At 35.3% G+C, this 70,968-nt stretch overlaps 7 protein-coding genes across 15 annotated transcripts in view; 4 read left to right on the top strand and 3 right to left on the bottom strand.

Annotated features, from left to right (window-relative positions):
• Positions 1-7,730, bottom strand: part of LOC116171023 (histidine decarboxylase-like) — an 8,565-nt gene extending 835 nt beyond the window's left edge. The window contains exons 1-8 of one of the 2 annotated variants that reach the window (XM_031487669.1): positions 7,598-7,663; positions 7,358-7,541; positions 7,237-7,266; positions 5,837-6,123; positions 5,669-5,791; positions 5,337-5,615; positions 158-387; positions 34-104 (exon numbers count right to left, since the gene is read on the bottom strand). In XM_031487669.1, the coding sequence (XP_031343529.1) occupies positions 34-104; positions 158-387; positions 5,337-5,615; positions 5,669-5,791; positions 5,837-6,123; positions 7,237-7,264 (1,018 nt within the window). In that variant the 5' untranslated portion in view covers positions 7,265-7,266; positions 7,358-7,541; positions 7,598-7,663. Of the gene's footprint in view, positions 1-33; positions 105-157; positions 388-5,336; positions 5,616-5,668; positions 5,792-5,836; positions 6,124-7,236; positions 7,267-7,357; positions 7,542-7,597 lie in introns of both variants that reach the window. The other variant, XM_031487661.1, reaches the window with a different exon arrangement.
• A 63-nt stretch (positions 7,731-7,793) lies between these two features.
• LOC116171003 (DC-STAMP domain-containing protein 2-like) lies at positions 7,794-20,348 on the top strand. 4 transcript variants are annotated; one of them, XM_031487647.1, is made up of 14 exons: positions 7,794-8,275; positions 11,802-11,952; positions 12,003-12,162; positions 15,126-15,389; positions 15,439-15,652; positions 15,701-15,854; positions 16,492-16,660; positions 16,712-16,876; positions 16,933-17,179; positions 17,224-17,436; positions 17,486-18,238; positions 18,290-18,584; positions 18,678-18,969; positions 19,025-19,189. In XM_031487647.1, the coding sequence occupies exons 1-14, from the start codon at positions 7,851-7,853 to the stop codon at positions 19,042-19,044; spliced, it is 3,522 nt and encodes a 1,173-aa protein (XP_031343507.1). In that variant the 5' UTR covers positions 7,794-7,850; the 3' UTR covers positions 19,045-19,189. The 4 variants fall into 4 exon arrangements, with proteins under 4 accessions (XP_031343507.1, XP_031343481.1, XP_031343498.1 ...); XM_031487621.1 differs by having other exon boundaries at positions 18,678-20,348; XM_031487638.1 differs by lacking the exon at positions 7,794-8,275 and adding an exon at positions 11,317-11,413 and having other exon boundaries at positions 18,678-20,348.
• Positions 20,349-22,873: 2,525 nt separating this feature from the next.
• On the bottom strand, positions 22,874-26,435 carry LOC116159334 (cysteine dioxygenase type 1). Its single transcript, XM_031472285.1, has 4 exons — positions 26,144-26,435; positions 23,354-23,586; positions 23,137-23,306; positions 22,874-23,084 (listed from the first exon to the last, which is right to left on the bottom strand). The coding sequence occupies exons 1-4, from the start codon at positions 26,365-26,367 to the stop codon at positions 23,049-23,051; spliced, it is 663 nt and encodes a 220-aa protein (XP_031328145.1). The 5' UTR covers positions 26,368-26,435; the 3' UTR covers positions 22,874-23,048.
• Positions 26,436-32,296: 5,861 nt separating this feature from the next.
• LOC116159931 (AP-3 complex subunit sigma-1) lies at positions 32,297-33,562 on the bottom strand. Its single transcript, XM_031473031.1, has 4 exons — positions 33,374-33,562; positions 33,235-33,326; positions 32,892-33,183; positions 32,297-32,847 (listed from the first exon to the last, which is right to left on the bottom strand). The coding sequence occupies exons 1-4, from the start codon at positions 33,440-33,442 to the stop codon at positions 32,725-32,727; spliced, it is 576 nt and encodes a 191-aa protein (XP_031328891.1). The 5' UTR covers positions 33,443-33,562; the 3' UTR covers positions 32,297-32,724.
• Positions 33,563-36,114: 2,552 nt separating this feature from the next.
• On the top strand, positions 36,115-57,474 carry LOC116170585 (neogenin). Of its 4 annotated transcripts, none has more exons than XM_031487089.1 (23): positions 36,115-36,363; positions 37,706-37,877; positions 37,936-38,072; positions 38,738-38,951; positions 39,003-39,221; positions 39,274-39,418; positions 39,467-39,627; positions 39,679-39,794; positions 40,023-40,536; positions 40,583-40,865; positions 40,912-41,121; positions 42,676-42,964; positions 43,071-43,229; positions 43,697-43,902; positions 43,952-44,099; positions 44,145-44,306; positions 44,353-44,547; positions 54,113-54,151; positions 54,320-54,688; positions 54,785-54,868; positions 56,172-56,397; positions 56,453-56,634; positions 56,689-57,474. In XM_031487089.1, the coding sequence occupies exons 1-23, from the start codon at positions 36,258-36,260 to the stop codon at positions 56,931-56,933; spliced, it is 4,581 nt and encodes a 1,526-aa protein (XP_031342949.1). In that variant the 5' UTR covers positions 36,115-36,257; the 3' UTR covers positions 56,934-57,474. The 4 variants fall into 4 exon arrangements, with proteins under 4 accessions (XP_031342949.1, XP_031342968.1, XP_031342962.1 ...); XM_031487108.1 differs by having other exon boundaries at positions 40,371-40,536; XM_031487102.1 differs by lacking the exon at positions 54,785-54,868.
• A 3,282-nt stretch (positions 57,475-60,756) lies between these two features.
• The window catches only part of LOC116173327 (transcription factor CP2-like protein 1), a 29,241-nt gene continuing 19,029 nt past the window's right edge, over positions 60,757-70,968 (top strand). Inside the window, exons 1-2 of one of the 2 annotated variants that reach the window (XM_031490716.1) lie at positions 60,757-60,917; positions 69,650-70,766. In XM_031490716.1, coding sequence (XP_031346576.1) covers positions 70,454-70,766 — 313 coding nt within the window. In that variant the 5' untranslated portion in view covers positions 60,757-60,917; positions 69,650-70,453. The remainder of the gene's footprint in view (positions 60,918-69,649; positions 70,767-70,968) is intronic. The other variant, XM_031490733.1, reaches the window with a different exon arrangement.
• On the top strand, positions 64,300-67,617 carry LOC116173344 (probable inactive tRNA-specific adenosine deaminase-like protein 3). The gene is made up of 3 exons (XM_031490751.1): positions 64,300-65,258; positions 65,525-65,609; positions 65,660-67,617. Exon 3 carries the CDS (start codon positions 65,680-65,682, stop codon positions 66,739-66,741), a length of 1,062 nt encoding a protein of 353 aa, XP_031346611.1. The 5' UTR covers positions 64,300-65,258; positions 65,525-65,609; positions 65,660-65,679; the 3' UTR covers positions 66,742-67,617.

Raw genomic sequence — 70,968 nt, forward strand, 5'->3', positions numbered from 1 at the left:
TTAAAAATTATTAGATACCTACAACACCTTTACCTGAATTTTCGTGTTTTAAATAGAGTGGTTCAACGTTAAAGGTTCTGTGCAGGGCGGCACTGCTTTTAACCCTAAAAACAGCAGCTGATGCGGCAAAATACTTTAAACGGCCAACAATAATTACCACATGGCTGTACAATCGAAATGTACCATTAGCCATTTTGATGGATTGAATGCAATAGAGTTGGCGTTTTCGACACCTTTCAGCCAAATTCGAAACTCCGGACAAATAAATGCACTACCGGCATAAGCAGCGTCCACGTGCAGCCATATTTCTTCTTCAGCACATATTGCTCCTATTTCTTCCAGGTTGTCAAATGCACAAGCGCCGGTCGTCCCTAAAGTTGCGCACACCTGAAAAGCATAGTGTATTAAATAAATAAATGTAAAAACGAAAAATAAAGACAGAAATGCTAATATTAAGAAATAGTACATTATATACCAAGGTAGAGAAGTCCACTATTATTGCCTGAGCACCAAGATTACATCTCGAGGCGCTTGCGCCGAGGGGTGTAAGGTGCGAAGGCAATAATAGACTTCTCTACCGTGGTATATATACTATTTTTTTCACTACTAGCACTTGAAATCCTCTAAATTAACATATTATATTGATAAGAGAGTTAACGGTTGGACAGAATTGTTTGTTTCTTAATTTAACATGTCAATCAAGTACGTGGAAGTACAAGTCAAACGGGCCGAATTTTGTTCTGTCATTGAGATTTTTCAAAGAGTAATTTCGTTCGAATTTTTTCAAAATGTGATAATTTTAGGTATGTAATTTCTCTGGAAATTGCGAATGGTGGCAATTATTCGTTTTAGAGAACTTGTCTAAACGTTCATTGAGCGAAATTTCGGGTTGTGTTTTCTAAAAGTGACAGCGTGACAGTTCTCATTATTGACTACTAGTTAATAATAAAAAATTATTAACCACTTGGAACAAATGCCGAGAAAGCCTACTTTACAAGTGGAAAAAAGGTTAATAATCATGTCATCAGACGCTAGTAGTGAAAAAAATCACTTCGCGTATATTCATTTATGAATAACATGTGACAACGTTTCCTGGATAGAATAACACCCTTTTACAAAATTGATTAAACTTTCGTTGACTATTGACCGATTTTGAGTACCTATGCATGAGTAAGTATACATGTCAAAATAAATTTATTTTATGAATTGAAGTTTCCCAAAACCTAAATGAAGGGACAGAATACTTGGGTCGTACGAACAGGCCGACAGATCTAGTGATTCTAACATCGTTAAAGCCGCATAATGTCGCAACATGTAAGTAGTTGTAGTTTCAGTGTACCAGTTTTTACTCGTAGATAATAGTTGCATTTGATAGGCGAGCCGATTAAATAAACTAATACATTTGATCAGGGGCGGACTGGGTACTTACGGGCCAGGTAGAATTGCATAGGTTACGGGCCATTAAAGTATCAGTGTAGTAATGAAGGGTGCGGGGGGGGGGGGTGCTCTGCGGTGCACCACAAAAACATTTTTTTGCTTCATTTTAGTACTCCTTTTTCGGAAATCAATTACAATGCAGGTTTTTTTTAAATTGCAGCTGATAATTAAAAGTAACAAAATATACAATCCAAACGAGGCGCGTCATCTATCATTGTATTTTAGCACTTTCATACTACGACAAAAAATGATAAATTCATTGTAAAACACTACAATTAAAACAGAATTTTTTAATTTTTTAACAACCCAACATCAACCCAATTAGAGAAACGTGTTAATAATTTATTCATAGTGCAAGAAACTAAATACAGCACATACTTATAAATTTTCAACGGGCCATTATGACGTACAGGACAGGTGGCAATCGCCACCCGCCTCCCCGGGCCAGTCCGCCCCTCTTTCTAGTCCATAACTTTTGATTGAGACGTCGGATCGAAAAAGTACGAATTGTTTTGGATTCTACGCACCAAAATTAATAAAAAAATGTGTCTTCCTGAGAAATTTTGGTGCAGTCGATTTTTGGTAAAAAAGGAAGGTTATACACTGCCTTTTTTTGAGCCCCAAAAAAAAATTGTCTTAGATCGACCCGGAAAAAAAATTTCTTATAGAATGTGGCCTGTAGAATCCATAATTTCAAACAGTTCCAAGATTGGGCTACTAGTTCAAAAGTTACAGCTCTTTGAATTTTCTTTCGAAATTGGTTTCTAGTCTATAACTTTTGATTGAGAAGTCTGATCGAAAAAGTACGAATTGTTTTGGATTCTACGCACCAAAATTAATAAGAAAAAGTGTTTTCCCGAGAAATTTTGGTGCAGTCGATTTTTGGTAAAAAAGGAAGGTTATACACTGCCTTTTTTTGAACCCCGAAAAAAAAATTGTCTCAGATCGACCCGGAAAAAAATTTTCTTATAGAATGTGGCCTGTAGAATCCATAATTTCAAACAGTTCCAAAATTGGGCTTCTAGTTCAAAAGTTACAGCCCTTTGAATTTTCTTTCGAAATTGGTTTCTAGTCCATAACTTTTGATTGAGAACTTTGATCGAAAAAGTACGAATTGTTTTGAATTCTACGCACCAAAATTAATAAAAAAATTGTTTTCCCGAGAAATTTTGGTGCAGTCGATTTTTGGTGAAAAAGGAAGGTACACTGCTTTTTTTGAGCCCGAAAAAAATTGTCTCAGATCGACCCGGAAAAAAATTTTAGGGTAGCTCTGCGGTGCACCACAAAAACATTTTTTGCTTCATTTTAAAGTACTCCTTTTTCGGAAATCAATTACAATACAGGTTTTTTTAAATTGCAGCTGATAATTAAAAGTAACAAAATATACAATCCAAACGAGGTGCGTCGCCTATCATTGTATTTCAGCACTTTCATACTACGACAAAAAATGATAAATTCATTGTAAAACACTTCAATTAAAACAGAATTTTTAAATTTTTTAACAACCTAACATCAACCCCAATTAGAGAAACGTGTTAATAATTTATTAATAGTGCAAGAAACTAAATACAGCACATACTTATAAATTTCCAACGGGCCATTATGACGTACAGGCCAGGTGGAAATCGCCACCCGCCCCCCCGGGCCAGTCCGCCCCTGCATTTGATGATAAAAGTATTTTCAAAATTTTACGAAACACAGCTTTTGCGCTTGGTATTCCTCAAAATAAAGACATTCACAAAATACCGCAAATATTTAGGTAAACAGGAAATAAATATCAAGTAATCAATAATGATTCTATCGGTTTTACAATAGCCAGTTTTCTATATGCAATCAAAATCACTAAATTGAATTTAAATTGGTTACATTTTATTCTGATCATATTATATACATATACCTCAATACGACATACGCACATACATGCGAAACGCAATTCATTACAATATAAGACTGCTCTGAATCAGTATAGGTATTTGGTGCTTAAAAATATAACAATAAAGTAATACGGCGTCAAATGCAATTACTTGGAAGGAAAAATAAGTAAAATCTGTGTTCAACTGTCAACAATATTTCAATGTCACCACTTATTAATTGCTTCCAGTGGGATTTTATTGTGAAGGGACGCGATCTATTTAAGAAGATTGCTCCAATTAGTCATTTGTAGAAAGCTACCTACTTAATGATATTGCTTAATCTTTACTTCTCAGAAATACAATTGAAGTGTTCCATACAGCAATGGATAATCGGTTACACACACACACAAATGATAAATGAAGTATATACTTACCGGCACTAAGATGGATAAATATGTAGATGCCAACTATGGATTTAAGTAGAACCTTTTGCTTTCTATAAGTTACCATTTTCGATTCCAAATGCAAAGGCCAAACGACAGAAAAGCTATTCTCCTAAATTTGTGATCTAATGAGACCACAATTCAACAACGTGAAAACTGATTATAATTATAAACATTCGTGTTATGTTCGTCAAACTTTTCGCAAGCTTCGAAATGTTTTCGGTCGAAATGGTCGTCCAATCGAGCAAGCAATTCACCGAAAAACGTAAAAACACCTCGATATTGGTTGGAAGCGGGACATATTTTACTTCAAAATCTACACCGCCGCTGTCAAACCCCTAAGCGCATATTATAGTTACATTTCGGAAATTATTCCATTTCTTACTTAGAAAAATTCCACAGTCCGTCGATTTGGAAGAATTATCGAGACAATTGTTACAAATGTTGTTTTAGGGTTTTACTATCTGTGAAAAAATTGAGAATGCTCTGAGAGTCAATCGGTTTGAAAGACCAAGCCTCGTTTTATTGATATGTTTATTTAATTAATCAATGACTATGAATCCTACGGTGATCGGGTTTGGTATATTATTTTGTTATCAAAAAGAGTGTCCAAATTTAGATTTTCAAAAACATCGGATGAATTTTACTTAGTAATAACCTCTGTAATTACAAATTAATAATCCCCGAATTAACGAGATATTCGAAGTCAAATGCGAAAAAAAACGACATTTTCCCATTTTTCCTTCGTTTTTTGTTTGTAACAATATGTCCCGGGAGTTTCCGACTTAGGGGGACTATATGATTTTCGGATTCAGTGGATTTTTTACATATAGAATACACCTGGTTTCGTATAGTGACAAAACATCCAGTTTAGACTACTTTTCTAGCTAATTTGACTGGACTATAATGGTAGATTAATGCTTTCATCCACAATCTGCAATGAACGTTTTGTGTAGAAAGCGTACCTATAGAACCTAAAATTTGTCCAGCTATGGTAGCATTTTTAATTAGTAGTTCCACAGAGTATATGTTGTTTAATCTGTGGTAGTTCTTTTTGATTAAACATTCTTCAGTACATAAAGTCTCGGAACGGTCAGTTCTCAGCATCATTCTTTTACAAATTTGGTAAGTATGCGTGTACCTAATGTGTATACTGTATACTGTATGGAAGAAAGGATTTGTTGATTATTGACTATAATATGAATCTTTAGTACTTTCTATTTAATCGGTAATTGCAACTGTTTGAATGGAAGATCCAGTGTAAGAAATAAAAACCTATACGATACACAATATCAATAACGTAATAATACAGAAAAATAGAAAATAAAAACAACAACATCAAAACAAATTATATTGTTCAAATCCAAAGATCCAAAATGTTTCGTTTGAGAGCTACTCTTCCAACAAAAATTCCAATTCAAAATTCACGTCTATTTGCATGTACTAATTTTTACTTTTGCGAGATACCTAACTGTTTTAAAAGAGTTTGATTTAGCATCAGGTCGATCGCTTTCTAAATAACGTTAATGAGCGAAATTGCATATTTTGGAAATAAGCACATTCTGTTATAGGTGGTTATTAAAAATCATGCATTACAGCTTACCCAAAATGGAATTAATCCTTTTTCTCTGTCTTTTTTAATTGTTTGTAGTAACGCTGGTCCTCTCATTGAGAGATTGTCATCAGTCTCTACATATCTCATTTTTACTAAACCGATAAGGGCGGCCTTTTCAATGCTAGAATGAGCTTGATCGGAGCAATAGCCGACTAATCGAGCATTTATTTCTACATCTTCCAAATCGGGATATATTTCTTGATACTTTTTAATTGCCTGGGTTCTTCCCGCCAATAGGCACACTAAAGTCGCCTCGCTTGATGTTGTCTAAATAATTGTGTATAAGCCGTAGACGTTGTGACGCTTTTTTATTATCGTACCTGAATTACGCCCCCTCCTAGGGAATCATTTCTAGTATGTAGGAAATCATCAGGTAAACCGATCATTTTTCCAAGCCAATTTAAGACTATTGTTTCTAACTCTGTACATGCAGGGCTTGATGCCTAAAAATTCACATCAAAATAGCTTCCACCAAACAAGTAATTTACCCATGTAAATCCAATGCAGTTGATCGCATCCGAGAGCATGTCGCCTAGCAAAGACGGGAAACAGTTTAAAGCCGGGAAATAAGCGTGCATATGTGGACTTTGCCAGTGTGTAACGCTCGGCATAATAATATTTTCTATGTCAGGGAATATATCTATCCATGGTTCTCCTTCTATTGGAGCACTCTCAGGTATTTGTAAACGTAGAAATCCCGGTACTCGATCAGGAAAAACCCTTCTACTACGTATATTTTTCAAGTAATCGGCTATATAATCAACCATTTCTTTACCTAAAACAGGCAAACCATCTACACTCAAATAACATGACAAGTAAATTGATTCAATGTTTGTAGTACCAGAGTTTCTATAATATCCTAACAGTGGTGGCAAAAAATAATCGGGGGTAAATACACAATAGCTTGATCTTTAATCGGATAATTTTATTTTTACACGAAAGTTTTGTTGCAACGGAAAAAACTAGAGATCAAAAGTGCGATAAAATCGCGACAGCTTTAGTCCTATCTTTGAATAAGGATCAACCCTTTTTCTTCCCTTGCGGACATTTTAGCATTTATGAACAATGTTCCACTCAAAATGCCAAACTGTAAATAAAATTTTGACTGTCATTACTCATTAAAATACTCTAATACTTTGAAGCGATGTTAGCCATTTAAAAGAATACATAGAGAAATTGTACGGTAGCTCTTAAAAGAATATGTCTTCATGTGTATGTCCCGACCGTCTCACAGTGTAAATTAATAAATTGCAACAATCGATTTATAAAATATCTTTTATTAATAAGGAAATTATACTTCGTCTTTTTCATAACTGTTTCTTATGAGGATAAGCAATATTCCAAAGAATATTTAAAAAAGTGAATTAAAAACCGAACGTCAATGGGAATGGGCTACTGTGTTCCTGAGCGTAATTAGAACTTTTAATCTAAAAAATTAAGTACTTATTGCCTATTGGTCCCTCCGTCCTTCGATGGAATTTTGTATAAGATCACATAAGTGACATCAGGTATTACAAGCACCCCTGTATGGAAATGTTATCACCATACAATGGGTAAATAAGATAAGATAGTCATACTACTAAATTGCAAAACACCGAACTGGTTAAATCCAATCGTGTTTATTGTTGCAATAAACTGAACTTATTTACCGATTCACGCTTTTACAAAAGAATTTATTTCGACATTTATAGTCCAATATGAAATTTATTTCACTTGGGCCCAATTGTAGCACCATTTGTTATAATTTAAACTTAGTTATAAAATTTGCTTATCTATAGAGCTGTTGCCAAATTAATCAAATCATATGGGTTATTTATCGGCATGTTATAATTATATCATACACTTCGTAACACGCACATCAACACATTTCGCAGTTTTAAATACTTACCGCGTATTCTGTACTCATCCACATCCATCTCTAAAACGTAAAAATAGTATTAGTAGGTATTTGATAGAATACAAATTTTAATAGTTTAATAATTGAAACTTTCGTTTCCAACTTAACGCACTTAATCGAAGTGGATTACGCAGTCACTAGTAGTTTTTCGCCTGCAATTAACACTACTAAGGTTTCGGCTCCTCTTTTTGTGTATCAAATAAAGTTGATAATAAAATTAAAACGTATCCCATTTAATTTTTTCAAAACATGGAAGGGACAGGAAGCAAATGTGTAGTGTGGGTTTGCAGGTGGACCTATTAATTTTTCCACATTCAAATATTTCACCAAAAAAAACTGAGTAGGTACCTACCGAATAAAATAAGGTAACTAACTTACTTTATTTTCAATGTAAAGCACAATGCACTAGATAAACTGAAGCCAATTGATTCAACAAGTAAAATTCTTCCTTATATAGGGTTTCCCTCCACCAATTGCGTGGAAAACATTATTGGTAACTGATTAGATTCTGCGATACCATTTTTTTGTTTAAACTATTTAGTCGCATAGGTAGTTGTCCTAAAAACAATAACGTAACAGTCAGACTGTCAAGTCAAAAGGGCGAAATGACTTTTGCAAGAATAATATTGAAGTCCCGTAAAGTTGAAAAATTAACAAATGTAGTAAGGCAAGAGAAATTTCAAGCGATTGAAATAGATCAAGGGAGATCCCCAAAATATGGATTCAGTCAGAAATGCCGCCACTTTCTAATTCGTGAACGTCTACGTTTTAAGAAATGTGTCAAAGATATATTTACATTTCCTACACATTCTTACATCTACAAGTTGATGTATAAAATCAAGCATGATGGCACTTGGGAAAATACTATCATGAAAAGTATTATTGGATTTATTTCAGGTTTCCTTTTAACATACATGTTTTTCATGTTCTTTGTGCTACAACTGAATTTCAAATTATCAACCGCTACGTTAATGTGTTGCATCTTTGGTACCATTTTGACTTTAGGATTGACATTTAGTTACAAAATTCGGTGAGTAATGCTCAATAGTACTATATTAACTTATTATCGAAAATTTTACATGAAAATGTTCCGTTTAGAAGCTACGACTTATTAACGAGCTCCTAGCGAGTTTATAATTTTGCAGTGTCTGTCCGTCTGTCCGTTAGCACGATATCTCGATAACGAATGGACCGATTACGATGAAATTTTGTAGATGGATTCTTTATCAAATTTGTAGATCGAAGTTCGTGAATTGACAATGTAGTCCAAAAAATAAGGAAGACCCTTTTGACATCTCCGTGAGTTATGAACCGAATTGGATGAAATTCAATATGCGTACAGCTTTAGCCATATAAAACGCAATTCCAAAAGTTGACGCTAATCTATCAACATTCACAGTGCCCTTTTGGCATCTCGACCATTTATAAACCGAATTGCAAACTTTCCTATTTATGAAAGCTTTTAAATTAATTTTGATACATGGGCATTTGGAATAAAAGCAAATTTAACGCCAGTTTCATAATTGGGTTTTGCGCCTGCACAGTCCCAACTTTCTTATTTATGAAAGCAATTAAATGAAATTTCATACATATACACTTTAAATAAAAGCAATACTAACACCAGGTTCAAAATTTGGTTTTGCCCCTGCTATAGCCATACCCAGGAGCTCGTTTTCTGTATTTGTTTACACGTTTATTTAAATTAACATTTGGCAAAAGTACCTGATTCATTTCCAAGAAATCAATAAATTGGGAATGCAGAACACCAAGCGCGAAACAGTATTGATGTAGGTACTTTTCACACCTAGTTTGAATTATACCTAGCTAAGTTAATAAAATACTAAACAAATTTCGGCATAAATTTGGAGTCAATGGTCCCAAATTGCTTTCAAAATGGAAATTATTAGTTTACTGGTTTAAGTAGATTTCAATTTCTTACCATATATTAACGCCGTACAGTAGCTCCTGTCCAAAAATTACCGCCACATTTAAATGCAATTTTTTACTGGTCGAATATTTGCAACCCGGACCACAACTTGTGGCCCACAAGCAATCACTTCCTTTCAATTACCTAATTGTTGTATTGGGTTAGTGCATAAGGTCGTAGCGTTTTTACTAGATTTTTTTTATTGATTGGCATTTGTTAATTTGATGTGCTAGTATTGGGCTTGAGTTTACATACTCATTTTCGCATATTTAAATCTACTGAGTGTTGTTGTGGACTATTCAAAATAAGGTAAAACAAACGTCAGTATGTATCCACATAGGGTCATGTTACACAATTGCTGGGACGTCGTACTTTTTATAATGAATTGCTTTCCTGGGTTATAATAATCACTGTTGACGTTTATTGCCACCAAATGAAACGCCTTGGAATCGTAATTCAACAAAGATGTGCACCTGGATTGAAAGGTCATTCCATTCCCCTCTTATTTTCCTGATGGTTTTGTGCCCTCTAATTTTCATTTTTTTCTTACTATGTCAAACAGTCCATGTGGAAAATTCCTTTCCAAACGCAAATGCGCTAAGATTTCTGGGGATTTCTTCAATTCTAAACTAGCAGAATTCTACAGAACAGGGATTGAAAAACTACCCCATCGTCAGCAGACTAGACTGCAGAAGAATATTTTGCTGATGACTTACCTTTTATATTCAATAATCTTATGAAAAACGCTACCAAGCTGACATCTGTAATCTGTCATAATTTTGTAAGTGTAAAAGTAGTAAAAGTAGTAAAAGTAGAATATTATTATATCCGTTTTTAGAAAGAGAGTATTTATTATAAGGAATTTCAATAATAAAACATTTCAACTGTTGGTCTAGTGTTTCTAAACGAAAAAAAAAGAAAATACATGACATCCTGACATAAAAGTGGATATGTAAATAAAATATATGATATAGATTTCTACATTAGTTTTAGTAGTGATATAGGAAACACGCAATCTTTTGGTTTTTTTTTATTATAAATAAATAGAATTGCTAAATGATACAAGGATGACGTGTGATATAGGTCATGAACCATATAAGCTATCTAGTAGGAGGTTTACAGTTTTTTTCCCTGAAACCAATGATAATGTGTTTCTCTATCACATTCTTTCGCAAGTGAAATGAATTCAGTTAAACGTAATATGCTTAATGGAATGTTATGTATAAATACAAACTTCATTTTGATAACAAAAGTGATAGTAAGTGTATCACAAAACGTAACGTTGAGATATGCATGCTGTGGATTGTTATGAGAATTTGATAGATTGTGATAAAAATAAGTGACGTCGTGAAAATTGGTACACCAAGAAGGCGTTGGAATTTTTTACCAGAACTTGGCCGAAAGATTTCACAAATAAAAGCAAAAAATAAACTTAATATTTATTTTTTTTATATTGGGCGTCCCTTCCCTATTGGTTTCATACTCCTTATGGTATCAATTTCCGCAATTTGGTCGAGTTATTATGTCTCAAACACGTGCAACCTCTACCGGAATGCCGGAACGCGTTTCTGAGCTTTCTCAATCTTTCGGAATTTTTCCGAGAAAATATCACCTCATTACACAGCGCACTTTTGACGCAATCAAGTTCAAAATTTCAGAGTTGTTCAGTACTGTTCGTCTCTATTGATGAGATAGGAAATAAATTCAGCACGTACTCGTAGATACATGGTGTTTTTTCAAAAATTAAGTTTACAAGAAATGAATGAAATGTCATTTTAATGATGTAAACTAAACTTGATAGATGCTTATCGTTCATCGTCTTAGGTATCCAACCACAGTATAATTAGTCAGAAACGGAACCCTAGCCCCACTGGACCAGCTTGTCTTGGATAATATATTGTTTACGTAAATACAAAGCAATGTTAGCGTGCGGTTTAGAGACCAAAAATCCAAGCAGAAGCAGAAAAATATACATCAGTGATATTCATGTAGAAGTAGACATAGGGATTTCCTATGTCTACTTTTACATGATAAAAAGCCTCCTGAAAGGCGCCTAATTTTATGCAACCAAAATAACTTCTTGAAACAAATAGAGATCTGGCCAAAGAATATTATTAGTTACTCTTTGATTGAAATGACCCTCGTATCTCAAACGCACTGTATACTGTATAGTGCAATTGTCTATAAAGTGAGTTCAACGCTACGACCATGCGATAATTTGTTATGTGTCTGTTCTCATAGGTGAGTTTCTTTGTTAAACCCACTACTTCAATAACGCGAGTTCGGAATTTCAAATGACGGAAAATTTAATAATACCGTATCCGTTATCGATACGTATTTACATAGACAAAAGAATCTAGTCTTCAACTTGCTAAAAATGTATAGGTGCGAAATTACATAATTTCGAAAAAAATCAAGGGTTTTCTTGAGCGGCATGGCTATATTGATTACCTCGTTTGTACCACTTTTACTTTATTATAAGCAAGAGGCGCAAATGTAAGTAACCCAACAAAGGAAATATTCGATAGCGTTAATTAGATCTGTAATAACACTTCAACAAAACGGTAATTAAATATAATAGTGAGAAATTTGAATTTCAGACATCCCATTCTAATTAACGTATTTTTAGTTGTGTTGTTTTCCTGCTTCTCCCACAATTCTTCTCGAAGCGTGGTCGTCAAGCCCTTATGGCTTACGCGTTTATACTTGCAATAACTGGACCGGCAAAAAATACACTTCAAAATATGGGTATTTTAAGTCAATCCTTGGCTTGTGGACAGGTAATTATCTACAGAATTTCAATTTAATTAGGAGTATGTCACTGTTTCAGGAACAACTGAAGAGTGCCGTAAGACAAATAGTAGAAGCGATTAAGAAACCATTTTATGCAATAAGGGATGCGATTAGAACCGTTGTAAAGTCGATTAAGGTTATTGTTAAGAAAATTAAGGACGTTCTGTTAAGAATCAAACGAATTGTTTTGACAATAGGTAAGAAATGTTGATATTTCTACATAGTACTCTACATGTATTTAGGTATATATGAGTAACAAAAAATTGTTTTCTTCTTCTATTAAGTGGTTAGAGTAGAATTGTGGTTTTTTAGCGTAACACAACGAAGTTGAGGTAACGCTTATGTGCTCGATTTTCCGTCGTCTGTCTGTCTGTTCCATCGCGGCCCATGGGCCACTTAGAGACTTCGGATTTTCGCTGCTATGGTATACAGTGAGTTTTTTTTTAATGCGAACATAGCAGTTTGCATGCAATGTAATTTCCCTATGTTCGATTTAAAAAAAAACACATCAATATATGAGATGTGCGCGGTTCACATTCCCAAAACGGGCAATTTGTGTGACTATGAACAGCAACTCATAGTCTTTATGATGAGGAGCACTCGGTAAGATTCTTTTAATTAAGCCATGTGAGGCCATAGCAACTTTAGGATAAATTTTTCTTAAACTTACGATAACTTGACTTCACATGGCACGCGCTGACATCACAATTCATTGTGAACCAACCTTCAATTATTTGTAGGTCATGTGCACCTGGTATTCTACTAATTTGATTTATTCAATACATAAATGAAGAAAATAAGAAAATAAATAACGCAAACAATTACAATAAATGTTCGAAGTGCCCTCCTTGACATTCTAAGCAATAACCTAACCGATTTCGTAATTAAATTGAACGGCGGTATTTTTAAAAATGTGACAGCTGTCAATTGTATCTACTACTCATTTGAACTACTCAATAGATTGATGTGTTTTTTTAAAAATCGAACATAGGGAAATGACATTGCATACAAACTCCTATGTTCGCATTTAAAAATAAATTCACTGTATATTTGCCCGTTACGTATCATTTACGGTCCTGTTACGGGGCCACACGCAGGGCCGGTGAAAGGCTATTTGGCGCCCTAGGCGAGATGTTCTCAGCGCGCCCTTCCGGAGGTTATTCAAAAATAGAAAGTGGCGTTCATAAATACTTTATTGTGTTTTCTTCAAATACATAATAACATAACGACATAACGTGTAGGCGGTGTAGGTATACAAAAACGCATATCCAAAGATATTAGGGTAGGGATATACACATAAAAAATCAAACATTCATCTTCCTTGCCTTATTTCTGGTGAATAGGCCGCCCTCGCTTGACTTGAGAGAGGTGTGCGATCGCGGCACCGGCAGTACCGGGAAGTTTTTTGGAGCCGCCGACGCGCTTTCGCTGAAAGATGTTGCTTAATTTTTGCTCCCTCTGAAGCTTGGCGTTACTGACATACCTATACACCGCTTACTCAAAATAATTACTGCTTTCCATTTGAGTGAAAGAGGAGCTCTAAGCTGTACCGTGCACGATGCCCCGTGTTCCTTTTAAGAAAGCTTCGAGCTCTGACACACTCGAAATTGGATTTCCCTCGTCCCCTCATGCACCACCTATTTGCTTGGGACTTGAACCACTTTTGTGGTTATTTATGTACTGATGTGAATGTCAATTCAAATGCTTGCAAAATGAACAACTTGCAAAATGAGCTGCTCCGAACGAACTGCACCAGAGCTTCACGCACTCAAATGGAAAACAGTAACTGTAAGAAATAATTATAACAGAGAGTTATTGCAAATGAACATAGCGCTTGATGTTCGTAAATAGCATAAGCGGTAATGACATGTAACATCGAAGCTTATAAGGTTTAATTGGAAAACTATTGCAAGCGTTTTGTTAACGTAAGGTAGAGTAGGTTGTACACAACTGAAAAATGAAAGGAAAAATTACAAATGCAGAACACGTGCTTATTTAACCCAGATTTTCACGTAACCTCAAATCATTGCAATTACATTCGCTCCAAAATGCACCCACACCAATTACCAAATGTACAATAGATATGTTAGGATCAAACACCAACTTCGCCTAATGTTGAAAAACGCGCTATGCTGGCCACCAGCATATTGCGCATATTTCGAAAAACCGTTTCCGATTGTTTAGTATTTAATGTAGTCCAGAGCGCATACTGGAGAAATTTTTTTGCATTTTTTCCAGCTAAGGGATTAGGAGAATTAGCGGTATGTGTGGGATTATAATTTTTACATAAAACCTAAATATACTTCGCCTCTAAGATTAGAAGGGCAAATATTGTAGGTTTGGTATTAGATTAATGGTAATTAGGGCGCCAAACCAATCCCCATAGAATTTTTTTCGCCATCATTCATCTTGATGTGACTTGTCAATTTTCAAATTTTATTAGTTAAATCAATCAACTTAAATTCAACCCCTTTAAACCATTACTGTAGGCTTTATTTGTTTGCTACGTAATTATTTATGTTAATTCTACGGCTTCACCGGTTCTTTACACATTTTCATGTTCAACTCTGCAATCCACCGACAAAAAAACCGTTTGGTTTTGATTCCAGTTTCATGCTCTTAAATGAGTAAGTATTTGTACTTGTTCTTTAATCAATTGCAATATCAATATGACATACCAATGTTAACTTTCGCCCGTCAAATGGACATCATCATTCAAAATTGGTATTAGATATTATCTTCCTCTATCACCCTATGCCTTTGACGTACATCATGCTATAAAATTTCTGAAAATTGCAATTTCACAAAAATGTTGCTTCAAGTAGTAAAGCTTACCTACCTATATATAGTACGATTATATTAAAATGACCTAACTCATGTTCCTTTGGTCCCCTAATTTCCCTTATGTTTATCACAGCAAATTAATCGGTAATCATAACCTTTCCTTATAATGAATAAATATGCAGTTCCTACACACGAACTAAACTCACTAGGTAATAGAACTGCACTGTGCCTTCATTATCCTTCAATCACAAGATCCCCAATGTGTAACATTTGTGTACCTACCGTTGGTTCGACCAAACTTTGGCACACATATCATTTTGTAGAAGGGCGAAAGCCTCTATACCTACCGTAATTATTAACACAAATCATTTTTTAGTAAGAGTAATTAAGGCAGCTTTCCAATTTCTTGGAAAAATTCTCAACATATGTAATAAAGAATTGGGAACACCATTTCAAAGGTGTATGAGGGTTTTCGAAGAAGCAATATTGGACTGTAATGCAAAACTTGGTCCATTATTTAGTTGGTTATGTTCAATTACGTATTTGGTGCAATCTGTATGCTATATAGTGAAGATATTTGACTTCATTTGCATGTTGGTTGATTTCATCAGTGATTCTATTGTTGGAGTCGTGATTAAAAGTAAGTTTAAGGAGACCGTATAATTAACATTAATTGCCAATACTTGCAGAAATAAAAACATTTGTTCGTCACATTAAGACTATGTTTTATGTAAAGCTTAAATTTAGTCGTTCATTTGCTTTTGAAACGACTCAGTCAAAATCCGTTAGCGAAGTCGCCGAAGGAATAATAACAGAAGTACGAGAAAGGACGGAGAACTTGTTAGCTGTGTTTGATTTTATGAGCTGCGCTACCAGTTTATTCTTTTTATTTATTGTTGTGCGGTAAGTAGGTAGTTTAGGTATCTAACCGTTAACACAGCAGCATTTCAGCGTCTTACACTATCGTTACAAATTTTTAACAAGTGATCGATTCGACAATCACTTCATCACAAGAGATCTGCGTAACATTGACATAAGACGCGCACAAATGGAAAAAGAAACAATTTTACCTCTAAATCATAGAGAAAGGGCATTATATATTAATGTAAGTACAAAGAGGGACCATGAAACCGTGATTGGCAAACATCTGCAAATATGAAATTTCAAATGTACCTATATTGAAACCTATTAATTCATGCAGACGTTTATTAATAGATTTTTGTTTGTTGTGCTGTCAAAATTTGAAAAATTACATAAAAATAGAATGTACTGCACAACAGACGTATGATACGTTTATATGCTAGTTCTAACCTATGTAAAGAGAAAATTGTTGTGATATCATCGCACAAAATCTGTGGTTATATCTATGCCTACTGCATATACTTAAATAATTACTACAATATTAGTTGAGTTTGTTTTTAATTTTGTCAATCAATCAATATAGAAAATAAAACTGTTGAATTTAGCATCATTAATTTCATATCAAAAAGAAGCTTATTTTCAATCGTTGCAATATATCATCCGCAACATATTTCTTTCTAATAAAAAAGTGAGTTCTGTATAATAAAAATTTTTTAATGTCCTGAGATGAGACTATTTGTACCACTGAAGCAATTGGTTGGAGTTGGCATATCTCTGTATATTCCTGTGTCGCTCGTTTCACTGATCCATTCTGAACTCCTAATTAAATGAGTAGAGGTACCTAATAAGTATTAGGTAATACATTCCCGCAAATCGTTTAGGTCAATTCTATAAGGCTAGTCAAAATTGAGAAACTTAAACTTTCTAAGGCCGCGGTTGCCCTTTGTGTGATAACACTGAAATTGTCCACGCATATGATGGCGGACTACGCCCTTTATTGGGTGTTAATGACGATTAGAACCTATGCAAGATTTCAATCAAAAATGGAAGGTTGTATCAGTTAATTTGCAACAAACATTCATTATAATATTCTGCTTTTAGCACCAAACGTGATTGGTCTGCACATAGATGGAAATGGTTTTATTGCTAATCTTCTTAAAGGGATAGTAACCGCATTTCAACCTATTGGACTTAATTTAGAAATTGATACAATTCCTTGCTTACCAGATCCAATTCCACCTGACTATGATCGTTATATTCAAATCGGTAAGATAATGACTATATACATCTAATAAGTTGTCACTTACCGATTAGATTTCTAGCATCTCTCGTTCTTTTATGCTGGATTTTAACAATTTTTGAACCCTACGGCCTAAGATTAAGACACTCAGTTATGTGTTATTATCATCCGACAAGGGCGCGAGAAAGATCAATTTGGTTGTACAATCACATAATGAGATCGCGGTCGTCATTCCTAAAGTTCGCCAGAAGACAGCTTCGGCGAAAAGTGATTGGATCACGTAAAATTACTAAGATCACTTGTATAGAATTTTTACGCGCTAATATTAAGTAAGAAAATGCAGATTACTTTCATATTTAAACGAAATTTTTAGCTCAAAATACTTACGCTTCTGTTTGGGTTCTGACGAGCAGATTGCCTGCATTTTATGTGGGGAGGTTTTTAGAGATACGACAGCGATACGATGTGAAAAACAGTCATGCCCAGGTATCTACTGTGAACAGTGTTTCTCTGATTTACGAAATCTATGCACCGTATGCATGGAACCTATTCAATACGGAGACTTATCCGATATTAGTGAAGAAAGGTGGGCGTTTTTGATTTTATATCAATAGCTTCGACATAATTACTTCCAGAGATTCATCAGATGGATTGCAACGCCATTCATTCACAGAAAAGTTTAAAAGAAAGAAAAAATATAGATCTAGATGCATAACATATAACATCAGCGAGAGTGACAGTGACGACGACCATGGTTTGACCTCCATAAAGCGTCGAACTATAGACGACTTATCGGAACACTCCTTCGCCCACTCCGAGAATGAAAATGAAAGTGACAATTCTTACAGTTATCAACAAGAAAGGAACTTAAGTAGTCAAAGTCAAGAGTCAAAGATTTTTCAATTTCGTGATGTAGAAGTGCAAAAAATACCAAGTTACGCATCAAGGGATGACTCGTTGAACGAAGTACCCAGTGACGTAGAACTGCCTGAAGAAATGAAATGTGCTAACACAACTCCTGCTGAAGGCGTACTCCAAAACTTCAAAATATCATTTTCTCGATTTTATACAATGATTAATGGTAAACTTCACGACTTTCAAAACTTTATTCGAATGAAACATATAGAAAGCGAATTAGTGTCATGCCGTTGCGACGATAGTGAACCTGTCATTCGTGAGGATGTCTCCTCTGAAACCGGATCCCCGGTGGCCTATGGTAGCGTCAAGTCCGCTTCAATGATGTGTGATTACTTCAAGCATAAAGTTAAACATGAAACCATGAACGAATCAACAAAATCCTTAGCTAGTTCTACAGTTAGTCCATCCACATCGTCTTCATCTTCCGTATTGAGTACACAAAGTATGACTTATGATGTCTCTCCAAATAGGTCTGATGCACATCTGCACTTTTAAATTTACCAACTATTCGTAACTTGTAGCTTACAAAGCACGAGAGGTCCGCTGGACCAACTGAAAAACATCGAAAGAAAGAGAAGAGTTGAAGAGGTAATAAAAAGTAATAAGGAAAATTTCGTGATGAGAAGCAATGACACCTTGGAACGTATGGACGCCAATACGGAATTGTCTCAACTACTGGCCTCTAATAAAGATGTTCCAAGGTACCGGCAAAGGCTAATAGACTATTGTAGGCCCGTAAAAAAGTGGTTAGATAGCAAACCGCTCGTACAAAGTGATATTAAACCCGCATCGCGTTTAAAAATGTTGTTTGGCAAAGTAGGTATCCATCTATTGATCTAGAGACTTTATCCGTCACTTTAAATTTCTAATGACAATTGCGCAAAAATTTCTGTATCCTCACCTTTGTAGAGAAAACCTGTTCCTCGTGTAAAAAAACCTCTGGAATCCGGTGAAACCCTGGTCTTACTATCACCAAGATCCATCAACGTCACGTCGGACACACAAGAGAGTAGGTTTTTGTCCTCCGATACTTCCAATGAAGGAATAACATATAGCGACTTAAAGACCTCTTCACACATGGCTAGTACTCGAAATTATACGCAAGAAGGGGTCGACCGCAAGATTAATTTTGAATCCAATTGGCAAACTGTGGATATCGAATCTACTGACTCTGAACTTTCAGATGTAGATATATTTTTCGGTAAGTCAAATAAAAAAATTAGGCGCGCAATAAAATTGAATAATGATGCTGATAGCAAAAGAGAAACAAGCATAATTGAAGAAAGGAAAGAAGAAAACTTTTGGCGACAATCAGCAGAAAGGGACGAAACTCCGTCTATTATTAAATCTAACGCAGTATTCAAACACAACCCTACGCAAGGTACTACAGCGCAGCAGCAACATTTCGATAAGATGTCAGATAACGATAACCTGAGTGATATCTCTGCGCGTAGCCCTGGTGGTGATGAGTACGACAATCCCAACATTCATAATCCAAAATTTTTACTCAAAAATTACCCGCATAATATTAACAAGTGTTTTCATACGGATAAAGCGCATTCGTCTAATTGCTGTCGAAAATGCTTGAAAAATCAAAGGCGCTCATTTAATGGAACAAGACAAACCAGTTATGATCCTGCAACGTTACTGCAACGCAAAACACATCCAAGACAAAAGGAAGAGGTCAGATGCACTTGCAAATCCCAACCGCTGTCCTACAACTGTCCTAAACATGAAAAGAATATGTCTCACAAACTTAATATATTTCCAGAAGATTGTGGAGATGACAATATCCATACATATACTCGTATAAAGCAAAAGCATAATTACAAAAATTCACCGCCGCCTCCGCGCCTAACCATACAGTATCAAGATGATCAATGCAGCTGTTGTTCGGACTATTCCGGACACTCTGAATTTCCAGAGTTAGTTTATCAACACACGGAGGAATTTTTGGATTTGGTGAACGAATTGGGAGACACTTTATCTCTAAGAAATAAAAATCGTGTGGAGACCACTATAAGGGAATTTGAATATTTAAGTAAACATAATAAGAACTTAGAAAAGCCCATATTTGGAGAAGATACAGAGGATGACAGCCGACAACGAAGTCCGAGACAAGAAGCTTGTTTCTGCGACTGTTCGCGACGAATTAGTCGGAAAGATCAACCAATATGTTGCAACAAATATCACGCAAATGATCAAGATATCATACGTGTGAGGACACAGTATGCCCCACATAACGAATGTTCTAGAATGTATAAAAAACCTAAATCGGTTCCTTGTTACCAACGCACGTACAACAGTCGGTGGCAAAGGGATGGTCGCACCGGCAAGTGGTACAGAGTGTGCAGTGATGACGCTGAAGATAATGGATGTTTACACGATTATTCAAAATCTCTATATTTTCCTCCACAACCGCCACCACCTCCACCTTTGCCCTCGTCTACTTTTGTAACGTGTGAAAGAAATAGACGGTATAATGGGCGACATAATTCAAAATACCGAGAAGAAGATCGTAAGCGTAGCTCTCGCACTTGTAAATGTTGTAATTGTACTCAAACCCAAGATGCGTAGTAATTACAGTTGTACCTATTAATAAATTGTAGTTCGTTTGTAATGTAGTTGATTCTTAGCCACTTCTGGCGGATTTCATTCACAGTTCAACATTATTACCTAACAGAAATTTACGCCTTTCAAAAATAAAACTTCCTTCAGAACTTCAGCTGCACTTATGAATTCAGCTTCTGTAGATGAGAGTGCTACGATGGGTTGCCGTCTTGAACACCAGTTTATTGGTGTTCCATTAAGGAAACATACATAACTACGTCTACTTTCTAGATCATTAGCATAATCGCTATCCGTGTACACTACCATCTCATTCAAATTTCCATTCTTTTTGAAGAACAAACCTAAATGTTTGGTTCCTGTCAATTATTTTATTGTACGTTTTACGTTTTTTACATCCGAGTCTGATGGATTTTCCAGGTATCGAGATTCCTTTCCAACAGCAAAACTGATGTCCGGACGTGTTTTTGAACTGAGGTAGAGCAGGCTTCCTACTGCTTCACGATATGGGATAGTATATTAAAGTACAAGTGTCATTTGACGAAGATTGTCGCACGAGGTAGTTTGCCGCATAAGCGCGTAGCGGCGAATGCGGCAAAAGCCGAGTGCGACAAGTAGACAAATGACACGTGTGCTTTATACTATTTTTTCTATTTCGACATTTATTTTAAATAATAAATTATACAAATTATAAATATTGCCTTTAGGCGTTGTTAGGTAATTTTAAACTATCATTCAGTGTATGTTGGTAATAGACACAATTCATTTATTTTCACGTTGGTTAACCTGATTCCTGTATTTTCAAACTTCAAACTTTTAATTATTTGGTCATAATTCCATTTTGCGGCAGTTATGATGAATGACGGATGACAAACACGTCTCTTGTACCCCACCAGAGACCCAAGAGATTGCCAATGAAGCGACGTTAAATTTACTGCTTGTAAAATCGAAAGTAAAGTACGAGGAGTACAAAATTTTTGAAAACTGGCTGGCCGAGAAGGGAGTTCAAAAAGTAAACAAGAATGTACTGCTGGCATATTTTACTACGCTAAGTAAAAAATAATAAATGTTTTGATTTAACGGATACCGTTGACAGCAAAAAAGCGAGGGGTACCAATCCAACAAACTAAAAAAAAATAATGCGTTTCTATTTCTTTCAGCATCATTTCTGTCTAGAAACGCACGCAAACTGGGCCAATCAAGTACGGTTTCGGTATTGTTTCCACATCGAAATAGAAAAAATACCTTTTAAGTTTCGATCAGTCTCATCTTTTGTCATGATTGGTATTTAGGAATCCTTAGCATTAGTCAAACCAAATTTTTCTGCTACTTGTTCCCAGAACAAAGACTGTGTTAAGCGAATTCCATTCGTTTCTTGTGAAATTTCCATTCCTATGAATGTTCCTGCTGAATGATCTACTGTAATTTCGAACATCTTCTTGATATTGTTCAAAATTTCATCTACTTCTTGCAAATTCTTCCCCACAATTATTCCGTCGTCCACGTATACAGCAAGATAGACAGTATTTGATTCATTTTTAAAAATACAACCATCGCATTTTAGTGGTTTTAGTCCAATTTTGTTGAGCCTCTTCGTCAAAGTTTGATTCCACAATAACGGTGATTGTCTTAACCCATATAAACTGCTCTGTAACTTACATATCATTCCTTCCTTCTTTGGATAACCTTCCGGAATTTGCATGAATGTTTCGTCTTTCAGTTCCCCATGAAGAAACGCTGTTTTTACATCAAAGATTCTTATTTTAAATTCTTTAGCAGCCGTTATCGTAAGAAGTATTCGCAAACTTGTCATATTTACCACAGGACTATATGTTTTTTGAAAATCTATTCCTCTTTCTTGTTGAAAACCTCTTACAACTAGTCTAGCTTTCCTGGTTCCATTTTCTTTTTCTTTGAAAATCCATTTACTATTCAAAATTTTTCTTCCTTTCGCTTCTTCGGTTTTTGCAAGAATCCAGGTTTTGTTTTTCGCAAGAGACATTTTTTCTTCATTTATCGCTTTCTTCCAAAGTCCCGCGTGTTATGTGTTTTACATATTGCGTTATACGGTTATCATTTCCACTGTCTCCGATGGTTGCATGGATTGGGAAATCTGTGAATTTTTTATTAAACATTTTCTATTGTTGGACATTTCTTAACGCGAATTTCTTCCATTCTTTACCAAAATGGTTGAAACTTAACGCTAAAGTTTCCGTGTAAGTAGCTGTTTGTTGTGCTATAACTTCAATAATAGAATATTATATGCAATTATGCATGGCTAAGCCACACCATTAGATGTACTTACCTATAGGTAGGTACTCTAAAAGTTTCTTACCCAAAGTATACAAAACCAAAATGTTCCACGTAAACATTAAAAAATATAAAGGTAACAATTACAAAACAATAATATTTGTAAACAAAATACCTTATCTAAAGGAATAGTGGATGAGTGTTCCCATAATGCTAGCAGTATTATCGCGCTATGTAGCCAAGCTGATGCGTTGGAGTTAGGTAGGACATGGACAAAAACTTATACATATATTCACAGAAATTTTACTCTTCGGATATAATATTAAATAACGATTAAGGGATACTGTGTACAGTCCTTGTAAACGGCGCTTAATAGTGCTACTAAAAATCTGTCGACAACAAACGCGCGCATTCTTAAAATGTGTGGTAAAAATTCTCTTAGTTCAAATTCCCAGCGTTGAATTAATTATCTTCTGGGGCAGAAATTTCTTCCACGCTCTACAATTGAAAGTATTAGGTATAGTTACTCAGACAAAAGGAAATGAACAACCTTAGTTTTTCTTTTGCCATACATTGACCAAAACGTAACCGTTGCTGTTGAGGTTTGTCCCGTATTCTGATTAAAAACTGTGCACTTACTGTATGGAGGACAATACAAATGTAAACTTATAGCGCCGTCGACGTGGGATGGATTTTCCATTCTATGTAATCCCATAGAGTCTTAAAAGTAAAAAAATTAATTGCAATTATTGATAAAGTATACTAACCATTTATATAACAGACGTCGTTAGGAGCCAATCGAGTCCTTCTAATCTCTTTCAGCTTTTCACCATCTCCTTCTGGCCAAGCAAATCGAATTTCCTCCAGAGAACCATCTAACATTTTCATGAAGCAATGAGAATTTGCGTGGTCGTGAATAGCGGAACCGTGCCCTTCGCCCCAGCAGAGTATCATTAGGTTATACTTGCCATTGCCAATATCGACCAAATTGCGAGTGTACCTGTTTTTAAATAACAATACCTATAAATAATAGCGGCTTCTTAATTAGAATCTTACGTTGCTTATTATAATAACTACATCATAGAATGTGGCCAATGAGTATCTAAAGTGATCCACCCATACATTAGCACGTATATAAAACTACATGACAAAACTGAAGCATTTACTTTGAAGTAAAAGATACAAGCAAGAAGTAGCTAGTGACGACCTACATAATCGACGCCGAGAAGATGGCACCCTAAATAATAGTTCTTTATTATACAAGAAGATAAAGGGATATTTTAATCATTGAGTGAAAGCTCGTGAATTAACTTTCACGAGATGGTTACATTCCCTTTATCTTCGTCCAGATTTGTCATATTTTCTGAACGTCATTTTATAACCTGCATTTGAAAACGAATGACAGATGTCATAGAATGCACAATCATTTGTTTCACTTTATTTACCCTTACGGTTAAAGTGATCACTTTATCTGTCCTTACGGTTAAAGAACGGCCGGTGCCCTCAATCATCTTAGAAAAAGGTGGGAATGGCAGTGTCCGCGAAGAAGAAGACCGGCGTGTCGGCGTCTTCCTGTCTCCGTCGAAACCGAAATCTCCCTCGAAGGCCAAAAAGACGACAAAGCTGCCCATGAAACAGTCAAAGGTCCCCAAACCGGAGGAGGTGAAACAGACGACCAAACCCGCGATCGGCTCGCTTAAGAAGATAATTCCGCAGCGAGGAGACATTCCTTCTCTCGAAAATAGACATAAATCAGATCCATTCGCTGACCTGTTGTATAATTCGCTCAAGCACTTCATGAAATATGCTGTGGGCTGCGTACATCCCAATGCTTCAGCATTTCCGCTTTGAAATACCGCAAAAACATTTGCATTTTATGCACAGGTGACAACGCTGGTCCACAAGTTTCGAAATCCATGCCAAGGAAGCGGTTTGCCAACCACACTACATTTTGCTCTAAATCTGAATATAACGTCTTGAAATTGCACTCACGAGTTGTACGCTTTGGGTTGTATTTTCTTGTACGTAAATGTACCACATTAGCCATAACTAACACAATACTGTGACTAAACAACCAACGATGACTTAAACAAGCTCTTACAGATAGAGTTTATTAAACATGAAATGCACCAATTTTAAGATGCAGACTCTGAGATGCCGTATCAGCTAATGATAAAATAAGAAAAGTTGCTGTATCGTAGATTCCTTTTTTTAGAAGCACATCCCTTAGATTGTAAGCAAATGGTTCTTTTTATAAATATGAAAAAATCAAAAGCTTTTACTTTTCAAAAGCAAGACATTTTCCTTCACGTTCTTTAACTTGAAGGAATTGCTTTATTTGTTGAAATCAAAAGGTAACACTTTGTAACACCCAAGGAATTAAGCCGTAATTTAATCCTGTTGTAAGTATATGCACAATTGAAGAACTTTCTTTGACTGTAGAACCAAGAGATATGTTATAGGTATCATCTTATAGGGTGTTTTTTAAAGATGGGCTATAGAAAGTACACACCTTGCATATATCATAACTGTAGGTGTGTGACAACAGACGAAGCAACGACATGTATTCCGCCGCTCGAAAAGGTGTTCATGTAGTACAATTTGTACAAGAGTGGGTACAGTAGCTGATTGGTATGTGAGCTATTCAGTGCCGAGTATCGGGTAGGTATATTGTTTGGTTGCCGGTGGAAAACGATTCGAGTACCGATTGTAATTTTATACGTTTATATCTCATTTGAATAAATTTGTTGATTTAGAAACAATTTCTACGGTACTGTGGCAGATGATTCGCGAGGAAGCAATGACTGAAACAGTTGATGCAATGTAAATTTCCCTATGGCCCATTTTAAATAACTCAACGCCTTTACATTGTCGGATGGGTATGGCCCATCTTTAAAAAAACATAGTGTAGACTGAGCTGGATTAATGGCAAGAAGGATTACCGAACACTTAGATTGACTTTGTCACGGTTTGATCCCAAATGTCGGTTTAACATTTCATCAAAGTTCAAAAGAGCATAATGCAAAAACCTTCCCAAAGATATATTACTTTCATTCACCTCCGTTTCATGGTTGCTGTCTAAAAAATTAAAAGAGATATGATTCATAGAGTTTCAGGGATATTCTGCATCAGACGACTTTCTCACATTATTAGGAATACTACCAAGATTAGATATCATGTACGGACGTTTACTTGATTGCTGCAGTTTTTTAATAGAACACCTTACAGCAATGAAGGCGCATATAGTAAGAAAAGGAATTGCTGTTAAATACCTCTGTTGCTCCGAACTTTCACGTTTTATTATTCTACGCAGTTAATTTGCATACCAAAAGATCACAATATTTACTATTCGCCATAGGTAAACAAGATCTGTAAATTTTTGTGTTTCTAAAACATCTTGGGAACAAAAAGAGTAAGATTAACATTGAAATGATATTTGGGGTCAGCTCAGATTCTGATGTGGCTCCATTTGTACCAGGATTCATAGAGAAATTGTATTTATTCTCTTAAGAATCTATCTGTTATCTGTATAAGATACAATAAGTTTAATTACGTACCTGTAGCGATCAAACTTTGCGTACTTCCTCCAGTCAAGTGGATTAGATTTGTAAGACTGCATCATGTAGTGTATCAATTCAATGTTAACGGAGTTACTTTCAAAAGCGGCATGTAGCTGGTTAATTAAATCATCAAGTGTGTTAATTTTCGGTAAAACACCGCCAAGTTCTTTATAAAGTTTCACTTCGTCTATTTCTTCATGTTTGTAATTGCACACTTCCATTTTAGAACAAAATTTTTGCGTAGTACAATTTCCAACTTTTCTTAACGATTATAGTCTATCTAAAGTACGTTTAATTTATATACACCAGTAATGCTTGATAAGGGGAGCTTTTGAAACCTTTGAGGTCAATATTTCATATTGTGAAAATTAAAAAGTGTTACTGTTTTATCGTATGTTATAATCACGTAAAATCTCCGAAGTAACTAACTAACAACAGCGATAGCTTATGACAACATCTATATGTAATGGAACAGAAGAATGAAGATACCTTCCAAGCGTATAACACTATGTTTAACTCATTTTGTCAACTGCGCAAGCAAAACTTTCCCAAATAAGAAATGCTTTCTTCGTTCTCCTTCTAACTATAGTGTAAACAAAAAGGAACAAAAACTGGGACCATTTATATTTGCATCTGAAAACTAGAAGATACCTACTAAGCTAATAACCTTACATAATATTTAAAATCGTAATGATTTGTTATGGTAAAACCTAAACCTTTTGTTGGATAACCGCGTTGGGTAGGTATCCAAACGAACGCTATGCGTGATCCAATTAAAAAATTGCAAAAGATGACTAACAGTATAAGTACGTGAATAAAAACTCTCCATTCGGCACTTTGTTGTCAACATTATGAAATTGAACTTTAATTAATGTGATAAATAGTTAACGACGTCGGCGGATGACGAAATAAAAATATGATACAATTTAAATAAATCTAATTACAAGTTTACTTAAACTACTGGTATAATGTACTATACGCTGTTCTGGGAGATAAGTTTCATAAAAACTATATTTACATCATGCTAATATTATTCTGCAACAAAGTAATTCCCACGTATGATACTTATGGCGGTAAAATCTATCGATTTAATTATACGGGGCCAAGATAGCAATAGTGCCGACTTAATTTTGACGCCCCTGTATAGGTTGTGCCATGTTTTGAGCTACCTCAGCATTATGCTACGGAAGATAGTACGTCCAATGCTAGAAAATGATAAAAGGTGGGTTACAGGCTATCACTATCAATTATAGATTTGCCTTAAGAGAGATCAAAAACGTCACATTTTGGGACTTGCAGCTGACGACGCATTTATAGGCACCATCTTAGAGGATTGGACACTGCGTTCACGAGATATTTGTAATTGAAATTTTGACCCTACCAACAGATACGTTTCATCATAGTCTAACTATGGGTTTTCCCAGACGTTGCACTTTTTTTTAGTACACTCCCTTTGCAAAGGCATTCTAATTTTAAGTTCTATTTGTAGCAACTGATGCATACCATCCATATGAACCGAATGAACTGAATCTGGTTTATTAGGTGCATAAGTGAACGGGAGCTAATGGAAAACATTCCTTTTGTTAATACCTACCGTTAGAGAATCATCAAGGGCTGAATACACTCCCTCCCCCACCTCATCTCGGCCCTACTACACATCACCATCTTTTTATTTAGCATCGTTGATTTACATCAAATAATTGACTGAACACTCGCGCAAGAATTAGATATACATGGGTTTTTGGCCTACACATTTTACTATCATTCGATCCAATCATACTATGTTACCGTCAGCGGGAAAAAGACTAGCAATTTGAGGTTTGAGGTTCAATGGGTACGCCAATAAACAGAATTGCCGGATTGGACTTCCAAATTACACTTTATTCAAGGGTTTCATTACCAGTTGACGAATATAGGTAAATGTAATCTCAACGGCCGCTAGTATAAAGCAGCTAATAATGTTGTTAAGGCATGTAATTGGATGTTATTTCAAAGAATAACATCATTCTTTGTAAAAACATGCAATCACATACATTAACAACATTGTTAGCTGACGACATAGTTAATTAAGTTACCTACTAAAGTATGGCTTAATAATACCGGCTTTATATCTTATAATTCAGTTACAGAAGGAATTAGGAATGACAACGGAAAGGTTTTCGTTGGAAAATGTACTAAGGAAATTGGTTCTTCAGAGACAGTGAGGAATTCTTTTTGTGCAATAACTTTTAAGTTACTTTTTGGTATAGGTATCAGTTTTTACAGTTTGTAATAAATGTGTTAAATTTAAACTTTATTTATTTAATATACCACTTTCACTTAGTACCTATAGATGCTACACCCGTTTGAGTTAAAAATGTTTTCTGTTGAGTTGGTAAAATTTGATGTCTGCTCCCACAATTGTTTTGTCCAGGCCCGTACCAGAGAAAATCCTCTCGCCCGTCCAGGATTTTCTTGTACGCACTTTTGACACAAGTTTACAGCAGAAATTTTTACGGCTCATTTTTCATTTCTGTATTAGGAAATAAAGCCTGTTATTTTCTTAGAACCCCAGCAAAACCTTCTACCATATAATATAACACTACTATGCTTCTATGGCCTTGGAATGTCCTTACAATCTCTAATTTAGGTATTTTTAGAATCTCTATAAAATCATCGGAACTGTTGGAGTTTGTTGGGTCTTATCTTATCAATTTCTTAGAAACCCCTTAGATTGTTTTGAGAATCCTCCCAACATTTTCTGAGGATCTCAATAGAATTTTATCAAACGCTTTTTAGGACCTCTTGGAACCTCCAGAACCTTACGAGCAATTAGAATCCTGATAATCTCCAGAGACTCTTTTTCGAGTGTTCTATCAAAAACAAAAAAATTCTGACTCAGCTAAAGCATAGAGTAAATATTATTTACTCTATGGCTAAAGGTAGCAAAAGTTATACCAGTGTACAAAAAACTTGTTCCAAAGGACTCGTCAAACTATAGACCAATTTCAGTGCTATCGGTTTTTTCAAAAATAATTGAGCGTAGCTCAGATGAGCTTACGTTAGAAGCTCTAACTTTGGCTACAAGCAGGGCTACAAGGGTGCTGGGTTCGAATCCCAGGTAAGGCATGGCTGTTTGTGATTGTATAGTGGGTTGAGTGGGATGAGTAGCAAATTGCTAACACTCCGCCCACTATAAAATAAAGGCAATAAAATAAAAAAATAAAAATAAAAAAATTGTGTGCGATAAAATCTCTGCCTTTCTGAATAACAAAAATATCTTAAGTCACTCTCAGTACGGATTTAGAGCAAACCGCTCAACAGAAACTGCCACGATTGATTTCATCCAGGAAATTCATAAAGAAGTGGACCGTGGGAGGGTAGTGATCGCAGCACTTCTCGACATCTCACGGGTTTTCAACAATAGAGTAAATTTTACTCTATGACACTGTAGACCATGAACTATTTACAGAGAAATTAAATGCAGTGGGCATTTGAGGAAAAATCAGAACAATTTAATAATGATATTGGGACCCCACAGGGAAAGTACCTTTGCTCTAATGCTTTTTCTAATCTACGTTAACGATATGGTCGAGTATCTGGGAAAATATGACGTTCTCTTTATGTATGCCGATGACACCACTACTATTGTCTCAGCTTCAACTCGAGAAGGAGCATAGAGTAATAAGGCGAGTAACTTTACTGCATTTTCCATGCATTGATCAGTAGTTCCCAAAAGGTCACAGAATGGACATAATGCGCATGAGTAGTCTCATTTTTACGATTTTTCTTGGTTCAGGTGCCCAATACGATTATCTTTCCTAGACGCATAATGTTATTAAAATTTCTCTATAAATAAGAAATAAGAAATTTGACAGTTGCGCAATTTGTGCATGCGCACATCTGATGTTTACAATATGCGATACGCTTATCTTTACTAGAGACATCTATGTTTAAAATTTCAAACAAATTATTTCTATAAATAGGAAATATGCGATACGCTTATCTTTACTAGAGACATCTATGTTTAAAATTTCAAACAAATATTTCTATAAATAGGAAAGATGACATTGCGCAGTTTAATCTTCAAGATTTTCCTTGGTTCAGATGCCAGATCTATACGCTACCGAATGCAAACAGAACGAACTAAATATCTTGAACCGTAGGAGTAGTTAAGGTCTCGGACAGACGGACAGAGAAAGTGGATGCAATAGCGCACCCAACTTCTTGGGAAAATGCGCTAACAATGCCATGTTAGTCAATGAAAAACTGCTCCAAACAATATTAAAATCTAGATGAATTATGGAAAGGATTGAATCTTCAACAGCTTTTAAAAATTCGTATTCAAACGATCCACCTGCCATATTTGAACGGGTGAAATACACTTGCTAAGACTTAACAACAGCAGTTTACCTATTGGTAGGGTCAAGCGATTGAATTGTTAAAATTTTGAGCAACATTGCTAAGTTTGTCAGTACAGAATACCACTTTTAACAAATGTTGCTCATCTAGCAATTATCTTCAGTATTAGCAAGTTGCTAAGGTTATTTAACGTTACAGAATTGGTCATTATGGCCAATAAATGCTTTGCCTTTTACTCTAATTCGAAAAAAATTGGATCATAGGTATTTAAAATATTTTGCAACCTAGTGTTTTTGCAACACATATTCGGAAAGTTGACTTAATCATTTATGTGCCAATGATAATTGATGGTAATGAACAGGGGCGGACTGGCCCGGGGGGGCGATTTCCACCTGGCCTGTACGTCATAATGGCCCGTTGGAAATTTATAAGTATGTGCTGTATTTAGTTTCTTGCACTATTAATAAATTATTAACACGTTTCTCTAATTGGGGTTGATGTTAGGTTGTTAAAAAATTTAAAAATTCTGTTTTAATTGTAGTGTTTTACAATGAATTTTTGTGGTGCACCGCAGAGCACCCCCCCCCCGCACCCTTCATTACTACACTGATATTTTAATGGCCCGTAACCTATGCAATTCCACCTAGTCCGTAAGTACCCAGTCCGCCCCTGGTAATGAATATAACCGTACACTAAACTCCTTCTCCATTAGTGCCAGGTTTTCTACTGGGTCGGTCATTGGTAAATGATTATTAATTATTCTGTTTGTGTTTATGTTGTCCTAAACTTTCTGTACACTTGGTAATGTGAAAGTATCAGTGTTGATTGCATTCCATACCTTCATCCGATTTTTGACCATTTTTCGGCCTTGAAAGATCCAAATGGAAATGGCCCCGGACCCAAAACAGTCAAAAACGGACACGGCCCTCCTCCGAAGTCCTTTACTTTTTAGGGGAATTTTTTGAAAGGAAGTACCCTTGTGTGATGGTTTTGTCCGTCCGCCTGTTCGTCTACCTCGAGAACGAACAGACAGCAAAATATGTCAAACCTTCGCCAATCAATCTCCAAGTTCAAGGATCACTGCTATTGAATATCAGTCGGATTAAAAATTATGTTTCCGAGTGCGAGTTGAGTGTCAAAAAATTCCCTTACTGAAAATCGTATGCGATTCCTGTATGTTGTTTTTTATTTACCCATAGAAGTAGGTACTTTACTGGAGAGAAAAACCCCTGAAAGGTATACCAAATCAGATACATCTGGAGTAATGTGTGATGCCTACCCTCGTTTCAACTGATTACTTTTGGAAAAAATGTATGAGAGTGTAAAAGGCGTATAAACCGCTCCGGTGTGATCTCAAAAATTGCCAGCAGAGAACCAATCAGAATTCAGTATACGAGTTTTTGTACTCGCATAAGTGTAAGGCCCGAGTACCTGCTCTTGATGAACGTGCATGTCTATCACTGTTAGTTGTAACCAAATGTCCTTAGTGGCAATCATCAGAGCGTTGTAGGATGAATGTATGTTTGCGTGTGGTGGGGCGTCAAGCGTTAATTTCAATTCAATTCGTGTTTTACAGCGTTTTGAGTAGCATGTGCAGGCTGTCATTCGAGGAAATACAACTGAACGTTGACTGTTTACCAGGCTAGACAAAAAATGCTCGACGCCCCGCGCCGCTGCACGCTCACCAAAAGCTGATATTCAGTCCTTGCACAAGAGACCCATCTGATCAATGCCTCTATACAAACTCTTATTTGACAAAATAAGTAGAATGTATTTACATATACCTATTCAGTTACAAATTTTACTAACTAAATATGACAATATTTGTATTAATAATTCCAAAATATAAATGAGTGTTACACAGTCATTATGCGCCAAGTTTAAAGGCATAAATATTTAAATAGAATAATTTTATTCACTGCTCCCTAGTTTTGGTAACCACTATTGTGTTACTGGGTAAAAGTTTTTCAATTTACATAAATCATTCCATGTAGAGAACAGTAACAGAGAGGATATCTAAATTAAATTCCCTTACATTATAAATCTAAGCACATTTCGTATGTCTCAAATACCGATGGGTTCTAGACAATGTAAATCAGTAAAATTGAGGCACTAGTTAGCAGCTCCGTACATGATTATGTATACTTTGTAAATGATGGTTCATCCATAAGTGATTTGCAGTCAGGGGCAGGACATCGTGGTAAACTTATGCTTTGGAAATATGGAGGTATTGGAGGTCAGAACTTGAGATCCTTAATAGCCTGCGGAATGTCAGGTAGCTTCATATCTTTTATTTGTTGTGGAATATTCATATTCTTGACCGCTGAAACTGCCCTTGCAGGTGCTGCAGTAATACCGGCCTAGAAAAGCAAGTTATAGTTACAATAATAAGAGCAGAAAATACCTCTTGTTTCTCTAACTTATTTTGATCGTCTATTCTAGTTAAAATTTCAGTCATATTCGTTTCTAAAACCATTCCACCCATTACCAATTCGTTTAATATGTAGTGAACCTTGTCCACATGGAAAATCAAATCCAATTCACAAACATTTTCAAAACACTTATCTAACGTTTCAACAAAAACTTGAATCAAATCTAAAATTCCCAACTCGCTCTCCGATGAATCAACACAAAAGACAAAATATAGAGTAGCATAATGTCTATATATTAGTTTATAATCGCTACCACCAATTAAACTAAAACAAAAAAATGGATAACGAATAAAAATGCAATTTTGAAAGTCCCACCTTCCACCTTCTAGAAAATTGCACACATTATCATCTCGTTTAGAAACCAATTGAAAAGTCTCTTTAACTATTTGTTGCTGCATGTCTTCACTCTAAAATACATTACTTTTATTTCTAAACTTCTGCTGTTATAACTTACAAAGTAATGATAAAATTTCGATAACCTTGGTTTACCATGATTGTTAAAAACTAAAATTGCCTTTATCATTGTGTATACAATTTTTCAAATGCTTTAAAAGAAGTGTTTTTTATTCCTTAAGGACATGCTAGTTTTCTCATATTATTCCTTACTGAAAAGGGAACTGGCGAAAAATGAATGACTGTGGTTATTGTAGCATTGTACCTAGTGTCACTGATTGTACCGAGGCAATCAACTTGTAAGGAAGACGTGCAACTGCGTAAGCGACAGAAAACAAGCCAAATTCTAATCTAGAATTACATATTCAAAGAATGCAATTGTATACAAATAAAAAGGCTGAGAGGTTCCACCCTGTATATACAACGTACGATAATGCATACATTTTCGAGAGCTGGCGGCCACGCAATTTTTTAGAAGTGGAAAGCTGTCTGCGCCATCTGGAGGGCATCCACAACGCTTGTTACGTTATCTTGTTTTTAATGGTGGATGAGAAAGGAATCGTTGCGTTTACGTTTGCTGTTATTTTGTGTTATATAATGCAGGCAGGAATCTTTGTATTTCTTTATAATGTATTTTTTTATCCTATACAAGGAGAAACTTATATTTTCTCGCCTGTGTGAGGACGCGAAAGAAGACAATTGCACGCATGGAGCGAGAAAATTCAATTTTGTCGGCTAGCCGAGAAAAAAATACGCCTTATGTAAGCTAGATGGCGCGGTTGTAATAAAATGTCAAAGAAGTTATTTCTTTTTAATCAAATAAGAAACATAAAATCGTCAACACTGATTTAATAATTAAATTTACCGTATGTTCACTTTATTTTACTGAATTCAAGAATTTATTTAATTACCGCGAACCTATACCGATCAATGTTTTGTGAATTTGAATACTTTCCCAATATCACGTGACCAATTCAAACGTTTCAAACTTGTCATAATCTCCCATTTACTTTCATTGACGAGCATCTGTGTCAATACATTTAACATCAAGATGTACTTTGCACTGTAAGTAGAACACCGCTTATCCGCAATAAGTAGCATTTTAACATACGAGACTACCCCGAAGTTAAAATGTGTCACAAATGTGTCCAGTGTGACTGTACGGAATGAATAAATCTATTTTATAAAACACTTTTTTTAAAATACCTACAAGATCATCAAGGATTTAAAGTGTGCCCATTGCGCGTTCGTCACCAAGCATAAATCCAGTCTTAAAAGCATCTAACATTTGACAAGACATGGATCCTGCCAAGGATTTAAAATGTAACCGGTGTGATTTTGTCCCTGAAAACACACATTCAATTTTAAAACACATTTGTTAATACATATACAAGACCAGTAATAATTTCAAATGCGCTTGGTATTAATTACAACCCCTTAAATCCCGTTATTTTCTAAGGAAATAATCACGCGCCACTCGCCAGTGAAATGCCGGAAATGTCAACTCAGTTCGCACATGATTGGTATTCTCCACTTTCACTCGGCTCTGTTGCACCGTGACTCCCTTCGGTGACTCCGCACTGTGCAATCGCAAGCTCGCTAGAATTTGAATTTGCGTTGAACTGTATTATAAGGGAAAGGGGTAAATCTACGAGTAAAAAATATACTCGTGGGCCCACTTAGATTGCACCGTATCGTAAAATTTTTTTCGCGTAGTCAGCAGGAAACGTGGAAATAAACAAAACAAACGCGTGCACGAGCAAATCCAAATTCAAGCGCTTGCGGTCGGACGTTGTTGAGGGATTAATTTTAAATGTAAGTGTATAGGATAAAAAATATTGTGTGTACCACGGCACGAAAGTTGTTTTCCGGGCCTCAGGAAGTGGCCAGCCTCGGCTGCGCCTCGCCTGGCCATATCTTCCTTCGCCCCGGAAAACATCCACTTTCCCGCCTTGGTACACAAAGTACTATTGTTTTATACGCAGAATTATATTTTTTGTGAGTTTCAATCTTGGTTTTTGAAATTTACATGATTTATCCTTATTCCCTTCACGTGAAATACTGTTAACCTTTATTGTTTTCAAATCTTTTTCATTTTTTATGTCAATCTTATTGAAATTATGTTTGTATTTTGATTACATGGTCTTGGCCAGACCATATCTGTACTATGCGTCAATGGAAAGAACATAAAAAACCGGGGAAAAATGTACTTGCAAAATTGAACAATTTGCTGAACCTCTGAAACCGTGAAAAAATGTCAGATAACTTCGAAACCATGTCAGTTAAAAATAGCATCATTTGACAAAGTCTACTGATTTTTTATGAGGAATTCCAAATTTCATCAGAAAAGATAGTGCCATTTGAAATAAGAAAGTTCTGGTTTCGTTCTGACACAACCGGAAAAGCGGCCATCTTGAAAATATTTTTAAATCGATTATTAGAAAAAGGTATGGGTCCCGAATCGAAATTCCAAACCGATCTTGAGATACCTTTAATGGTCATCCCTTGACTATGGAGACGCTGGATGAACGAGAATTTTTGAATAAGAAGTAACATTAATCTTATCATTTGTGCCAGTGAGAATTGACAATTCTGAAAATAGTTCAGTTTTCAATGCGCCGCCGGGCCGCCCTGTACCTGTAAAATTGTGACCGGTCTTGTACATGAGCCACAACTTTTGTCTTTTTCTAACTCTAAATTACCACCGGCAGATGTCGACGTTTATCGAATTTTTTTTTAAATACACACCTCCTCAGAAGGTGAGAAAATAGGATAATTCTCCGCTCTCATCTTACAACACAAGTTAGAGCGAGATGTGAGTGGAACATGAGCGAATACTGCTGTTGATGGCGTCGAGATACTACAAATGTATACAGAATTGTAGTGATGAAAACGTAAATAAACACGCAATAATGGAAGTAAATAAGATACTCAAATAAGTAATAATGCCTCTGCTTGTGAAAACAATGAGTTTATTAAATTATGTGTGCTGTTGTACCTACAGAATCACCTGCATGATAGTTGCAGCTTCTGTCTTGACTTCCATACAAGGTAACATTATGGTTTTTCCAATTAAAATATCTGCTCTTCCTTACACTTTTTCTCTTGCGTATTTTTTAAATAAAATTATTGCTTTTTGAAAATATTGAATGGGGCTATTTGGTTAAGCAAATTTTATATGGGCCTGTTTCACCTTGCCCCCTTAATTTAAACAGATTTCAGTTCTTCACCATGCTAGTTTTTTTCATTAGAAAAACATAAAGGAGAAGCCTAAGAGTTCAGGTAATTATTTCTGCAATTTCAAAACAAATATGACTATATAAATGCGCTTTGTATGACAAAAAAGTATATAGTGTTGTATAATAATATAGTCAATTAACAATAGAAGCATAGTTGTGTGGTACCTAATTTGTTCGTAAATCAGATCCACATGATATGGTCAATATCTTTTAATTCATCAATGTATTGTTAATTTGTTAATGTTGGGAATTGTTATTGAAACCTGGAGGACTAGGTATATCAAAGATATGTTGCCCTCTTACTTGGATCCAGTTATATACATATGACAAACTGTTCGATTCAAATCTTCATAAAGGTGGTCAAGATAACGGTTTTGTAACAAAGAATCAAAATAATTACCTACCTTGCACAAATATGTGATTTCCATAATACTGATGAAATAGTCACACAATTCAGGTGCAACATTTGCAACAATTTAGATAGTAGGTATAACTGTTAATTAAATTAATTGCCCCAAGAACAATGAGCTAATTTAAGTAGTAGACATTGGCAATTACTTTAAAGAACAGAATAACAAATTCCTTGACAAAATCTGTATGCCTCGCTGTATGCTATCACCGAGGTTATCGCATTAACTTAGAAGAAACACAGACACCTTTCGTTCTTAATATGTAATACACATTTATACTTTTTGCAACTACTTTTGGGAATATGTTTGTAATTACATACCTTAAATATTATTTTGCACTACCTTGATGTTCCAGAATTACGGACTAGAAGTTACTATGGCATTAAGTACGTTAAAAAGAATGATGCATTATACAAAGTTGAATTACCTTACACTTTGCGTGGGTTTGCATGTGACCAAATTTTTCTTGTATTTGACATATGCTCTTATCGAGGCTCTTATGGTGTTTACTTACAAAAATCATGACCTCGTGCATTTATTGCTAAACGTAGGGCAAATGAAAATAGACAAAACCTAACGTTATAAAAAAATTAGTTAAATAGGACCTACCTACTTTAATTTGATTACTGAAATAGTTTTCTTTTGTATTTATTTGAATTAATTATTTGTTCAAGTTCATTATGATGTATGATTTTGCAATAAACATTTTTTTCTAATGAAAAATTACAATGTGTTATTTTTTAGCGCAAGTGCTGGAATTTTTAGTTGAACCATCTGATACGGTTGTAGAATCTGGAAAATCTGCTGTACTTGATTGCGTTGTTCGCACAAGCTTAGAATATCCGCATAGTGTGCTAACAGTACAATGGTTAGATCAAGATCTTCAGCCAGTTCCTTTCATAGGAGATACTTACAGGTAAACATTAAGACCAAATACTACTTGACTTTCATTATATTCATATTTTTAACTTTAGATCTCAACTGACAAATGAATCATTGTATATAAGTAGTGTTATAGAAGAGCAAGGACTAACAGGAAATTATCAATGTAGAGTTTCCTTACCAAACTTGGAGGCTATAGTCAGTCGAGTTGCTCGTCTTTCATTAGCTAGTAAGTTTTTTTTAAAGAGCTTTATCCTATTTTATCCTTAGAACAAGACGAACAAAATCTTTTTCTGCAGATGAGACGAGATGATAATAGAAATAGAAATCTTGTAGTGTAGCCCCTTCTCCATAACGATGATCAAAACAATAAATTCATTTGTGTCATTTTGATGAGGTCTGCAATTTTCCCAACAAAAATGTCGTAATAGTGTCAATCCGATCAAGAACCCCCTCTTGTATCAATCTATCCTACTTGTCTGTATACTCCCCTTCTAAAACGACAAAGAAGCAAAATTCTGTCCACGCATAAGTGCTTGTTCAAGTCCGTATATGATTTTTCCGCGACCGAATCGTGATTCTAAAATTTTTAATGATTCTAATCTTACATTGGATAAGAACAAATTCCTTTTTTCTTCAGCTTTATCAACCTCGTCATATCCTTGTACATATCTTCATTTCGATCTCAAAACGTTGTACATAGTACTGCTAGTTCATTACTCGATTTAGAGTTGTAGCAAGCTCCATAAAATCAACGAACAAATCACCATACGCATGTATACCTACTTTAAAAAAAATATGTATATTTTAGGACTAATATAGCAATAACGAAATTTGTTTGGTAATTATACATTCTAAATATAATCATTTACCAAATCCTTTTTTCACTTTTAGGTCTTTCTGGACTTCTATTAGAACCGCGTGATTTAACGGTCTACGTAGGTCAAAAAGCTTACTTTGCTTGTCTTGTTCAAGCGTCTCCACCAGCGAGAATTCGTTGGTTGAAGGACGAGAGGCCATTGCAATTAGATGAATTGCGCATGACAGTATTACCATCAGGTGCACTCGAAATTGACGAAGTCAGAGAATCAGATGAGGGTTCTTACAGGTAATGTCTCAACTGGTGGCATATCTACAATGTTTAAAATTATGATCTTAGATGCAACGCTTCTGGTTTAAGTTCATACAGATTAAGCAATAAAGCCAATTTGAAAATTCCTGCTGACGATGGACTGAGCATTTCGGCGCCAAGTTTTATTGCTTTCCCACGTGATCAAATCGTTGTTGAAGGACAAGCAGTTACTTTAGATTGTGCAGCTATGGGAAATCCCAAACCTGCCGTTAAATGGCTTAAAGATGGGTTTAGTATTGATATGGCGTATGTTATTGTCCCGAATGTGATGATGTTTGCATAATGCAAATATTTTTAGTGATCTAGATAGCAGATTTAGCTGGATCGGATCTACAACATCCCTTCATATAAAAAACATTCAAGAGTCTGACGCAGGAACATATCAATGTAGAGCAGAAAATCGCGAAGACAGTTTAGATACTCATGCCACTCTCGATGTTCAAGTAACGACCTTTATCTTATACTTCCGAACATTCCGAATTTTGTTTTAGGTGCCTCCGAGATTTTTGAAACGACCGAAAAGTAAAGAAGACTTGGTTAATAAAGATGTTGAATTTGAGTGTAGCGTGTATGGTAGACCGGAACCAAAAGTATTGTGGTTACGTAATGGTGAAATTATTAATTATAACGACTATTATCAGCTAGTTAATGGGTAAGTTTTTCATTTCAAAAGTACCCCGAAATTAATTTAATTTTCACTCAGCAATAATTTAAAAATACTGGGATTGATTGTTGGTGATAATGGACTCTTTCAATGTATAGCTTCCAATTCAGCAGGAAATATTCAAGCATCTGCAAGTTTAAAAGTTCTTCTTCAAGGTAAACTTTGTGATAGTTTACGCATTTGATATTATGATGTACTTTATTTCATTTCATTACTTTGATAATTCAAACATCTTTAAGTTACGTTAATTATTATTAATTTTGCAATTATTTTTGTTCCTTTCCTCATTCCATTACTAATCCTTTGCTTGACATTCCTGTATATTGTTATATCTCATTGATTTATCTGCTTATCCTTTCTGTTGTTCTGTCATGCGACACTAGAAATAAAACCAAAAACAAAGAATGCACAAAAGCCTAATTGTAGAAAAAAAGTGTGCAACACCTTTACACAACCGCATGGTGATGAACCAATAAAATCAATTGACAAATCCCACTCTCGTACACTATTTTCAAATCTCAAACCTGAAAAAACTGCAAAATTGGGTACTGTTGGTTTTGGTACAACAACTAAACAAACTTCACTAATTTTCGATGATAAAGATACTTATGACCCACACAGTATTTTTTCTGCTCTTAGTAGTAGTGATCCTGACGATAACGCTAGTAACAATCTGGGTGATGTTCTGTCTGCTTATACTGAATCCTATTTCCCTTCCAAACCTTTTGCAGTCGGTGACATAAATAGTCGATCGGAGATACTACCAGGCTCTCCTCAAGATGTTAAAGCTTCCATTGTTAAAGCTAGGTTTGTTACCCTAAATTGGCAACCGCCTTCAACAACAAACGGAGATATTATAACATACTCTGTGTATTACAGGCAAGAAGGCAGTGAAAGGTATGTGTAAATTTACTCGTACGATGCGATAATAGTCTGACTACAGGGAACGTGTACAAAATACATCTCATTCTCATTTGGAAGATATAAATATTGGCGGTCTTCAACCTGGTCGTGTCTACTTTTTTCGTGTTGCTGCTCATAATAATGTTGGAATGGGACCATCCTCAAAAAGTTTACGAGTTATTACTCAATCGGAAGAACATGTCCCTAGCACCCCGCTTGAGTTTAATGCTTTCGCTACTACGTCAAGATCAATACATGTTAGTTGGAAGCCACCACACAATTCTAATGGGGAACTTTTAGGGTATAATGTGTATTACATGGAGGTAAGTTTTTTTGTCTCAATTTTAACGATAACGGTGAAATTTGCAGACAAGTTCTTCAACTGAGCATCACGTAGAAACATCTAGACTGGAAACTGATCTGCAAGGTTTATCAGTATTCACCGAATATTATATCTGGGCTGTAGCTTTAAACCGCAATGGTCCTGGTGCAGCAACAGATGAAAAACTGGTAAAAACATTTAGTGCTGCCCCCACACAACCACCATATAATGTTACACTAGAGCCAGCAAGTAGTACAGTAAGTATTTACTAAGAAATGTATGCACTTCTAATGAGACTTTGTAACCGGTTCATACATTGAAATGAACTGCGAACTTTTCTTATTGCATACACGGTTAGTAAACATTGCTTTCAGATTAGTGGCAGAATGGCCTGAAAAGGATGCAACGCTTTATTGTTTTTCTTTGATTATTTAAGTGTTTAGGTTTAATCCCTTAATCAACTTCAAAAAATCATAGAAACTGTTATTATTAACCTAAGAAGACTACTTTAAACTACCATACACTTGACCTAATATGAAGTTAAATTTGTAAGTGTTTGATGATGCCTAGGTATATAAAAGTGCATATACAGGTTGCATTATGACAGTCATTCGCATTTTCTGGGAAAATAGTATATTATATACCGCGGGACTGAAGTGGTACTTTTAATCCCGAAGGTAAAGTTTATGGCCTGACCTGAGGGATTAAGACCACTACTTCAGTCGCAAGGTATATACGATATTTTTCGTACTTCCGAAACTGAAACACTTAATATGTATGGAGTTAGAGAACGCGTTCTTTAAAAAACATCGCTGATTAACCAGTTACCATAGGAACGTTGCGTTGGTACGACAATCCCTATGCTATGGTAACAAAAATAATTTGGAAACTGTCATTGCTACTGTCATAATTTTGGTGGTGGGTGACAAAGGTGTATTTGATATTGATCAAAAGCAGCCAAAGTAGGTAAAGAATTGATACCACCAAAATTCAAAAAACTATATGAGCAGCAGTACAATGCGTTTAAGAAGTAGTGCCGCATACAAAATGTGGAACAACCTACTGAAATTGCCTTGTTAGTAATTTCATCCTTCCGGGATTTTCGTCCAAATTTAATCCCGGCGGGACAAAAAGTGACACTTCAGTCCTTGTCATAATGGAGTGAAGTTGTCATTTTAGTCTCGGAAGTACGAAAATAGATTTATTGGTTTGATTGCGACAAATGGTCTTCAAAATAGTCTCCTCTTGCATCAATACACTTGCGGAGACCAATTCTGCCATGCCTGGAACGCACTATGTCTTTTAATGTTTTTAATTGGCCACAAATCCGAAACCTACTTCAAATATGCTTACATTTATTCCCGTAGTACACTAGAATAGTAAATTAAACTATTAGAACGTAGAATGTAGATAGTGTAGGAAACAATGTGATATTAAATGAGTTACTACCTATATCCACTGTAACGAAAATAGTGTTGTATAGGAAGATGTTTTTTAATGCATGCATTAATTATTTGTAGATTGTTCTCCTTGACACAATTGTATTCTGTAACATAAAAGCTATTACGACAAGTGGCGGAAGGCACAAGACATATTAAAATTGCTTTTATTCGATGTACAATATAATTCAAAAATGACGTAATAATGATAACTATGTTAAAAGAACATTCTGAGCTAGAGAAGACCAAAATAACTGTATAAGGAAGCATTAGTGAAAATAATTAATACCAAATCAGATTCTTACAAAAAAGCGCACAATTATAAAAAAATTAATCGTTCATATGTCAATGGATTTTATTTTATTTTTTCAGAGTATAATCATCCGTTGGGAACCCCCACCTCCTGAAGGTCAGAATGGAGTCATAACAGGGTACAAATTACGATTTCGTAAAGTAAACAAAAAAGGTGACACAATTACAACTCCCGGTAATTTGAGAATTTTTCCTTTAAATAATCTGGAAAGAGGTTCCACATACCAAGTGAAATTGTGGGCAATTAACGTTAATGGTACTGGTCCTTCAACAGAATGGCACGAGGTAGAAACTTATGAAAATGATTTAGACGAAACTAAAGTTCCTGAACCACCCAGTCCATTGAAAGGTGAGATTTGTGAGCAATAAGAGTATTATTGTAACTCTAGTAATGTGAATTTTCTATTCATTTCAACATATTTTCTATTATGTGTCATTTTAAATAAATTATATAGTACGACCATCATCCGATAAAATATACGTAATGTGGAACCCCCCTCAAGATCAAACGATTAAAATTCGGAACTACTTTATTGGTTGGGGAAAAGGCGTTCCAGATAACCATACCGAAGTTTTAGATGAGAAGCAAAGAAGTTACATTATAACTGGTGTAGGTAGGGTGGTATCCAATAATATAAGGGCTATTTGCACAGTTCGGGGAAATTTTGATCTGTCTGTTTCGATATAGCATTGAATAAAAACACTATAAGAAGCCTAACCCCGTGGAAATAAAGCGCGACAGAGTTTGAACTGAGAATATAATGGGAACACTGTCAATAGAGTCGATTCTTGAACTGAGAAGAATGAGAATTTGCTTTCCTCCTATTTACCGCAAAGAGAGTTCGGTGGTCACAACCAATGCGGGTGCAAGGGGATTTGTGAGATTTGTCGCGCTTTCTTCCATAAGCGTTAGGCTTCTTATAGTGTTTTTATTCAATGGATATAGTGTACTTACGTACTACAGCACATGGCGACCTTTGGCTCAAGTCATATTTCTTTAGTGCGGATCAAAATTGGCACCGGACTAATCCATTTCTGTGCAACGAGCTCTATGTAACAAAACCTGATCAATATTTCCTAGAACCCAATTCTGAGTACGTCATAAGTTTGTACGCTAATAATGATGTCGGCGCTGGAGAACCGGTGTACGCATATGTTCGAACAAGGGAAGAGTTGCCTCCAGAACCTATTAGTCCATTAACTCCTCCTATGGGTCTTAAAGCTCACATTTCAAGTCCCAACTCGGTAGTTTTATACTGGACGGATACTACATTGGGTAAAACTCAGGTAAAATGATCATTACCACTTATGTAATACAAATTTAAGCATGTTTTAGGATGTACGAGATAACCGATATTACATTGTTAAGTGCACAGATGTAAAAGTACTTAAAAACCGATATTTAAATGTAACGCGATTGTATGCAGAATTTACAGACTTGAAAGCAAATACTGTTTATGAATTTACAGTGAAATTAATAAAAGGTTCGATTAGAAAAAGGGAGAGGGCGTTTAAATGAATTTTTCTAGGTCGTAGAGAGAGTCCATGGAGCATGATCGTTCAAAATACTACTTGGTCTACTGTCCCAAATATGGCACCAACTGATCTTCAAGTTCTTCCTGTTAATGATAATCCTTATGAGGTAGAATTGAGATGGCAACCTCCAAAAATGCAGAATAGCTTTATAACAGGCAAATATTTGATCTGCCACTGTTTATTATTTATGATTAATTGTAGGATACATTATTATGTACACAACTAATGTATCATCAACTGATCGAGAATGGAAACCACATGGGGTCAAAGGAGACAAACACGTTTGTATCATTAACAATTTACAACCGTCTACTAAATACTATTTCAAAATTCAAGCCAGAAACAGAAAGGAAAATGGTCCATATTCATCAGTGGTTTCCTTTGACACTGGAGCAAGTATGTCACTTTTTGGGTGGTTTTGATCAATAGGTTAAGTGATTCATCTTCTGAAAGGAGATACGTCTCTAAAAAGGGTGACGAAAATGTGATTTTGCTCTCTAGTGAGGAAAGTAAAAAACAATTGCTGCATTAACATCAATAATGGCATTTAAAATTGCAACATACTCGTATCTAGATTGCTATGTGTCAAACTTCATTATTGCATACGATAATTTTTCAATTTTGATGGTAATTTCGGAAAAAATTATGTGTAAAACTTGAGAAGAAAGTGAAGTTTTTTAACTCGAGTTCAAAGTTTGGACACATGAGCGTAGCGAGTGTGTCAATTTAACGACAGTTGTACAAATAACTATTTTACACTCAACTTTTAAAAGTTCAGATTTTAATGGCGTTCTGCTAAATTTTATAAATGCGTTTATCAGACCTGTACAATATTAGCGTAACACAGTAATGTTACAAGTGAATTGTCTATATGATGAAAATCCTGAAATATTTGTAGTTAGAGTTGACTTTCATATACCAAAGAGTACTAAACATAGAGTCAACCCTACAAAATTTGTGGTTGCTTTTTTTTTAAATTGTGAAGTGAACTGCTAAATTTTTCTTTTCTATCCATCTATTAATGTGGGTTGCTAGTAACAAAGTACACATTCCTGTAGCAGATTTTATGCACAAGTCTATGTTGCTTAGGGTTAGGGGGGTAATCCATTTCAAGCTACTGTGTGTCCATAATCCTCACTGTTAGATACACAATACAAAATCTTTAAATTTACGATGGTACCTGTGTATCTTTGTTTATTGGTTTTGTATATGAAAATAAGATATAGTTAAATATACAGCGTGTTGCATCGACAGGCAGGACATAGGAAATCCCATGGAAATTTGAAAGAGGTAAACTATTGGCTTCCCTAATTATTTTATAGGAAACATCTATTTAGTTTATTTGAAGAGCATAGAAGACCTATTCGAATGGTTCGTAATTTTACGTTTTTTTTATCCAATCCAATATGTTCTGCGCCCTGAGACGTCCATTTACTTAACTGATTAATCCCCACTGGACAATTCTTATACCAAATTCCTGTCTGTAACCAGTCCGAATTTGGAGTCAAAGATAAACGATTGGTTTTTATATTTGCTGTTCTCTTGCTTAGCATTTTTTCTAAAAGACGTACTGGACATTGTTCTTTGCATTTCACATTTGGCGTCAACCATTTACATTCGGCAGTATATTTTTCGCCACCCTGCGCAGTCTTGGAGAATACAGTATTGTATTCCTAACGACCAGTAAAGACGCCCACGTTGTTGACTTCCTTTTTAAAATAATCTAGCAAACAAAAAGCGGCTCCGTTACCTCTCCATGCGAGTTCCACGGCGGCAATCTGATAGAACTTTTTTTGGAGACCATCAGATGTTGTTTCATCAAAACTTTCAACAATTTTGCTGATTTCGACTCTCGTAAGGGCTGCAGAACTAACTTTCCTTTTTTCGGGAATTGCTTGCAAAAGTTTTCTTTTGGCGGACCGTGCCTTTCTAGTATCTTCAAAAATGATATCTTTAAAGGCATCAATTTTACGATTAAATTCTTCCAAGTATTTTTTCTGAAGGAGTTTGGCTGTAATATTCCATAATGTTTTTACGACACTTTCTTTATAGTCGGTGCCATCTGTTTTCTTCATATTAAAGGCCCAGTCTTTTAAGACACTTGAAAGTTCCTCGTTTGAGTTGAAATGTAATTCCTGTGTTTGCAAAATTGCGAAAACTGGTTCCAAACGTACCTAAGGAGTATTTTGTAGGGATTATGAAATAAACTTTTTCATACATACTTATGAGTTTTCACCGTGTTAGCCGGCATTAAATTATTTACTTCTTCACTAATTTTAGCATCGGAAGTATTTTCAAAACGTTCCATAACGAAAAAAACACGAAAACTTTATGTAATGGAGAAGAAATGTTTTTTGACGTTTGTTGAAACAACTGAAACCGATAAACCTATTCCGAATCTAGTAGTCGTAGACTAAAGCGAAACTCCAAAACGATTATACCACGTCGTGAAGAGTATATTCATATGTCAATACCATGATATCTAAGGAAAATAAAAAATTTGATTGGCTGACGATGTAATGAGTTGTATAATCACTATAATTCGTTCCCATTGGCTCAACAATTTGAAATCTCGGACATTTCATTGGTCGAAATGTGACAAATGTTAGATGAATTGAATTATTGAATTTATGCTCTTTAAATAACGGAAATAGATTTTTCCTATAAAATAATTAGGGAAGCCGATAATTAACCTCCCTTAAATTTACATGGGATTTCCTATGTCCCGCCTAACGATGCAACACGCTGTATATGTTATTTTAAGATACGGTAACGTGATTTATAAATTCGGGTTGGATTTATATCAATATTTATTAAACAAAACTAAACACTATAAAAAAAACCGTACAATTTATATCGATTATTTATATCACACACTTCGCAATTTATATTTCCGCGCTCTAATGTTTCGTCCGTACTCGATCTCGTTCGATAGTAAAACTGCCGCGATGTTCGGTCCGCAACCATTTATACACGCAAGCAATGTAAGTCCAGAACATCCGCGTACAGTCTCGAATATTCGTACACAAATCCCACTATCGCGCGCGTAGAAAATTCCAGAGCGCCAAAGGCGACGTCATGTCTGGAGCGTTTCCGTTACAATACATAATGTGTGTTTGAGAGTGGTGCATAAACTGAATTACCCAGAACCTTATGGTGACCCAGTCTCCTCAATTTAACGCTTTGAACAATACCTCTTTCATATAGCTTACTTTACTATTAAAATATAGTATCAAAGGAGACATAGTAATTTTAATCCGTGCAATTAGTTAACCAGGGTTGACCTGAGTTCCAACACGAAAAACTGAAAAGGTATCGAAAAAAATGGAGGAGCAAAATTATGCATAATTACCATTGTCGTGTCCCTAAAATATTTATGGCCACCACGTTTTTTTTTACAAGTGTACACTTGGAGAGTACTTATTTTTTCATGTAGCATATTACCTATACTATACGTAATGCGTAATTGTTTCGTTACATACCGTAACCGGCTTTAAAACGAAGTGCTGAAAGCAAAATAAAAGAAAAACTTCACTAAACTTAATACATTCTACAAGTAATGATCGAATTGTACAAAGAAGTGCGTGCGCCGAGCGGAATTAAAGAAAACTGCACGACCTTGGGCGGCAACACAATTAACTATGCGAAAGAAACCTAAGGTGCGAATAGACCAAGCAAACATTGTTCTGCAACAGTTGAACAACAGGTAGGCAACTGTTGGCTAACTTGTTTCCGTCAACAAACTGTTGGTCAACATCGACCAGCCTGCCTTCTCCGGTGTTTGTCAAGTGCTCAAGTACTCGCGTGGTGCGCGTTTTTAGTTATGAAAATAAAAGTATCTCGAAGAGGCCGTAGAAAGCGAAGGTGGTGGCAAAAAAGTATATACGCTAACAAAGAACAACAGTTTTTACCAGAATTAAGAATGGAGAATGTTGTTCAATAACTTCTCTCGAATGGAAAATTAAAATTGACCCGTATGCGCTACACGCTGTGTGCACACTGTAGGGCAACATCTCCTTTGAAGTACCGCCTCGGGAGCGATCACCGCGCATCAGTTCGCCAACAGCTGCACAACTGTTGCGCAACACGTACTCACTCTGTAAATTGGTGTGTTTTTCGACTGTTGTTCAACTGTTGCACAACAATGTTTGCTTGGTCTATTCCCACCTTTAATACAGAACTAGGTAAAAAAAACTGCATAACTAACTTACACCTCAATTAGTGGATTACACAGAGCATATTAAATTTACATTAGAGCGAAAAATACTTTAAATAAACAAGTTCGAATGTTAGGAAAAATATTCAAGCAGATAAAAAACATGTTACAAATTTCAAAGGAAAAACAAGTCGAAACGCTAATTTGTAGAAAAATGTTCTTTTCCGAACCAAGTCTGCCATTTAAAAAAAAATAGAAAAATATATGTTTAGCATGATGTTTATAAAAAAAGTGTTGGGGTAGATTTACAACTACTAAAGTGAAAATGTATGACAGTGAACTGATAGGGGGCTTATTAATCCCACTCTGTTGAATAAACGACCAATTCACCTTACCCGTTTGGGCACTATCCCGGTTCGCAATAACCCAGAGAAACCCGCTTGAACCAGGGAAGGTTTCAGTTCCTCACCTTCAAAACAACACATATCCGACACTAACACTGTATGTATAATTTTTCGTTTCCATATGCCTAATATACATACACAAAATTTGAAATCTATCAAACCTCGGAAAATTCCGTACGCACATACATACAGACGGAAACATTTTTATCCTTTAAAAGTTGCTTAAAATGACCTAAAACCTTAGACCATATAGTACATGGACTGCTATTATCCCTATGCTTTCAATACAAAATGGTTGGTCACGGATAGAGGGCACTGTAGTCGTGGGTATGTGAATCTCAGGGTAAACTAAAGTCGTATGAACACCACTCGGATCGTGTACAGAGTAGCTTTTATGGTAACCGCGTAGTATGGGAAGCTTTAAATGCTCTTGATTATCTTCTATACGTCCACAAGCGTCGGCGTGACAACCGTAAACACGGCTCCCCGCGTTGTTATAATTTTAAGCGATTTTAAAAGGGATTACAATCGAGTTAAAACCAAAAGTAGTGAAGTGAGAAAAAGTGCGGAAGTGTGACTTACAAAACCTTAAAATTAGTTAAATTTTAGTAAAATTTACAAGCACCTGCAGCTACGTTACATTAAGTGTATAAACATCAACAACATAATAAAACCTTGACCAGTATCTACTGCATACAGCGCGCTAACGGTAAGTGGGTACTACAGCACACCTATCGTAATAACAGAACTATTTTTTCGCGAAAAATATTTATACTAGTTAGTAAATGAGTAAAAACATAAAATCTGATGCAGCGAGAAAACTAAGTGTAGGCTCAATAGAAGAATTCTTATTCAAAAGGAAAAGAGAAGAAGAAGAAGGAAAAGGTCAGGTAGCAGAAAAATTTGACGCCTTCAAAAAGAGCAAGGTGATGCAAAGGACACCACCCACCGCAAGCAAAACAGAGAAACAAACAGATAATAAAGCAACAAGTATGGAAAGACTAGAGCAACTGATTACAGCGATGACCTTACAAATGCAAGAAGTTAAAGAAGAAATCAAAGAGGAGATCAAAAGCGCAAGAAGCGATATAAGAAGTACAAACGAACAAATGAAGAGATATGGTGAAGAAATAAGGATTTTAAATGAAGAGCTGAAGAAAAAAGAGGCAGAGTGGCAAAGCGAAAGGCAAGAATTACGACAAGAAATTAACCAACTCAAAAAGAGACTAGACACCCAAGACAAAAACACTAAGAAGAATAACATAGTAATTAAAGGATCAACATTGCAAGGAAATAATATGAAGGAGCAGGTCAAAGAGTTTATAGAAGAGCAAATTGGAATAAAGGTAGAGGTAGAATGTAGAAACAGCGTATAAGATAGGAAAACACGAGACTAAAGTAATAGTAGCAAAACTAAACAATTTTGAGCAAAAAGTTGAAGTGCTTAAGCATAAATACAAACTTAATGACCAAAATATATACATTGATAGCGATCTAACCCAGGAGGAGCAAAAAGTACAGGCCATGATAAGAAAAGTTTCTAAAGAAGAGAAGGCAAAGGGAAACAGCACTAAGGTAGGCTACAAAAAATTGGAGATAAACGGCGTGAAATATGTATGGGATGAAGAACATGGAAAACTTAAAGAGGCAAAAAACTAACGAAAATAAGACCAAACGGATATTTGACGACGAAAACGGCTACGAAAACGAAAATGAAGATGGAAAACAATATATTTTTGGCAACCTGGAACGTAAGAGGCACTTATGAGGAAGGGTTAATTAACGAGCTAACAAACCAACTAAAAAGATACAAAATAGATATAATAGCGTTGCAAGAAACTAAGCAGAAAGGAAACGAGGTTTATGATATTAATGGTTATACTTTCTTCAAGAGTGGTGGGAAAGACAGAAAATTAGGGACAGGTTTCATGGTAAGCAATAAACTAACGACAGCGGTGACACAGTTTACACCCATATCTGACAGAATATGCTGTTTACGACTTAAAGGAAAATATCAAAAAATAAGCCTCATCAACATTCATGCACCGACAGCAGAGAAGGAAATAGACGACAAAGAAAGATTTTACGAAGTATTGGACAATATATATGAAAAATCCCCAGATACGATCTAAAAATAGTGTTAGGCGATTGCAATGCTAAAGTAGGAAACGAAAACATGTACAGGCCAACAATCGGAAAATTCAGTATGCATTTCGAGACAAACGAAAACGGAAGACTGCTGATAGATTTTGCGATGAGCAAAAATATGAAGATAAAGAGTACTTACTACCAACACAAAACGATCCACAAAGGCACTTGGAGAGCATTACAAACGAATCTATCAGCACAGGCAAGCAACGATGCACATGTCGAAGCTCCGGAACTGGACGAAATAATAAACATAATACTCAAGTTAAAGAACAATCGAAGCCCAGGAGCAAACGGAATACAAACAGAAATGATGAAATATGGAGGAAGGAAGCTACATGTACAAATATTTGAACTGGTACAGGAAATATGGAAAAATGAAAAGATGCCAAAGTCTTGGAGCGAAGCATTAATCTGTCCACTTTACAAAAAAGGTGACAAACAAAACTGTGAAAACTATAGAGGAATAGCTCTGCTAGATACAATGTACAAAATCTTAGCCACTTGCATAAACAACAAATTAAAAACTTACTCAGAAGAAATACTAGGTGAATACCAATGCGGTTTTCGACAAGGACGATCAGTAGGAGACCCAATATTTGTACTAAAGGAAATACAGGCGAAAAGTTACCAGTACCAACTCCAAACGCACCTTCTGTTTATCGATTTTAAGCAAGCCTACGACAGCATTAAGAGAGAACAACTATACATGGCGTTGAAGGACCTTGGAATACCGCATAAGCTGATCAGATTGATAAACATGACCTTACAAGACAGGACAAATATGGTGAGAGTGAACGGAGAATATTCAAGAAAGTTCGGAGTCAAGAACGGTTTGAGGCAAGGCGACCCACTGTCAACTACTTTATTTAACCTCGTGTTAGAAAAGATTTTGAGAGAAAGCAACGCCAATCGTCAAGGCACAATTTGTCACAACAGGCATCAAATCCTCGCATTCGCAGACGACTTAACAATCTTAACAAGGTCAAAAGACGAACTACAAAATACTGCAAAGAAGATTATAACAACTGCTAAAAAAATAGGATTAGAAATCAACGAAAACAAAAGCAAATATATGGTGTGGGACAATAAAAAATGTGACCAACCATTTAAAAATCACAATAGACCAAAACAGTGAGTACCGATTTTCAGAGGTAGGTGTGTTTGTGTATCTAGGGACAGTAATATCAAAAACACCCGGGAGTGCAGATGAAATTAGTGCTAGAGTAGCTGCAGGGACCAAGAGTGCTTTCGCGCTAAAATCAATAATAACGGGAAACGTGTTCTCTAGAGCAGTGAAACTCCGAGTGTACAAAACTATTATAAGGGCGGTAGTGACTTACGCATCTGAAGTGTGGACGATAAGAAAACAGGAACAGTTGTTACTCAGTATATGGGAAAGGAAAATTCTGAGAAAAATTTATGGAGGTAAAAGAGTGGGAGACACATGGGAACGGAGAACAAACAAAGAAATAAAGGAGCTGTATGACGATGCTGATATAAGGATGAACCAAGAAAGAGTTCCCAGTAAAATTTGGACAGCAGAAATGGGAGGTAGAAGACGAGTAGGAAGACCCAGAACCCAGTGGAAAAAGGAAGTCGAAGACGATGTAGCGCGACTACAGGTTCGGGAGTGGAGGGCAGCTGCTGAAAATAGGACAAAATGGGCATCAATTGTCCACCAAGCCAAGGGCCTACAAGGCCTATAGTGCTAATATATATATATATATATATATATACAGGGTGATTCCTATAGTACCTGCCACCGTTTGGGAGCGTGTAGGTGGTGCGTAGGGGAGTATTTTGATATAGGACACTTGGGGTCGGAAATCTAAAATAAGGGTGCCAGAGCCAAATTTACCTTCTGGAATTTCGCGCCTGTAGGTAGGCAACCCAACCGGCCGGCGGTGCACACGGAGCGATCTCAGGCGGCGATGTGTGGCTGACACTTGATCAGAATTTTGTTTAAACCCACGAAATCCCGTCTGCAACGACGCGTATCAAGTGAATAAACACTATGGCAATAGTATAATAATAGTTGGCTAGATGTAGGAAGTGCATTGAGAACAACGGTGGCCACGTTGAACACTTGTAAACGTTATTGCTTTTGACTGTCGTTTTCCCTCCTTCCCTCCCATGTCGCTTCCTCGCGCTAACTCGCTCTGCATCGCTCCGCGCGAAACGTCGGTCGGTTGGGTTGCCTACATACAGGCGTGAAATTCCAGAAGATAAATTTGGTTCTGGCGCCCTTATTTTGGATTTCCGACTCCAAGTGTCCTATATGAAAAGACTTCCCCTAGGCACCCCCTATACGCTCCCAAACGGTGGCAGGTACTATAGGAATCACCCTGTATAGATAGGCGTTTATGTAAACTATGCAAAGTTATACAGAGTGAGCAACAAAGATTGAAGCGTGCCGCTTCAGCTAAATTGGCAATGTGCCGCTCATAGCATATGCTGATTTGATACAAGATACGAAATACGAATAGACGCACGTCACTGTGACAGCGCAGAACGTCATTTTCGTATACAACTCCATACAAAGAAGGTAGTTTTGATATTAATAGGAACAAGCGGTGATGACGCACGCTTCAATCATTGTTGCTCACACTGTATATATACACACGTCCACAAATAAGAATAGGTTTGCATTTTTTTGCCATATCTGGGCAATTAATTAATTGACGTTTGTGAATTTATAGGTTGACAGCCTCAAATCGTGTCGCATCGGACAATTTCGGACAGACTCGTTTACCCTGAAACGCACATACCCAGGCAATGTCCTTGACCATTACAATTACAATTAGCAGCCCTTGTACTATATGGTGTAAGCCTAAAACGGGTGTTCCATTTCAAAAATGAGTTTCTGTCGAGTGACCTTTCGAATTGTTGTTTACATGAGAAATTGTACTTCTAAAGACGACTTGACTACCACTCATTTTTGATCGCCCGTTATTTTAGGGTTATTGCGAAGGTAATTGTGCACAAGCTTTCTCTAAGACTTTTCTGGGTATCTTTGATGGTAAAGGAATTATGATGAGAAGGGGTCTTAAATCCACAGGGCGAAGTTCACTGAGGGGCAACATAGCTGCTAGATGTTCTCCTATTAAGCCACAACCCATTTTGATGGACGGAGGAAAGAAGAAAAAAAGAACAAAAAACTTTTCTTTGTTTTGTTACTTTCTGCTTTGGTCATGTACAATATTTTTATTTCCCTTTATAATTTGGTTTAATTTTGATTTTTTTTCATTAGATACCGGTAATGCTGTTTCTGAAACGAGACAACCTATGGGTAATTTTTAATTATTCAATTATTTTTAACTATTCAAAATTGTTTTTAGTTGCATATTATTTTTTTATCTTTGATTATTTTCCACTAACAAGATTGCACATATTTGCATAATTAGTAAATTACGTATGCAGTTGTAGTTATGTAATTAAAAAAATGTTTCCATTGCAGATAGCAAAAATGGCTTTTCTGGAACTACACTGTTATACTTAATTGTGGCAGGTTGTATTGTGGCAATTTTAACAATTGCTACAGTAGTAATAGTATTGTGTTGTCGAAGGGGTGAAGTTAACACTTCACCACAAAGCACAAAAAAAGCTTTTCAAAAAGGAAGTCAACACATAAAACCGCCAGATTTGTGGATACATCACGATCAAATGGAACTGAAAGCGTTGGAAAAAAGTCACTCTGCAAATGACGGTGCTAGTAGTAGTGGTGCTATGACGCTTCCTAGAAGCGTGGGTGCAAATGAGTATGATTCCCACGAAAGTCATCATTCAAATTCTTTGGACAAACGTACCTATGTTCCTAATTATATGGGTAAGACTTTTAGGTTACTAGTTGCACTTTGCATGTGTATACTTTTAATTTTTAAATCACCAAAATTATTTTCGTTATTTTGCTTGCAATATGTAGGTATTTCCCCAGAGGATTCAAATTTAAAGGTATCAAAGTCTAAGCCGATTTCGTTACGTGTGGATCCAAAACCGACAAGAGAACGTAAGTACTGCTATGTATTTAGTTAATTTAAGCATGTTCCTTTAGTATAATACAAATTATTATACGTAAAACATTTTGTGTTCTACAATCATAGTCATTCAGGAGCCTAGAAAAGTCAGCACCCAACATTTTTAAAGTGCCTACTCAGTTGACATTTGAATACTACTGGTCATCTTATGCCTTCCCAAAATTTCAATAAAAACATATTGTCAGACAGTGATAATTGTTTAAACTTTAAAGCGTGGTAATAAGAGTACTGGTTAAACTATGAAATAAATATATGAGGATATTTTACAACCAGATGTTACTATGATCCCAGCTTGAGCTGGTTCACTCGACTTGTTTTGTTAAATTTACAACGTTCTACTTAGCGTTTTGCTACTGTCACTGTCTTTTATCAGGTGATTAATAGTGAATACTTTACAGTAAAACTTTTTACGGGAGAATTTTTCGAAAGAAAAAAGTTACTTTTATGTAAACCTCTCGCCAGGAAAGATTGCCGGTCACAGAACACTTGATTCCGGTTACAATCTATGATTTTCTAAAGATGTGATCGACTTCCAGGATAGTATCGTGTCAGTGTTGAACAAAAAGACTTTTTGTTAAACATTGGCAGGATCCTATTCTGGAAGTCGCTCGCATCTTAAGAAAACCATAGATTGTAGATCAACACAAGGTGTGCTGTGACTGGCAATCTTTCCTGGCGAGAGTTATAATGGTTTTGCCCGTCTTTGTGTTCCTAGTCTAGTTCGAGAATGAACAAGGGCAGCACTGTCAAACTTTATCAATCGATTTCTACACATTCAAGGACTATTGAGTATGAACTGAATTAAAAGTCGTGTTTCTGAATTCGAACTGATTTGATTACGCACAAATGATCTGCATATCAAAAGTTAGGTGCGCGCATGTGCGTTTGTAACAGTAGTCTTTTATACATTAGCAAATCAATGTGGTCTGTCATATATGGCAAAATTGGAACGGAGTGTCGGGAGAGGATACTCGCAAAAGGAAACATTTCTGTTAGTGAGGTCAATTCAGGTCAGGTAATGACCGACATAAATCTTTTTTTTTAATTTTGTCGAAAAATTAATTGATAACCTAATTAGTAAGGATTCGCGCCTTTATAGTTTTTATTACTGATTTCTGCAATGGGTTTTATTTTAAAACGTGCAATGCCATTGTTTAAAATAAGTAAGTTCACATAAAAAGCATTTTGTAAGTGCATGTTGATACTCATGGCATGAATGCAGATGAAGCAAGACGAACCAGACTATAATTTAATAAATTCCCTTTAAAATTATAGCTATTGCAACGGCTACACCAATCAATACAAGTTTAAGTCAAACCAGTTCCGATTCTACACCTACTAGTAGGCCACCTTATCCAAGAACACAGTATTCTATGACTAGGGCACATGTTACATTAGACCCTAACAGCATGCCTACGAGCCATACTTCAGAAAATCCTTATATGTCACACTCTCAAGGAGGTTACGACGTGAGCTCCTCCAGTAGTGCAGGATATGGAAGGTCTGTAATGATATAATTGTGTTTGCTTTGTAACTGTCTAACTTTTCTAATACAGTCATCCACCTCCAGTCGCAGCACATTTACCGCCCTCCAGTGCTTATGCTCCTGGTTTAAGTGTACTGGCAGAATCCCAGGGTGGCAAACGCATTCAGGCGCAAGGTCACCCCCTAAAAAGTTTTAGTGTACCTGCACCGCCACCGATTTCTGCCCCAGGCACTCCACAACCCAAGCATATTGGTAAGATTTATTTTTTTTTTAAGTAAAAGGTTTCGTTTACTATTTCTTTTGTAGTCTCGTCACAACCACCGATAACTGTTAGGCCCAGTTCTTCACCTTATAAAAAACCATCCTTAAATATGTCAATCGCTACTCCCCCGTCTCGAATTAGTGCCTCTAATCCACCTCCACATACAAGGGAGGAAGTTCAACCTCTTCAACAATCTCATTCGACCGAGGAATTAAACCAAGAAATGGCCAATTTAGAGGGCCTAATGCTTACGCTTAATGCTATTACGGCAAATGAATTTGAATGTTGAATCTATTTTTAATTATTCACATTCGGCATATTACATCTTTATGTGACACAGAACAACTGATATGCATAATTTAATTTCCTTGATATAGCCGATCTCGAATCAATAATATTAGGTATTAAATTATTTACCTATGAACAGCACGATAGAGCTTTTGTGATGATTGGCAGATTTACATAGATATTTTTGGTACAAATTATCTGTTGTGATTTAATTTATTTGAATTTCAATTACTATCATTTGTTGGGTAGCTATTTTTTAAGGGCTCCATAAAGTGGGCTCATGAGAAACACAAACAATTTAATGATTGTACATTATTCGTGCTTGATTGTACTATGTATTATAAAGTCAATACCAATACTAATTTTAAATATTTGAATATCCTGATTTTTAATAGATGGGTGAGATACCTACATGCAAAGGTGCGCAAAACACGACTCCTATGTGCTTGCAAATTTTCGGATATCACCTTAAGGATTTTGAAATAAAATTGCAACATTATGTTTTTGGCCACATAATGAATCAATGTTGGTACTTACATAAAGTTACAACCAGCTATAACCACAATGCATATGGTAATGTAGTTACACCCCTATCACTACAGTCATTTTGCTCACGTTGGCCAAGGACCTTTTCTATCTCCTCATTTTTTAGTATCGTCTTTATGTTCTTAAACCCCCACTATTCTATGTGACCATCAGGGGCTCTGGATTATCAAATTTTGACAGACAGACATATTTTTACTGTCATCTTGGTTCAATGGTTGACTGCTCTCTGGCCAGATATTTATGTTTCAACAAATTTTAAGTTGCTAACTTTGAAGGCGAAATTCAAATTCCGGCACAACTATAAAATTTTAATCCATAATTTGTAGTATTTGATGGTGTGTAAAAGTTTGCATATTCAGATTTGCAATCCATGTGTTTAAATGCATGGCACAAAGAAGCACAAATCAGGGTTTTAAATCATGTATGTGTTTTGCTCACCTTTTATGTGCAGCATGAAATTTACTGAAAAGCACAAGCAAACACAATGTCAATGTAGTCACGATATTTGAAGTTAATTCAAGCATGCATAATTCACTTTTACAAAAATTTTGAGTACTTTTTGAAAAAATGTGAGGCTCTAAGATATTAGCTTATGAATACGGCTATATAAAATTGTAGATTATAAGCCTTAAGTTTGTTTTAATGTGTTCACTGCCAATGTCCTATATTTATTAGGTATACCGGGTGGTGCCTAGCACAACGCAGCATAGGGATTTCAATGGTAATTTCTTTATAGCCAATTACTAGCTCCCCTAATTATTTTAGAGCAAAAGTCTAAATAGGTTTTTTTAGAGAAAAAAATACTGCACCTGTTCATACGATCACTCATAATTTTCCGTTTTTCAAAACCGTAGAAATCGACAGAATAAAAAATTACATTTTCATAAATCAGTGATACTTTGGAATCTTTTAACAAACTACAAGCGCATCGCATCTAAATTATTATGGTTGTTTAACGTCGAACGATTTTCATATTTGATTCTGTTTCAAATAACCGACGCCAGAAAAAGCAGCTATGAGTAATCTTTTTTTAGAAAATGCATTTTTGTTTATCATTTTCCGGAACCAGGGTACATAATCGAAGAAAAAGAAATAGATTTGAGGAAGAATTGTTCTTAAACTTATATTCGGATTTTCCACTGCTGCAGCCAAAACATTGAATGTATTGTCGTTTTCCTGATGATTTTGACGAACATTTTGAACGTTATTGCACTTGCAGTGATTTAACACTGTTCCTGTTCTTTGAAACTTGCCCACAATTCTGTCCACTGTGGTACTGCTTGGAATCGGTCGATTGGGGTACTTCACAGTAAATAAAGACGTTACTTGGCGGGCATAAAACAATTTTAGCATTTCCTCTTTCTGTTCAGTTAAATACATGACAAACAATTTTATGATTAACTAATTTATAAACAAGTATAAATTTAATATACCTCAAAGGCAAATAATGAAAAGTTATCGCTGTTTTTTTAGGTAATTCCAAGGCATATCTGATTTATTGTAAAATGAACCCTTTTATTTTGTTGATTTCTACGGTTTTGAAAAACGGAAAATTATGAGTAATATTATGAACATATGCAGTATTTTTTTCTCTGAAAAAAACGTATTTAGATTTTTGCTCTAAAATAATTAGGGGAGCTAGTAATTGACTAAAAAGAAATTAGCATTGAAATCCCTATGCTGCGTCGCGCTAGGCACCACCCTGTATATTGAGACTACAAGGTAGTGCAAATATGAGACATTTGCAACCTTCTGCCACTGGTTGTGTTGAGTAGTGGCAAGCATTTTATTGTTTGGATCAAGGACAATGGGACATTGGCTTAATAATTAAGAAAACACATTTTCTAGTCTGCACTACTGTTTAATTAAAGTGGCCCCTTCTGTGAAGTTAAGGCTCATAATCTACTAATAGTTTTTCTTTTAAAGGTCCTGTATTAAGAAGTCTGATTTTTAGAACGTATATATTAGCCTAGTTTATATCCGAACGAATTAAATTATATATATAGATAACTTAATTTTCATGTTTTACTAATTGAAAATTTATTTTTAAATACTCAAACATTTTCTTGCCATATTTGTATTATTGTTAATATTTTAGTTATTAATGATTAAGAGGAATTGAAGGCAATAACATTTATTGCAATATTTTGGGCGTTTACATAATAATGCAGCTCTTTTATATATTTTCCTTTCTTCTAAGCGTGCAAATATTACAAAAAATGTTTTTCGCAATTGTATATATTCGCCAGTGTAAATAAAACTTATATTTTGAATTACTAAAAATATGCCGTTCAAAATATAAAATGTGCTTTAAATAACTTAATTCAGTATTTTAAAATAGATTATTTTGTTCTTTTATTATCAGTTTAGTGCTAATATTTATTTTTAGAATAATTTTAAATGTGATGTGTGTTATTTATTTTGATATATTTTTAAAATTTATCTTAACAGTAAAATAAGAAGATAAAGCCTTACAAGATATTTTGAATGTGTTTATGTCATTCTAAGTATCTTGCTTTTTACAGATTTTTACAGTTTTAATGTAATATAAATATTTTATGACGATCGTTTTTTACTATAACTACGATTTTGTAAATGTGACTGATATAATAAATTAATTATGTGAGCTTTTTAATTTTTTCGCGCAACATTTTCTTAAGCTTTTACTTACCTACCATTGAAATGAAAATCTGCATTGAACTTCTCATAAAAGTAAAAATAAGAGATGGCCAAACGATTATTGCCATGGCAGTTGTATAGACTAATTAAAGTTTCCATTCTTAAAGTCGATGATTAAATTAAAATTAGATTATTTTCTGTAACACAAGACGTAGATCTGGAATTCGAGCTACAGTTTCTGCTCAATACATAGATCATCTTTTGGGAAAAGTTTGTATAATTTCTCTGGCTATCAAGATCAGATGAGATGAGATCCATTTTTGAATTGAAGAGGAATGTTTCAGTACTCATTTAAAAGTATGTAAGTATCTATAGCAGTGAAGAACGAACATAATGTGCTTGTAGGTGATTCGGCTTCTAAAACATGGCATGTCTTGTCTATTGGAAAAATTATCAGCAGAACTTAACAGATAAGATACAGTGAATAATTGGTTACTTATTCAATGTAACATATTTTCCTAAGCTACAAAAGAAACACTTCCTTTTCACTTAAACGTTTACGTTTGAATGTTGTTTGTAGTTACAAAAGTTCATAATAGATGGAACCAAAAGTTGCTTACTCTGCTGTGGATACATCCAGTTACCTACTGGTTACTGTAGAATTGCCACTTCCAGATCAGCACCTAATTAACACTGGATGTTGTGGATTTCATTCTGGACACCAGTTTGTCTGAAAATATTTCATAAAATACCGTAAAACATAAAAATCAGTTCATATTGAGCCCTCATTAGAAGTGTTTCGTCTTCTAGTTTATTTCTGGTAAGATTTTCGTATTTAATTACATGTATCCGATATTGTTCATTAGTTGTTAAATTTGAATTTTCCATATTTGAAAGTTATTATGGTACCTATCTTAAGTGTTTGTAATTAAGTGTGCTTATTAGATGGACTTTTACCTATTGTTGCTTTAATGTAGAACATGTCTAATGTTTTGCTTTCGAGAGAGTAGGTAGGCTGTATTAAAACATTGCCTTAAGTATATTATAACTACCCCTAATTTTTCTATAATTCCCAATCTCCTGTTCTGCATATCTAATTAAATAAAAAAGGATTAAAAGCAGTTGTGTAGTAAAAAGTAGTGATGGGCGAGTCACTTGCTAAACCTGTTTGGTGTATTCTTCAACTTAAAATTGATTATTCTTGGTAGTTTTAATGGAGAAAATTACCTATAATGGAGGTAAATTTAAATTTGCAGTTGATCTTTGCATTTGTAGACAAATTTCAAACATGTCTAAGTAATACAGATTCGTGTTCATAATATTAATAGCGAGATTAATAGTAAAGTAAACATTTAAATTGTAAATTAAATAACGGATAATTGTGCCTAACAAGGCAAAGTTCACTTGGCAGAAAGATCTGTATTCCTGATTCCTCCAACAATTAACCAATAGTTCGATTACTTCACTGGAACAGTCTTATAGCTAGCTAAATGAATGTAATTAATGCAAAAATCTCAATTGTTATCTATATAATGGCAATAACATGAATGCAGTGCCGCGTTTTTGCCTAGGCACAGTAGACATGAGCCTAGAGGGCCCGTTGAAATTGGGGGCCTGCGAAGATGCATGCATCTTTGATAGTTGACGATATTCATGTTGCAAAGAAAATTACATTAATATAATTACGTGTACGTCTTAAAATAAAAACATTTAGAGGTTTTGCAATTTTCCAGTAGGTATCCAGTATCATGTAAAATGGTAGGTTTTATTATATTATTTTCTATGGGAGTCTGTTAAGTTAAATTAATAAAATTGAAACCATAAGTACGTACCTTTGTTTTTATGAGATATAAGTATAAACCAGGGGAGTAAGGGACCCTACACTATTTGTGTGCCTAGGGCTGTCCCAAATATTGGTGTTCAGCTTAGGGAGTGTTAATTTCAAAATCTATTGCAAATGTACTCGGTAATGATAAAATGGTAGATAATGTCTGTGAGTGCAAAATGCCAATAAATTGCAGGGGAAACACTCCGTACTTATTCACATTTATATTTATATCACAGATTGCCTCTTAATACAGCCTTTTGGAGGTTTGAATACGGTTTAAGCGAACATGTTTTATGTCATCCAACTACAAAACGTCAAATTAACGTAAGGGATGATGAGAGAAAACAAGAAAATGTCTTTCAAAACCTGATAGCTGCGATGTGTTACAAACATCTGATAAGGCAGAAGGAGATTTGTATTTTCATATCTACTACACTTTTGGTGCAAAGGTTATGGACCTGTTGTTGTTTTGATGTTCACTTGTTTTCACGCCATACTTAACCTGATTTATAATATTTTAATAGTAAAGTTCACTCGAAAATTCCTCGGAAAATTCATTGTTGGTCAAATTACTCCACCATTTTAAATACGAACATATATCGTTGAAAAGACGAAAAATGCCCTATACAAAGATGATATGATACATTCAATTGCTTCCATTACAAAATTAAAACTGCTAGTTCTCAACAACTGTTTGTACGTGAAAGTATAAATTTTATTTTATAGCATATATTAGATTGTTATTTTAACAGGTTTGAACGAGTAGGCTAAGCCGTTCTTTAATAGTAAGGATAGATAAAGTGATCACTTTTACCGTAAGGGTAGATAAAGTGAATCAATTTACTGTGCATTCTAATGACATCTGTCAATCTTATTTCAAATGCAAGATAATACTCGAGATAATATGACGTTCAGAAGATATGACAATTCTGTTGCTATGGAAACCTTCATGACGACAGAACCGAAGCTTGCTATTTTTGACGTCTAAATTAATTTCAGAATTGTAAGAAGCTTTACAATGCTTTGTATGGCTTCTGCTATAAAATAAAGTGGCTGCGTCACTCGTGAATTAACAATGCCCCTTTATGGTCTTGTATAATATATAACTATTTTATATCCCATAATAATGAGGGTGTGTCTAACAAAGCTCATAGGTTTTGTAGAGCAGTCAAACACGAATGTATCGATGTATTTGTAATAAACATAAATTTAACAGACAAAATAAATTCCTGAAAAATAAATCAAAATCGAGCTTAAAAATTGGACAGTGAATGAGCCGCGGGACTCAGAGAAGCTTCCCAGGACGCCGCTTCACGAAGCTGAATCAGTCACAAGGTGGTCCAGCACAACTGTAGAATAGGAGGCGTGGACTTACCATCACCTGACCGTTTGTTATCTGATACGTGCAGGTCTATTGGTAGGGCACGTAACGATCTCTGGCACCATTCTGGGACCTCAACAGTATTGTTAACGACAACCTAAGACTTCAAAAGGCGGTCGCGCAAAGGTGACCAGAGAAATAGCTGCAATTCCTGCCACTAATCCATGGCGCCCGTGGCATCCGGCCACTAGAACCCTGAGCTGCTGTGATTTTCCATCTTTACAAGAACAAAAAAGTTTCCAAACAAATCAGAAATCAAATTCATATTTTACAATCTACCAGTAACGAATCGGCTGCGGGCCTATACTTATACGAACTTTTAATGATAAATAAGCTCCTTCCGTATTTACATCATATTTAGGAACACCCTGTATACAATTAGATACTAATATTGAAATATTTTTCTCATTATCTTGTAATTCTCATTGCGGCATAACAAGTTAACAGTCACGCGATGTAATTTTATAATCAATAAACCAATACAACGAAATATCGAAGAATCCTTAATATTACCTTGAAAAATACATAGTCAACAAAAATGCATCAAATTCATGTTTTAGTCATTGACATAATGCTCTTGGTCTTTTTTTTCCAACGATCTTGGTGCATAAATAACGATTTTGACATGTTTTGATCCAAGCACATGTGGCCTCAGAAAAATAATTTAACCTTTTTGAATCACACACACTCGGTTCTCATATATGCATGTGATGTACTCTTTCAGAATCACGATAATGCGTTTGAAAGCTTTTACAACTCCAAATTCATGTGTAATGAATAATTTTGGGAACATTTTAGTCTAAAACTTTTGACCTAGAGCACACAGAGGAGTTATATTGACTTGTTACACATCTAAGAGTCATAGGGTATAATCTAGCGAAAGTCCGAACTCGATTCATGACCTAGGGAATGAAAAATGTTGATTTCTATTATATTGAGCGCGCAGTTATTCCCGTTCCCGATTCACTCGAAGTCCTATAACTTTGTTCCTGTTGAACCAGCTTCCTGAAAATCAATAGCGTCCGTTCTTAAGGTATAAAGTAAGCACCAAATTTCAACATAATCGGCAACATTTAAAAAGAGTTGCACACAGACGGACGACAATACAATACAAAGAATCTGAGGATCCTTAATAAACCATTCTAAAGCACATAACGAATTTCGCAGTTATTCCTACGCCTACCCGCCATCTACAGAAATCACAGTCAAGAGAACAGGCTTAGAAAATGATCAGTCAGGGAAAGAAAGAGTGACAATTGATCTTCTTTCAGATAGTCAGGCTGCATTGACGTCTATAACAGGTTACACTTGTCTGGGAGTGCATTAGCAACTTGAGGCAGCTGGCAAACGAAAGCATATCATAAACAGTGGGTGGAGAGGGATAGAATCAAATACTTGAATATGCAAACATGGTTACATACCTACATCAAAATTCTTCGGGCCTGCGAGCAAGCAACATAGCCAGTGGCGTAACTAACATAATAAAAGGCCAGATTTAACACCTGACGGTAAACACAACAGGGCGAGTTAACTAAAACCTGAAAGAAACGCTCTACATGCTAACTGGACTAAAACGTTGTTTTATAATGTGCTATTGGAATTATCTAAACCAAGAAACTATATTCGAATGGTCAAAACGAATCCTAAAATAGAATCATTTGTACGACCATTAATTGTCATATGAGGATTGTGAATGATGTTTACCTTGTAAAAGCATTTATAATTGTTCAGTGTAGTACGATCTCTTTTATTTGGATATACCTATTTTCAGAGGTCATCTCATTACTAATGACAGTGCACGATTTAGTGCCTCTTCACACCGAGCAGCGGAACAGGATGCAGTGCAGCGCGACTGAGTCGCCTTAACCCGCGACACAGTTGCACGTTCTGAACAAGTACAGTTCTAGAGAGGAGTTTTCAGTTATTCATAATATTCAATATAAACCGTATACGTATGCAGTTGAACATTGCATAAATCAGTAAATATGCACCACATTAAAAGGTGGTAATAAAATATGCACGACTGTGTCGCGGGTCAAATCGTGCTGCTGGCTGTTTAGTAGCGCTGCACTGCATCCTGTCCCGCGACCAGGGACACTTAGGATTTAACTTACGATAGCAAGTTATTGTTATTACTATTATTAATAATAACTTTTGAAGTATAATAGATACTTACATCTTGCTGATAATTAAGATCTCTACAATATTTATTTTACAGTAGGTCGGTACATCTGGACATGTCACGTGTGCATTTTCCTGCCCTTACTGCATTCGTCTATAATATTAATACAACAAATTTCCGGGTACATATATGCATATTTGATTTCATTTACTTATATGAATAATTTGTTAGGTTCCGAAGATAAACCATTGATGCACAGCTGGATTAACCTTTCTGCTAAAAATATGAGTGATTCGAAGCGTAGAAAACTCCAAACACCATTTTATCCAGTATTGTCGCCAGAATTTACAGACGAAACACCTTTAACTCAGGTTTATGTGGATACTATTAAAAATATAAAATTAATCTCGAAGGTGTTGGTGGAATTAAACTCAGTTCTTCCGATATCAGAATTGTGCCATTTAAAACGGGCAAGGGGTCGAGACATTTTAGTATGCCAGTGTAGTGGGGACCTTCAATCGGAAGATGTACATCAAATTTTAAAGGAGAAAAAGTTTGATGTATCCCAACTTGAAGGCAACATTAAAAAAATATTGGTCGCCGAAATTGCACCCAAAACAAAGAAGCAGTATCAAACAGTGAATAAGCTGTGGCCGTGTAACTTTCACAGTGACAAGTATATAGAACAATTACATGACAATTCTTTATTTGGCGCGTCTGAGATAAATGATCACATCAAATACATGCACATAGCAGTGGACATTGCTAAGTTTTATAACAGTCACTCGGGTGTTACGGTAATTGATCCGTCAATAAATTCTATTGTTGCAGTAGGCTTTGATACACAACATAATAACCCATGTCAGCATGCTGTCATGGTTGCCATCGACCATGTAGCTGTCACTCAGAATGGCGGCGCATGGAACCCTACAAGAGGCGATACTGTTGCATGTAACAATAAAATTGTAAGCGGTTTACCTTCTGAAGCATTGAAGTTTTTACAAGAGAAATATACCTGCATCGAATTTGGTGCGAAGAAGTTTAAAGCAAAACCTGACGCTGAAACGCCGTCTGATGGACCATACTTATGCACTGGATATGTACTGTATGTGACACGAGAACCTTGCATTATGTGCTCCATGGCATTAGTTCACAGCCGTATTAAAAGAGTTTTCTTTGGGGCTAAGAATAATAGTGGCGGTCTTGGTAGCTTATGCCAAATACACACTGTCAAACATTTAAACCATCATTATGAGGTTTTTGGGGGATTACTTGAACATGAGTGTTCTAGTTTGGTAACTGTTTGTAGCTAACGAGAGATATGTGTGTATGGATTGTGGGTTTCTTTATCTGAAACTATTAAACACATCCAACCGCCAATGTGTAATGATCATCACTGATAAGAAAGACAATGCTTTTTATTTCTTCTATGATTTACTGTAGTTTTAAATAATTGGAACTTTCAATGGATAGTAAAAAGTCACTCACAGTCACTCCCACTTAAAACATTTAGGGCCATGTTACTCGTTGGTTGATGTTTATAAAAATTGTCACATTGGTAATGGTAATTTTTGCCAACTTGTTTTAACTAGTTGAATTATCGTAAAGCCTCATTATATGGTCATACTGTTTATAAAGTTATTGTGGTCTTCTAGTTCTAGATCGCTACCTACACCATCTAATGTTAAGTAGCATACATATTCACACAAATTTCTGGGTTAGGATAGTAAAGCTAAGGTGAAGAAAATGTATTACGAACATAAAATAAATCTTACAAATATATTAAGAAATATGTTATTTATTTATATATTATGAAAGGAGCATGCATTCAAATATCTCCTGCCAAAAACTGTAGTTAGGTTTTAAATAGCAGTTTATTTATATCTCCTATCTTGTGTACCGTTCGTTTTACAAAAGGTAGAAGGTACCTACCTAGTATAAGTTCTAGTCAATAAATTACACTATCCTTATTTTCATGTTCTAACAATTTGAATAGAAAAAGGATATAATTTGAATGTACGAAAAAAATCGATTGCACTGTATTATTAAACACAATACATATTTAAATTTAATAATAAACCTTATTAACAATTTTTTTTACGTAATTTCTAAAATCTACAATAACAAAGCCACACATATTCATCGCATTTATTGCTTTGCTACAGATAGAAAAAATTATCTTGCTACGCGCTGAGACCAGGTTTTTATCGTTGCCGTATAATACTTTGAAATCAGACTGGAAAAAAGTTTCTTATCAAAAATGCATTTTATAATATTAATGAATAATGAATTTAATTTATGTTTATTTTAACATTAAGGTAGAAATTTTGTATTGTTTTTTCTTTTTGACTTCCTTAAATGATTTTAGCGCATTTCCACAAAAATTTAAAAAAATGTCCGTCCGTCAGTCTGTCCGTCCGCTCGTTCGTTGAGACGCTACTAGTTCTTTATCTTAAGAGTTAATGTTCTACTTTTTTCGCTATTTGGTTCGTTATGGTGTCGAGGCTTGCACCAAGGAAGGATTTTTTTCTGCGTTTATTACTAAAAAAGTAAAAAAACAAAAAACCGTTTTTTACATATTCCATAATTTTACACTTTTGCCGTTTATTAACGATCCTAGAGATTGTTTATAATTTTGTATTGCTGTCTGTCGTCTGTCTGTTGGTCTATCCGTCTGTTCCTTTGTCTGTCTGTCCCTCTATTTGTCCGTGTGAACGATAACTTTGTTTAGAAATGTCCGATCGCTTTTCCATCTCCGTTAGTTATGAACTGAATTGCATGAAATTCAATATGGGCATCCTCAGCCATATAATACGCAATGCCAAAAGTTGAGTCAAATCGATTCATTCAAAATCACAAAGTGCCCTTTTCGCATCTCGACCATTTATAAACCGAATTGCAAACTTTTTTACTTATAAAAGTATTTGAATGAAATTTGATACATAGGCACTTGGAATAAATGAATATCTAACGCCAGTTTCAAAAGATGGTTTTGCGCATGCGCAGTGCCAACTTTTTTTATTTATGGAAGTATTTAAAGAAATTTGATGCATAGGCGTTTGGAATAAAGGAAAATCTAACGACAGTTTCAAAATTTGGTTTTGCGCAGTCGCAGTGCCAACTTTCTTATTTAGAAAAGCATTGAAATGAAATTTTTCTTATAAACAGAAATTGAAGTAGCACGTCAAACATGGATTGCACATGTGCTACGCTATCTTTCATATTTGATTCCGTTTGTGTTATCTATTTTAGAAAGCTCAAAAATATGTTAGTCTTTTCTTGAAGTAATGACAGCAGTGGAATTATACTAGGTATATACTTAACAACGTAAAACATATCAACACATACCTAACCATTCTATTTTTGCCTTCCCTTGGATGTCTGTAGATTTTGTTCAAACAGTAAAAAACTGTTGTTTTATTCATCCATTGTTAATTTAGTGTATTCGATTTTCTGCTGTTTAAAAATAATAGATTATATGACAAGCGTAAAATTTATTTGAAATCTGTATACCTATAGGTTAGGTACGTACCTACCATATCTGATATGTGATAACTATCAAACAAAACTGAAACTAAAATGGTCTACAATTCTACATCCTCATATCTTCAAATATTCATAAGTATCCATATTTGTACAAATAAATAATTCATTTTTAGGATAACTTATTCAAAACGCGGCCGCTCATCATGGGTTTTTACACAAACCCGACATACTTCTTTAGTGTGTTAAATTTTTAATTCTTAATGATAGGTAGGTGCATCCTATAAACTTAATTAATGTAAATTTATTCAGTCATTTATTATTTTCTATTTAATCGTTCCGAGTATAAATTTACTTTAAACTGAGCTGATGATGAAATGATGCGTTTAATGCTTATTGCAGGTTCTGGCCCAAAAAATTATTAGTAGTAGTAGACTCAAAGAAACAATTTCAAATAAATAATGTAGTTTAATAATAACACACACACTGTGCCTCTAAAGCAGCCGCAGCGGTTTATCATGTAGAAAGATGCTGTACCTACTATTGTTAACTCCATTACTTTCCTAAACTAATGACAATTCCTCTCAAAAACGCCCGGTATGTACCTACTTGCCACAAACTCAAAATACATTCACACTGTGATTTGCGTGTTGAATATATCAATGTTTAGCACTATATGTTCTTATCTTTCCGTATAAATTTTTAACATATGAGGTATAAAATTGAATTTTGTTTCAGGGTTTGACTTTGACCACCATACACGAAGCCATCTGTGTGTAGAACATAAAAATTGAAGGAGAGGGTTATTTTCATTTGACTAAACTTGACTTTGCGGACCTATTAATTCAATTCAATCTAAAAAAATTTCACGAGGCGGCAATAAATAATTCCATAGCCAACTTCAATTGCACTATAATTATTTGTATTTCTAAACAGACGCTTAATTCGAACCGTTTCTTGTAATGGAACTTTATAAATTAAGCTTAATTTAGACATCATAAAGATGTTGCTGTGATCAGTTGCAAAATTAAAAATCGCGCGCGCATGGTTTAAGGCTTAAAATCTGATAATAGTCCAAATTTATCGTACTGTTATCTCAGTTACGCGGATAACATTCAAACGCGAGTGTTGCGAAAACTAATCCTAATGCAGTTTATACTAATTTACGAAATTTGCCTTGAAGGGCCCCATACTTAGCTGGAAGAGCTTCTGTGTAACGTGACCTTGTGTTGCGTGAAAAGTTTCATTATTTGTTCAAGCTAACTAAACCGATTGTGCTAAATGGATATTGAATGCCACTATTTACAAATTAAAATGCTCAACATTCATAATGCCTTTGTGCAAAGTCGTCGTGTGCAAGAAACCACAGGACTCAAAAAATTATACAATTCATTCTTTGTTATGTTTTAAACAAATCGTGAATTAATTCGGTACTAACTAGATTGCGTTAGCTCTTGTATTCAAAAGTTAAAAATTCATATGAAAAGAGATTATAAATGAACGCCTTTTCTTACAAAGTATTCATTCTGTAATTTTGTTATTATGGAGTTTCAGTTGTGCCAAAACAATCCACATATATTTTCTATCGATCGTATAAATTCGCGAGAGTTGTGGAATATTATTAACGAACCAAGCATGAACTCTGACGACTGTTTAGGTTGGACTAACGACCACAAAATTGACAATTTCATTAATACGGTTTTACCTAAAACTACCTCAAAACGAAAATTATCCTCATCAGGAACTATACCGTTTAAGACCAAATCAACTTCCAATGAGAACCTCAAAGAACCTTCAATGGTAACAGAAAATTTCGCAAAATCGACAAATGCTAAGCGAAATATGGCTGAAAACGGTAGGTACCTAACAAAATAAACATTGAGATTTGATTAACGTCATAGTTGATAGTGTAGTAAGTACTATGTTATCAGATTGGATGACATCGATTTAAAATAGATAAAAATTGTACCCAAACGCATAGTAAAAACGTAGGTGTAGGTACACCTGTGCAAATTCCTCGACTTATATTTTAGGCGAAATTCAGGGCGAGTAATGTG

This window comes from Photinus pyralis, unplaced genomic scaffold (genome assembly GCF_008802855.1).
Source record: "Photinus pyralis isolate 1611_PpyrPB1 unplaced genomic scaffold, Ppyr1.3 Ppyr1.4_LG1, whole genome shotgun sequence".
In the NCBI taxonomy this organism is placed as follows: domain Eukaryota; kingdom Metazoa; phylum Arthropoda; class Insecta; order Coleoptera; family Lampyridae; genus Photinus; species Photinus pyralis.

Excerpts from the sequence above, each read along its gene's own strand:
- LOC116159334 (XM_031472285.1), bottom strand. The coding sequence starts at position 26,367 with ATGGAAGTGTGCAATTACAAACATGAAGAAATAGACGAAGTGAAACTT. Across the intron at positions 23,307-23,353 it reads CGACGTCTGTTATATAAATG|ACTCTATGGGATTACATAGA; the intron begins GTTAGTATACTT and ends TTTACTTTTAAG. Across the intron at positions 23,085-23,136 it reads ATGGCAAAAGAAAAACTAAG|AGCGTGGAAGAAATTTCTGC; the intron begins GTTGTTCATTTC and ends TTTCAATTGTAG.
- LOC116159931 (XM_031473031.1), bottom strand. The coding sequence starts at position 33,442 with ATGATAAAGGCAATTTTAGTTTTTAACAATCATGGTAAACCAAGGTTA. Across the intron at positions 33,327-33,373 it reads CGAAATTTTATCATTACTTT|AGTGAAGACATGCAGCAACA; the intron begins GTAAGTTATAAC and ends AATGTATTTTAG. Across the intron at positions 32,848-32,891 it reads ATAAGTTAGAGAAACAAGAG|GCCGGTATTACTGCAGCACC; the intron begins GTATTTTCTGCT and ends TTGCTTTTCTAG.
- LOC116170585 (XM_031487089.1), top strand. The coding sequence starts at position 36,258 with ATGCCTCTGCTTGTGAAAACAATGAGTTTATTAAATTATGTGTGCTGT. Across the intron at positions 42,965-43,070 it reads ACCACCCAGTCCATTGAAAG|TACGACCATCATCCGATAAA; the intron begins GTGAGATTTGTG and ends TAAATTATATAG. Across the intron at positions 54,869-56,171 it reads TCCAAAACCGACAAGAGAAC|CTATTGCAACGGCTACACCA; the intron begins GTAAGTACTGCT and ends TTAAAATTATAG.
- LOC116173344 (XM_031490751.1), top strand. The coding sequence starts at position 65,680 with ATGCACAGCTGGATTAACCTTTCTGCTAAAAATATGAGTGATTCGAAG.
- LOC116171003 (XM_031487621.1), top strand. The coding sequence starts at position 7,851 with ATGACTTTTGCAAGAATAATATTGAAGTCCCGTAAAGTTGAAAAATTA. Across the intron at positions 12,163-15,125 it reads ACGAATTGTTTTGACAATAG|TAAGAGTAATTAAGGCAGCT; the intron begins GTAAGAAATGTT and ends ATCATTTTTTAG. Across the intron at positions 16,661-16,711 it reads ATTTCAATCAAAAATGGAAG|CACCAAACGTGATTGGTCTG; the intron begins GTTGTATCAGTT and ends TTCTGCTTTTAG.